General features: G+C 36.6%; 2 pseudogenes across 1 annotated transcript; one reads left to right on the top strand and one right to left on the bottom strand.

Moving 5' to 3' along the window:
• Positions 1-26,441: 26,441 nt before the first annotated feature.
• Positions 26,442-29,246, bottom strand: LOC149140321 (alcohol dehydrogenase 1-like; annotated as a pseudogene). Its single transcript, XR_016265068.1, has 10 exons — positions 29,216-29,246; positions 28,931-29,070; positions 28,733-28,779; positions 28,076-28,413; positions 27,792-27,874; positions 27,606-27,681; positions 27,441-27,502; positions 26,894-26,989; positions 26,623-26,784; positions 26,442-26,474 (listed from the first exon to the last, which is right to left on the bottom strand). The product of XR_016265068.1 is annotated as an alcohol dehydrogenase 1-like (transcript).
• Positions 29,247-32,961: 3,715 nt separating this feature from the next.
• On the top strand, positions 32,962-69,399 carry LOC149140320 (alcohol dehydrogenase 1-like; annotated as a pseudogene).
• Positions 69,400-72,089: the final 2,690 nt, after the last annotated feature.

The raw sequence follows: 72,089 nt of genomic DNA, 5'->3' as shown, positions 1-72,089 counted from the left end.
ACTTGATGTTAAATTTGAGTTACCTGTTTATGATGGTGAAATGAATCCTGAAAAGCTAGATAACTGGATAAAGCAGTTAGAAGTGTACAATCGCATTCAGAACATTTCTAGAGATAAAACTAAAATTCAGTTAGCTACACTTAGTGTTAGCTCTGCTATGTACTTGTGTGTTTGGAGGACCAAAATACTAGCATGGCCGTGTGTTTTGCAAGCAAGGAGTTTGCAACAGTTGTTTTCTCCGTCTCCTTCATGTTTTTTTTCATATATACTCCCATAGCCTTCGCCACCTCTATTTTCCTTCAAGGCCAGGTATTAGCCCCTTTTCCGTCAAAACCCTCAGCGCTAAGGTTTTAAACCTATATGACCACACACCTCCAAAACAAACACTATTCGACAATCCGACGCTTTCCCTGTCACATCAGTCACATAAAACATGTGTGTTAGTTCTCGCCGTCCGATCGTCCATCTCCCGATCCAACTGTAATCGCTCATCCCGCGCCCGTAAGCTGCACACGTGTTAGCAAGCGGGGAAAATGGTTTGCCGCCAGTCCCATCTGCCACGTGTCGTGTGCTCATTGCATCGCTCCCCCGTTGTACGAATACCTCCGCACACCAAAAGCGGTGCGATCAATACCGCCCGCCGCTTGAAACCATTCTCCCGCGTGTTAAACCCCATGCACCTTTCCCGCCCAATGACCGTTGGATCCACTGCATCAGATCCAATGGCCTATGATCCGCTCGCTCCCGCTTTTTCCTCATAGCCCCTGCAAATTAATCGTCGCCGTCCATCTGCAAGATCCGACGGCTCACAATCATTTTCGCCTCCATTTCCTCATGACGCCTCCCATGATAGATCTCTGCCGCCCATTCACTCGATCCAACGACTGTTGTTTACTCCCAGTCCCGCTCATTTGTTCGCCTTGCAGTCTTCACGTCCATAACCATTCTGTACACCCGAAGGATGAAACGATCAGCCACCCACTACCCTATGCAATTATTCTACAAAAATTGCAATTAACAAGAAAGGATGGTCGAGAAGAAAAGGACAGTCTCGAGCAGTTAAATCATTTATCAGTTATGGAACTTCTTCTGTACAACACTCCACCTATTCAGGAAGGACAACTAAGCACCAGAGAATGTCAAATTTACTCATTGAAGTAGTAGATCGTATCACAGACCCGTATTAGATAGTTAATGTGGTTGGTGGTCCATTATGACCTCTCCACACATAGGATAGCAGAGCATTTTTTGTAATCAACCTCTATATATACCGAGAGCACAGATGTAATGGGGGTTAATGGTTGTTGTTTTGATGTAACGTTCAACTTTTGGAGACTGTAACTACTATGATACCTGCAACTTCTGGTCTTCATTTTCAACTAATACAAGCTTCTTTTGCTGTTAATTGCTCACTTTCCACTTCTTCTCTGTTCTAGGCTATGCCTATTATGCATTTTTCATATGCTCTTGATATTTAGCATTTGAGGGGTTGTCATCCCACCTTTGTGTTAGAATAGTTTGTATCATTGAATGTGTTATGCAGGTTTCTGTTTACTTAGTGCTAGAGAGTTGTCATCCTGTCTGTGCATTAGGAAATAGATTTACAGACCTCTTTACTGGTTGCAGCTGGCCATCACATGGTCTTGTTCATCTGCTGGTGTGGTCAGTTTTCTCCATGTTCATTTAATCCTCAAACTGTGAGCAATTGGTGGTCTAAAGCCTCGTAGTCTGGGGGTGTTCACCCATGTCTGGGGTTGAGCATAGTAGAAGTGGTTATCTGGCTTGAATATGCATCATTCCTTCCATTCATCCACCTATTTCCAACATTTTTTGTTGAGTTTGTAATGTTCCCGAGCATCTCTGATATACAACCTAGAAGAGTTTCTTGGGGTGATAACATTAATTGGCGCTGTTGCCGGGGAGAGGAGATTGAAGCTCAGCTTCCCTAGGAGATGACACAGTTCCAAATTTTGATGATAGATAAGGTCTAGACAAATTTCTGGTTGTAATCATCTATCTGGCGACTCCATTGGAGGAAGACCAACCTTTGGCGACTCCACTGGAGGAAGACCAACCTTTGGCGACTCCACATTGAAGTTTTGGCTCAGTTTGTGAGGCATACTCGAAGAAATCCTTAGAAATCACTAGCTGACCCAGTGCCTGACCCTGAGAAGATTGTCAAGTTGAAGAAAACATCACAGAAAGGAGCATCAGCATCGGGTAAGCCCAAGAAATCTTATTTGTCTCTTCATGAGGAGTTTTTAGTTGAGAATACACAATTTGAAGACTTAGAGCCTAGTGTTGCTAGTGAAGAAACACATGTAGAGATTCATAAAGCTCCTTGTCCATATAGTTCCCCTTTGAATCTCAGTCCAAAGAAGGCTTCCCATACAGTCCATAACATCCCTTTGTCTTTGTCATCTATTTCATTGTTTCATACTGCTCAATCTGCCAATGTCCTTCCACATACCCCACTCATGGCAGGACAACAAGCACCTACGAAGATAGAATGAATTGTACTTGCCAGGTATGGACCTCTGGTCTTGCCCGTTCCTTTGAACGTTATGCCTGCAGGAGAATAATAGAAATATATGCCTAAATTCACTAGCACAGAGGGAGTAACAGCTGAAGAATACCTTGAGGCTTTATATAGTTATGCTGATAACCTATACATAAGTGAAAATGATGTGTGGATGAGAGTTTTTTTCCAGAGCCTTGATGGAGAGGCCAAAAAATGGTTCAGAGAACTAGCTCCTAGATCTATTGCTGATATTAAAGCATTAGATGATGCATTTTTGGAGCACTGGGGAGATAAAAAGGACTTGCTATATTACCATACTGAGTTTGGTAACCTGAAGAGGGAAAATGGGGAATCATTTCCTGATTTTAACAAAATATTTAACCATATGTATCGTAAGATACCAACTGAGGTAAAGCCTACCCCAACCTCTGCCAAACTCACTTATGCCAATGCTTTTGACTCTAATTTCTGCCTATTATTGAGAGAGAGAAGATGTGCCACTCTAGTTGACATGCAGTATGTAGCACTAGAGGTGGAATCTAATATTATGGCTACTGAAGAGCTCAAAACACATGTTGATAAAATAAGGCAGAGAGGTGAGGCTTCTTCTTCTACCTCATCTTCAGAGCCTAAATTAGATAAAATGACTAAGATGATAGAGTTATTGGCTGCTGAAATATCTAAGCTGAAGGTTGAGCAGAATTCAGGAAAGACAAGGCAACAGAACACATTTACTCCAAGAAATCCAAATCCACTCAGAAGAGCAAATGAACAGTTACAAATAATTTAGAGGGGTAAAGAAACAAATGAAGAAAAAAAGGTTAAAGCTCCTTTCCAGAATGTAGTCATGGAGGAGGAACATTTTGAAGATGAGGACGAAATTCACTGCATGGAAGATAAAGGTAGTGCTGCATTCTTTACATTGACTGCATATGAAGAATCATTGCTACAGGAACAAGACAGTCAGGAGTGGAACAGAGGAGCTATTCTGGAGACTGGTGAACAACAAAGATACAATCTGAGGTCAAATGCAAAAAATTTCAAAGAGAATCCTGCCCAAAGAGCTGCTGTCCAAACAGAGTCACAGAATATCAGACAAAGAAGACCAATAGCTGACCCTGTCATCCTCAAAGCACCAGTTCAAGAGGTAAGAGGTTCTGATAAGTTACCTTCCTCTTTCAGCTTAGAGTCAGAAGTCCAGAAGTTAAAAATATATGTGCCTCTGGTAGAGTTGGTAAAGAGTGAAGTATTTAAAAAACCTATCCTTGAAGCTCTTGAGCTGGAAACCACACAAACCTCCACTGACTCTGTCAATTTGCAAGATGATAAGCCTGTTGTTGTGCTTAGCCCCATGATTGAACCTGCTAATAATAATTTTCCATATTTTTATGTCTCCTTGACCATTCATAACAAAATCCTCCACAACTACTTGCTAGATACAGGGGCCAGCCACAATTTGATGCCTAAAGCTGTCATGGAAGAGTTAGGCCTTGATATCACCAAACCATACCATGATCTATTCTCATTTGACTCAAGAAAGGTGAAATGTCTGGGGTTGATTAAAGACTTAGCCATTACCCTAACTCAGCTGCCCATGAAGAGTATGATGATGGATATTGTGGTAGAAGATGTCCCTCCTAATTTTGGCATGCTGCTGTCTAGAGGATGGATTAAGGGACTAGGTGGGACATTACAGAATGATCTATCTTATGCCACTGTCCCAGTCTTTGGAGGAGAAAGCAGGAGATTGTACAGAGAAGCACAGTTGGCATACATCATCAGTGATGAGAAGAATCCTACTAATCATCCCATATATGGTGTGGACATCGATTTTGGAGCATGTATTCTCCAAATAAAAGAATCTCAGAAGGCCTCAATGTAGATTAGGAAACCAGTGAATCAAGCCGAGGAAGAGCAAGGAAGTCAATTTTGGGAGATTTTATTTGATGGAGCATGTTCCAAGGAGACTACAGGAGCAGGGGTGGTGCTGGTATCTCTAGAACAAGAAAGCACACAACTGTCTTTTAAACTGGATTTTCAAGTCACTAATAATATAGCAGAGTATGAGGCTCTGATATTGGGCCTTAACGCAGCAAAAGATAGAGGAATCAAGAACCTGAAGGTGTTTGGATATGTTGATCTGATCATTCAGCAAGTAAATAAAACATTACAGGAAAAACACCCAAGGCTGAAAGCATACAGAGACGAGGTATGGAGACTCAAAGATTCCTTTGATTATTTCTATATTTCATATATCCCTAGAGCCAAAAATCAGCTTGTTGATTCCCTTGTTGCGCCTGCTAGTTAGTTTATTCCTCCCACGCCTCCCATACTAGTTTATGAAGTCCAAATGAAATATAGGCCATCCTTGCTTGATAATGTCTAGCATTGGAAAGTTTTCGAAGATGATGATGAAATAAATAGGTTTCTGCAAGTTATTGATGAGTTTTCTGAAATGCAAATTGACCAAGAAAATGAAGCCTTGGAAGAAAGCCCAAAATCCTAGCTTAGAAACAAAATTGGTAAAGATAGCATTGTCCAGCTTCCCAACAATCATATTCCTAAGGGTTTAATTCCTTTAGAAAGGCTGTTTCACCAAAATGATGTGCCTTACAAGGCTGCCCAGAAAGAAGACCAATCTGCAGTCTATAAGCATGACATAGGGAGTTCAGGTCAGCCTAGATACATAAATCTGTCTTCCCATCTGTCTGCTGACCAAAGTTCTGAATATTGCAATTTAATGAAGCAATTTGTTGATGTCTTTGCCTGGGAGTATAGTGACCTAAAATCCTATGATAAAAAGATTATTTAGCATAAAATCCCTTTGGAGAAAGATACCATTCCCTTCAAGCAGAAGCTGAGACCAATAAATATTTTGCTCCTTCCTTTGATTGAAAAAGAAATTAAAAAGTTGTTGTTTGCCAAGATCATAGTCCCTCTTAGATATTCCAAGTGGGTAGCCAATCTAGTAGTGGTGAAGAAGAAAAGTGGAGAAATCAGACTGTGTGTTGATTTCAGAAACTTAAACAAATCCTCTAAAAAAGACAATTATCCCCTACCCAAGATGGAGCATTTACTGCAGAAGGTCTCAGGAGCCAAAGTAATGTCTTTCTTGGATGGATTTTCAGGCTTTAATCAGATTGTTGTGCATCCAGATGACCAAGAGAAGACTGCATTCACCACTCCTTGGGGCACTTTTATGTATGCCAAGATGCCTTTTGGGTTGATGAATGTTGGAGCAACCTTTCAGAGAGCTATGGATATAACATTTGTAGGAGAGAAGAATAAATTTGTCCTTATCTACCTTGATGACATAACAGTATACTCTAGCGGCCATCAAGACCATTTGAAGCATTTAAAAAAGGTGTTTCTGAAGTGCAGAAGGTTTGGGATTTCAGTCAATCCTAAAAAATCACAATTTGCTTCAGAAGAGGGCAAGCTGTTAGGACATATTGTTTCCGCTACAGGTGTCAAAATGGAGCAAGAAAGAGTAAAAGCAATACAGACCTTGTCTGTCCCAAGATCAAAGAAGGATATTCAGTCCTTTCTGGGCAAGATTACTTTTGTGAGGAGGTTTATACTGAATTTTGCAGAATTAGTGAAGCATATTACTTCCATGTTGAAGAAGGGGTCAGAGATCAAATGGATTGATTCAGCAAGAATATCTTTCGAGTCCATCAAGAAAGCTATTATGGAGGCTCCCACTTTAATAAGTTCATATTATAGCAAGGAGTTCCATATATTTTCATTTGCCTCTGAAGACACCCTTGCAGCAGTTTTATTGCAAGCAAATGAAGAAGGTTCAGAGCATCCAGTGGCATTTTTCAGCAAAAACTTAAGGGATGCCGAACTGAGGTATGATATTATTAAGAAACAAGCATATGCTCTTATCAAGTCTTTGAAAGCTTTCAGAGTTTATATTCTGCATTCCAAGATAATTGCATATGTACCCTCTGCTGCAATAAAAGATGTCTTAACACAACCTGATGCTGATGGAAGAAGGGCTAAATGGGTTGCAAAGCTAATTGAATTTAATATAGAACTAAATCCCACCAAGCTTGTCAGAGGTCAGGGTCTTGCCAGATTGTTAGTTGAAGAAAATTGCAGATCATTGGATATTGATTTCCTGTGTGCAATTGCAGAAATTGGTCAGACAGATGAAAAAGAGGAAGTAGCTGAACCAGAGAGAAAGCAGTCAGTGGTCGAAAATCTAGCTTCTTGTGATTGGTATTCTGCAATAGTTAAATTCTTACTAAAGCTAGAAATCTTTCCAGGCTTAAACACAAGTCAAGCTAGAACTGTCAAACTTAGGGCAGCTAAATATCGCATCAATGAAAATTTTCTCTATTGGAGAGATCCATCTGGAATGCTTTTAAGGTGTCTAGACAAAGAACAGTCTATATAAGTCATGCAACAGTTTCATTCCAGCATGTGTGGAGGGCACCATTATTGGAAGACTAGAGCTCATAAAATCTTCAGAGTTGGATGCTATTGGCCCTCCTTATTTTTTGATGTATTTTCATTTGTTAAATCTTGTGACAGGTGCCAAAGATTTGAAGGAAAACAACAGTTGAAGTCCCTGCCCTTAAAACCAATACATGCAAAAGGACCTTTTCAGTAGTGGGGCTTGGATTTCATTGGAGAAATCAATCCACATTCCAGTGGCCAGCAAAGATGGATATTACTAGCTACTGATTATTTCACTAAGTGGATTGAAGCAATCCCTACCAGAAAGGCTGATCATAATGTGGTTATGAAGTTCTTGACAGAGAATATCTTAACCAGATTTGGTTGTCCACATAAATTGTTCACTGACAATGCAGCAGCCTTGAGGGCAAAAGAATTGGTGGAAATGTGTGATTCAATGGGTATTAAATTGGTTCATTCTACCTCCTACTACCCTCAAGGCAATGGTCTAGCAGAATCCTTTAACAAAAGCCTGATAAGGATAATCAAAAAGTTGTTGGAGGACAACAAAAAGAATTGGGATTCTAAGCTCAAGTATGCACTATGGGTAGACAAAGTGACCATTAATAAATCCACAGGGAATTCTCCATTCAAGCTGGTGTATGGTACTAAAGGTGTATTCCCAATTCATTTAACTCTCCCTGTGGCAAAATTCCTGCAAGAAGAACATAGTGAGGGAGAAGACATGGCACAAAGGATCACAGATTTAGCAGAGGTACATCAAATCAAAGAACAGCTGGTTGAAAAGGCTGCAGCACATCAGGAAAAGATCAAGGACGCTTTTGACAAGAAGACAAAAGCAGCTAATTTTTAGGTTGGAGACTTGGTTCTGAAGTGGGATGCACTAAAGGAAAAGAAAAGCAATCATGGAAAGTTTGATGCTTTCTGGACAGGGCATTTTATCATTTCTCAAGTTCAAGGGAACAACACCTTCATACTGAAAAGTATGGGAGGAGAAGCAGTTTTTGATGGCTCAGTTAATGGGCGTTTTCTGAAAATTTATATGATTTAAGGTCTTCGGCCTTAAAAGTTGTAAATATTTTGTTTTATCAGTTTTAGTGTAGGTTCAGTCAAACTCCATGCCCAATGGAGCACTATGAATTTTGGCTAATTTGTTTTCATCAGAAAGGCAATGGTCTACAGGTTCTTGAGACCTCACAGGGAGGATCTCATCCCTAGAAGGAGCCAGTGTTAACTATGCTATGTACTTGTGCGTTTGGAGGACCAAAATACTAGCATGGCCATGTGTTTTGCAAGCACGGAGTTCGCAGCAATTGTTTTCTCCGTATCCTTCATGTTTTTTTTCATATATACTCCCATAGCCTTCGCCACCTCCATTTTCCTTCAAGGCGAGGTATTAGCCCCTTTTCCGTCAAAACCCTCGGCACTAAGGTTTTAAGCCTATATGACCGCGCGCCTCCAAAACAAATGCTATCCGACAATCGGTGCTTTCCCTGTCACATCAATCACATAAAACATGTGCATTAGTTCCTGCTATCCCATCATCCATCTCCTGATCCAATGGTAATCGCTCATCCCGCGCCCGTAAGCTGCACACGAGTTAGCCAACAGGGAAAGCGGTTTGCCGTCGGTCCCATTTGCCACGCATTATGTGCTCATTGCATTGCTCCCTTGTTGTACGAATACTGCTGCACACTAAAAACGGTGTGATCAATACCGCCCGCCGCTTGAAACCATTCTCCCATGCGTTAAACCCCATGCACCTTTCCCGCCTGATGAATGTTGGATCCGCTGCGTCAAATCCAACGACTTGTGATCCGCCCGCTCCCGATTCTTCCCGATAGCTCCTACAAATTAATCACTGTCGTCCATCTACAAGATCCGATGGCTCACAATCATTTTCGCCTCCATTTCCTCACGACGCCTCCCGCCGATAGATCTCTGCCGCTCATTCACTCGATCCAACGGCTGTTGTTTACTCTCAGTCCCGCTCATTTGTTCGCCATGCAAGCTTCACGTCCATAACCATTTTGTACACGCAAAGGATGAAGCGATCAGCTACCTAGTACCTTGTGCAATTATTCTACAACAACTGCAATTAACAAGAAAGGATGGCCGAGAAGAAAAGGACAGCCTCGAGCAGTTAAAGCATTTATCAGTTATGGAACTTCTTCTGTACAACACTCCACCTGTTCAGGAAGGACAATCGAGCACCAGAGAATGTCAAATTTACTCATTGAATCAGCAGATTGTATCAGAGACCCTTTTTAGATAGTTAATGTGGTTGGTGGTCCATTATGACCTCTCCACGCATAGGATAGCAGAGAATTTGTTGTAATCAACCTCTATATATACCCAGAGCACAGATGTAATGGGGGTTGATGGTTGTTGTTTTGATGTAACTTTCAACTTCTGGAGACTGTAACTACTATGATACCTGTAGCGTCTGGTCTTCATTTTCAGCTAATACAAGATTCTTTTGTTGTTAATTGCTCACTTTCCACTTCTTCTCTGTTCTAGGCTGTGCCTGTTATGATTTTTCATGTGCTCTTGCTATTTATCATTTGAGGGGCTGTCATCCAACCTCTGTGTTAGAATATAGTTTGTATCATTGAATGTGTTATGTAGGTTTCTGTTTACTTAGTGCCAGAGAGCTGTCATCCTGTTTGTGCATTAGGAAATAGATTTGCAGACCTCTTTACTGGTTTCAGCTGGCCATCACATGGTCTTTTGCATCTGCTGGTGTGGTCAGTTTTCTCCATGTCCACTTAATCCTCAAACTGTGAGTAATTGGTGGTCTAAAGCCTTGTAGTCTAGGGGTGTTCACCCATGTCTGGGGTTAAGCATAGTAGAAGTGGTTATCTGGCTTGAATATGCATCATTCCTTCCATTCGTCCACCTATTTCCAACATTTTTTGTTGAGTTTATAATGTTCTCGAGCATCTATGATATACAACCTAGGAGAGTTTCTTGGGGTGATAACACTTAGAATGGGAGGAACATCTTTAATCTGGTGGGAAAGTAAAACTCAGCTAGATGTCAAGCGTAAAGGAAAAGTCATCTCTTCATGGTCTAATTTTTTAAAAGCTCTTAGGAAACAGTTCTATCCTTTAGGATACATGCATCAAGTTGTTATTGATTAACAGCATCTAAGGCAAGGTAAAGGGTAGAGTGTTCAGGAGTTTACTCAAGAGTTCAGAAAGAAAGCAATGGCGCTTGGTATTTCATTGGATACACGTGAAACTTTGTTAAAATACGTCGACAATTTACATTCATATTTGCAGCATAGTTTATTGATGTTTAATCTTGATGATTTTGATGAGGTGTGTGTTCAAGCCATACATATTGAATTAGGTGGCAGACCATTCAAGTTTTTATCACAGTCATCCAAAGAGTTGGAAACCAGGGATTCCAGTGACAGTAAGGGGAAGAACATTTCAAAGAGAAAGAAATCAGTGATCGTTCAAAAGGAAATACCTACTTGTTCTCATTGCTAGAGAATCGGTCATGATGAATCAAAGTGTTGGAAACTTCATCCAAAACTTAAGCCCAAAAAGTTCCTTAAGGCAAAGGATGAAAAGAAGGCCATTGCAGTAGTCCATCAGGATCTAAGTTCATATTTAGGTGATGAAAGGAGGATAACCGCCATGGTTACGATAGGTAAAACTTCTGATACTGGTTCAAGTTCGAAAACTAATGTATCTTCTTCAAACATAAATCCTCCACATGAGGATAAAAGAGTTGAACTCTTCCACATAAGGATAACTTCTAAGCATACAAAGATTGACACAATGATTGACAGTGGATCACAAGAAAATTTAATATCTGAACATATAGTTACTCAATTGGGATTACAGACACAAAATCATCCAAGACCATACCCATTAGGTTGGATTAATACATCAACTCAGATACATGTCACAAAGCAGTGTCGGTTAAAAGTTGCAATTACATCCAAGTACATTAATGAAATGGAGTTAGATATGGTCCCATTATACATATGTGGAGTTGTCTTAGGAAGTCCTTATCTTTATGATAGAGATGCAGTGTTTTACAAAAGAGAACATAAATATCACCTAAATAAAGAAGGGGTTGAATTTATTGTTAGGGCACATAAAGTAAAATCAAACTTGGATTTAATTGTTACAAATCAAGTTAAGAAGTTAATAATTTCAAGTAAATATGTACTCATGTTTATTAAGGAACAACATAAGGATGATTGGTCGGAATGCGAGATTCAGTTTATAGATCAATTGGTCAAGGTGGTTAATTATTTTCCAAGAAATCTTATTCATAAATAGGATAAGCAACATGAGTTAAAGTTAATGTCCTATGAACATCTTCTTAAAGACAGAATGAATCTCAACTCATTCATTCAATTGAATTCTAGAAACTATCATCATCAGCAGTGTATTACAGGGAATGGTACATGTGAGTCTAATCGGAGACTTGTTTCAGATGGTATGTTTATTTTCAGTTTCAAGGGTGTAGGTTAGTATTGGGAAAAGTCAGTGTTACATTTCTTTGGTATTGCATCATCATTTCATGCTTTAAAAAGTAATGAAGCCTCTTTTCAAGTGGAGAGGAAGTCTTTAATTTCCATGACAAAGAATTTTCGAATGTAAATCTAAAGTTTCCTTATCATAATTTCAAAACTAATGCATTAAGTGGAAGTGTTAGTCAATGGAAATATCAGTTAATAGACGAACAAATAATGATTCAAGTAAATCAACAATTACTTAGATACTTTCAAAGTCAAACTAAGTTGCAGCAGTCTTTACATCACATCTGGATGAGTTCTGTGCAGCAAGTTCACTTAGTAATCAGTCAACAAGAAAGTAAATCAAGTCAAGTAAAGGATATGAAGTCAAAATCAAAGGAGTCTTTGAATATTTCAGTTATTCCAGAAAGTAGATTGTTAATACCCATCAGATGTATTGAACAAAGTTCGACAAATATTGTTTTCAAAGATGCTTTTGAATCACTAACTCATGATTCTTCATGGAAAGAATTCAATTGCCATGTTGATAACAAGTTGTTTACCCATCGATGCAAGTTGTTTATACTGCAGATGGAAGAAACAGGTTATCGAATCAAAAAGTGCCATGGTCAGCATCATTAGGGTCATCACTTGTAGGTGATTGATCAAATGTATTGGTACATCACCAGATCAAGGTAAAAAGAGAGGGAGTTCTACCCTCATTGACTATTTGTTTAGTCAAACTTTTTTGGGCCAAAATCTTTCAAGTGGGGAGGAATGATCCAAGAGGATCCGTTGATTCAATTGCATAGGTGTTCAAGTGTCATTTAGTGTCATCATCCCTTTAATTCAGTTTCGACAGTGTGGTTATGATCAATTTTTTCAGGTAATGTTCATAGGTTTTCGTGGTGTTCAGTTGGTATGGGTATGCATCTGGTTGTCAACTTGCGTTCATCGATAGTTCTGCCAAGATTAGTCTACGACATGTGTTTTGTCGTTCGAAAAGTAGGATTGGTGTCAACATGGTTGTGTCATCCATCGCAAAGGTTTGATATGTCGTCAGGGTGTCATTCGTGGCATAGGTTCATCGTCAAGGTTGTCGTTGCAAAGATAGCTGGAGTCGACGATAGACATGTGGTTTTATGTCACATTGTGACGAAAGATTGTAAAAGGGTTTCTAAAATTATAGACCTAAACCCTAATCCTACATCTAAGGCCTAAAACCTATGCATTAAAACATGCATAAAAAAATGCATTAACTTATGCTAATGCCCTAACCCTAGTACATTCACCTATGTATTTAAATACATTGCAACCCATTAAAAAGTAATGTATAAACCTCGGCTTTGTAAACAATGTAAAACATTGAAAATTACAAAACCACGGGTCCTAGTCGCCAGATTAACCGTCGAGACAGCTAACCATGTCAGAGGACATGTGAACACTGCATTGAAACTGTCATAGTTTACCACGTGGAAAAGGCCGACCGTGATTGCAACGAAAGCTGTTAGCATGTGAACATGTATCGTAAATTGTTGGGGTATGTGTTGGCAGTTTTAGAGTTAACCGCCAGATAAATTGTGTCGGGACTGTGCCATGTGAGCATGCAGTGGGAGTTAGTTCTGAGGACCACCGCAGTATATGTCACGGTATTTGGAGGTTAGTCGTAACGGTCAGAGAACGCGGACACATGAACCGTCAGCGTGCACTGTCAACTGGAACTACAGGCATACTAACCACGAGTTAGTTTGAATGTTCACATGAGGCATCACCATCCTCTGCCTGGTTAGCTACCAGCTAGCGGTTTCGGGCTATCCCAAATTCATTTTTGGGTTTATTCTTGTTAAATTGTTTTAAATTAATTCAATGACCTTGTGACTAAACCCTAAGGTGTCCCTAGTAGATTAGACCGAACCATATGAGCCCTTCAGGAGCAACCAGGGTCGAATTTGGAAATCGTAAGTGGTGTTGGAAAGCTGGTTCAGAGAGCTATCTGATGACAGAGCTATCTGAGGGACGAACTCCATAATCAATCTTTTGTCTGGTATATCTGTGTATTTGTTGTTTCCATTTTAGTTTTTCATCTTACTTATGGTTTATCAGCTGTCGTAAAAAAGTTTTGTTCAAGTAGTTTACCTCGATTTCCATTCTTTCAGTTAACATTCAACTCATTAATGGTTAATCAATTCTACATCAGTTTTTAGTATATGGTCATTTCAAATCATCAACACTTCTCTGTGATGAAAGTGTACATGTCCACCCACTTCCAGGAAAAGCAAGAATGTTGGAAATCCCTGATGGACTTTGTTGGGTCCCTATAATAGTAGTGATTACCCCATTATTATTGTTGTTATACCCCTTATTAATATTGTTGTGCCCCTATTGCCCCCATATTGTTATTACTATGCCCCATAAAATCCCTCTATTGTTATTTTTGTGGCTTTATATTATTATTATTAGGTCGGCTAGATTATATTGTGACTCCTTAGACTCCTATATATAGAAAGGAGGTTTTTTCATTTGAATCATCCAAGAATTTCTCATTCATGTAATGTAAAGGAGGCTTCCCCCTCGAAGAGGCTGAATTCTAAGGCATTGATCTATCTTTTCTATCTTTTCTTGAGGTGGTTTCATAACATTTGGTATCAGAGCTTTGGATTCTAGGGTTTTGCTGCTCGAAACAGGTCTTCGTGGAATTTTCGCTATAACTTTTTTTATGCGACGTTTCAGAAGATGCAAAAAAACCCATTTGAGAAGAAATCGTGCTGAACCTCGGGTCCTAATTTCAGAGCTTTTTGCACTATATTTGCAGAGATAGGATCTGAGGAAGTTGGTCTTTTTGCAGACTCCTGAATTACATTCCAAACAGGTGACCTGGGGAAAATCGTCATAAATTTCTCTCTGGGGATCAGATTGAAATTTCATAAGAAGGTATAGAAAGAGGACAGACTGTAGTTTCTTGTATGCATTTTTCAGGTCCAAAGGTCGAAACAGTGACTCGTGGCACGTCGTACAAGTTTGCTCTACTGAACTAGTCTATAATCAAGTCAATGTGGGAGATTTCGCATAACTCTTCCTTGGAGAATCCAATTTGGGTTAGACTTGTGGCATTGGAAAGAGGACACAAAGGGCTATTGCAAGTCACAAATTCAAAACTAGATGATTGGAAAGTACAGAGATACATCAGAGGCAATATCGAGCTCCTACAAAGTGAAAAAAAGGTGTGTAGTTTTTTTAAAAAATTTCATAAGATTGGTTTGAAAAATTTGTTTGAAGGAATTCAAAGGGCATAGTAAAGCATTATTATTGGTAATTGATGCCCCGAGGAAAGAAAATGCAAACACCTAGTAGGCAACCTGAAAGCTCTAGCATGACCCATGAAGAAGATGAAGAAATGCAACATGATATATCAAAATTACGAGACCAAGTGCAACAATTGTCACTTGCACAAAAAGGAACAGAATCTAAGATGGACAATTTAAAGAAAGATGTAGAAGCTAAGATGGATGGTTAAAAGAAAGGCATAGAAGCTAAGATGGACGATTTGAAGATAGATCTGAAGACAGACATGGACGAATTGAAGATAAATATGAATAAGTTGCTACAAGAAATGGCCACTAAGGGTGAAAGGGTACTAAAGGAAACTCATGATGAGAACAAAAGAAATGTTAATCATGATTCCATAGACTCTAATGTTGGATCGAAGACTCAACATATTCCAAAAATCGATATGAGGAAGTTTGATGGCAAGGATCCCGCCACATGGATATTACAGATGGAGCAATTCTTCGATCTCAATAATGTGCAAAACACACAAAAGGTACGTATGGCAACTTTATATTTGGAACCAAATCAGTTTGTATGGTATCAATGGCTTTGCTCTCGTAAACAATTTATCACTTGGGCAATTTTTACGGAAGAATTGATAGCACATTATGAGGATACAAAAAGCAACACTTTTTTTAGCCAATTGATAAGTCTCAAACAAAAGGGTTCAATAATGGAGCACATTGAGGAGTTCCAAAAATTGAACATAAGGGTAAAAGATATTCCAGAGGAGCATAGGATTGATGTGTTCATAGGGTCTTTAAAGGATAATATCCAACATGATGTTCGCCTTTGGGAACCTGATTCATTAGAGAAGGCATTCAGGTTAGCAAGAAAAATGGAAAGCAAAATTATGGCAACCAGGAAGCATACCACTTACAACTATAAAGACGGAAGTGTTGTTTCCCCTAGTCTTCCACAACCTATAAGGTTGACACCACAACAATTGGAAGAAAAAAGAGCAAAAGGGCTTTGTTACAGTTGTGATAGCAAATACACTAAAGGTCATAAGTGTGCTGAGAAGAAATTATTCTACATAGATTGTGAAGAGGAAGAAGAAAAGGAGCAAGAAAGGTCAAAAGAAGAGGATATACTCCAGGAACAAAGCCTAGATGAAGAACAAATAAATCCGACCATATCTTGTAATGCATTGGCGGGAATTACCACTCCTCAAACCATCAAGATAGAAGGACAAATCAAGAAGAAAAAGGTAATAGTGTTGATTGATTCAGGAAGCACCCACAATTTTATTCATTGTAAGGTAGCAAAAGAATTGAATTGCTTCCTATATCCAGCACCAGAGTGTCAAGTGATGATTGCAAATGGAGGAACAATAAATTGCTCTGGAAAGTGCCATAATATCAAGCTATCCATGGGAGAATATGTATTGACTAGCCCAATGCTTTCCATTCCAATGGGAGGTGTTGATGTTGTACTAGGAGTCCAATGGCTACAATCCTTGGGTACAATAGCTTTTAATTTTCAAGAACTTTTCATCAAATTTTCTACGGAAGGAAAGGAAGTTGAATTAAGGGGTATTGCAGGGAAACCAGGAAAGATAATCAGCTCTAATGGTATGACAAAGCTTCTAAAAAAGGAGCAAAGAGGTGTAATTGCACAATTATGTTCGCTAGATGTTTCCACATCGGAATCATCTATTTCTCCAGATCTCCAAAAAGTCCTGGACAATCATTCCAAGGTATTTGAGACTCCCAAAGGTCTCCCACCTATGCGTGATCATGATCATGCTATTCATCTGATTCCAGGAAGTGTTCCTCCAAACATCAGGCCGTACAGATATCCCTATGTCCAAAAGAGTGAAATTGAACGTATGGTTGCAGAAATGCTAGAGGCTGGTATAATTCAACCGAGTCAAAGTTCTTTCTCTACTCCAGTAGTATTGGTGCACAAGAAGGATGGATCATGGCGCATGTGTTCGGATTATAGGGAGCTCAACAAGCTCACTATTAAAGATAAGTTCCCCATTCCTGTCATTGATGAATTACTGGATGAATTGCATGGATCAATTTACTTCACCAAGTTGGATCTTCGTTCAGGATATCATCAAATCAGAATGAAGACTGAAGACATTCCGAAAACAACATTTAGAACTCATGAGGGTCATTATGAATTTTTGGTCATGCCTTTTGGCCTTACCAATGCACCTTCAACATTTCAAGGTTTGATGAATTCAATTTTCAAACCATTCCTTAGAAAATTTGTGTTAGTATTTTTTGATGATATACTAATCTACAGCAAGTCTTGGAAGGATCATGTTGAACATGTTGACAGGGTGTTACAACTATTGGAGGAGAAAAAATTATATGCAAAAAGATCCAAATGTTTCTTTGGAGTCCAGGAGGTGGAATATTGGGTCATATTGTATCTCATGAAGGAGTTAAGGTAGACCCTAGCAAAATTAAAGCCATTAAGGAATGGAAAATCCCCACATCCATAAAGCATCTGCGAGGATTTCTCGGGTTGACAGGGTATTATCGCAAGTTTGTTAAGAATTATGGGAGAATAGCAGCACCTCTAACAACATTATTGAAGAAAGATGCATTTTCATGGACTCCGGAAGCAACAAAGGCCTTTGAACATCTTAAAGAGGCAATGTGCCAAGCACCGGTCTTAGCTACACCGGACTTCACAAAAACCTTTATTGTGGAATGTGATGCTTCAGGAAATGGAATTGGTGTTGTTCTAATGCAAGATGAAAGACCCATTGCTTTTGAAAGTCGTCCAATCAAGGGAAAGTTTTTAAGCAAAGCTATTTATGAGAAGGAAATGTTGGCAATACTCCATGCACTTAAGAAATGGCGACCCTACCTAATGGGAAGACACTTCAAGGTAAAAACGGATCATGATAGCCTTAAATACTTTTTAGAACAAAGATTATCCTCTGAAGAGCAACAAAAGTGGGTCACAAAGATGTTGGGTTATGACTTTGAAATCATCTACAAAAAAGGGAAGCAAAATGTGGTGGCAGATGCACTCTCAAGAAAGGATGAGGATGTGGAAGCATTGTTGTGCACCATTTCTATTATCCAACCAGATTGGATAAACGAAGCAAGGGAGGAATGGAAGAATGATGAAGAAGTGTGGGCACTTATTCGAAAGTTACAACAAGATTCCAGTACGTCTGATACATTTAGCTGGAAAAATGATTCGTTATGGTACAAAGATCGCTTATACCTCTGTAAGAATTCCCAGCTAAAACAAAAGATTCTTATGGAATTGCACACTTCTCCCTTAGGAGGGCACTCAGGATTTTAAAAAACTTACCACAGGGTTAAGAAGGAATTTTTTTGGGATGGCCTTAAATCAGATATTCAAAAGTTTGTGGCGGAATGTTTGGTTTTCCAACAAAATAAAGTTGAAACAATTAAGACACCGGGTCTATTACAACCTTTATCCATTCCAAGCCAACGTTGGGAGGAGGTTTCAATGGATTTTATCACAGGTTTACCCAAGTCTGAGGGAAAGAGTGTCATCATGGTGGTAGTTGACAGACTTACCAAGTATGCACACTTTTGTGCATTATCACATCCATTTAAAGCCAGTACAGTTTCTACTGCATTTATGGAAACAATTCAAAAGCTACATGGAAACCCAAAGATTATTGTAAGTGACAGAGATCCCATTTTCACTGGAAATTTTTGGACAGAATTATTTTCTTGTCTTGGTACTCAGTTAGCTCATAGCTCATCTTATCATCCTCAATCTGATGGGCAAACTGAGATAGTAAACAAATGTTTGGAAGGATATCTTCGTTGCTTTGTATCTGATAAACAGACACAATGGGTCAAATGGTTGCCTCTGGCTGAATGGTGGTATAACACTTCCTTCCATACAGCAACAAAAATGACCCCATTTATGGCACTTTATGGGTATCAACCACCATCCATCACATCATATTTAAGAGAAAATTCTAAAGTTCAAGCAGTGGAACATCACATCGAACATCAACAACAAGTCCTCCAACTCTTAAAGGATAACCTCGTGTTGGCACAGAATAGAATGAAACAACAGGCAGATCAACATCGCAGCGAAAGAAGTTTTGATGTAGGTGATTGGGTATTCCTACGGCTACAACCATATAAGCAAATGTCCCTCAAGCAAGCTAAGAAGGATAATAAATTATCACCAAAGTATTATGGTCCGTACAAGGTGTTGCAAAAGATTGGTACTATGGCATACAAATTGGAGCTTCCTGCAGTTTCTCGATTGCACCCAGTTTTCCATGTTTCATGTTTAAAGAAGGTTATAGGTGACAAGCTCCCAGTTCAAACAATATTGCCAGAACTTGACGAGGAAGGAAAAATTATATTGGAACCGGAAGCAGTCACAGAAACAAGAACTCGACAGCTACGAAATCGATCAATTTCAGAGTATCTTATCAAGTGGAAGAACTTATCCGCTGAAGATTCCACATGGGAGGATGAGAATTTTATGCAGAAGTATCCAGAACTACTCAAGCGTTGAGGACAACACTTTTTTGAAGGAGAGGGGCATGTTGGGTCCCTATAATACTAGTGATTACCCCATTACTATTGTAGTTATACCCCTTATTAATATTGTTGTGCCCCTATTGCCCCCATATTGTTATTTCTGTGCCCCATAGAATCCCTCTATTGTTATTTTTGTGGCTTTATATTATTATTGTTAGGTCGGCTGGATTATATTGTGACTCCTTAGACTCCTATATATAGAAAGGAGGTTTTGTCATTTGAATCATCCAAGAATTGCTCATTCATGTAATAAAGGAGGTTGCCCCCTCGAAGAGGCTGAATTCTAAGGCGTTGATCTATCTTTTCTTGAGCTGGTTTCATAACAGACTTGAAAAATATTGAGTATGGGAATAACTGCATCATTAGGGGGACTTCAATACTACTATGGTTTGCCACGAAAAAAGTGGGGGCTCCATAATCAGGGACGCCCAAAAAGAATACATGGAGCATCTCACCTTAGCCTTGAACCTATATGATGTCAAACCCCAAAAATTCCTTTACACCTGGTCTAACAGAACAATGGGTCATAATCGTATTGCACCCCAGTTAGATTGTTTCCTTGTGGCCAATAATACCCTCACCTTGAACTACTGCCTTAAATAAGCGATCCTCCCTTGGGCTAGATTAGGCCACCGACTCGATCCGCCTTGAAGTATCCATGCCCCTATATCTGGGGTTTGTTCCCATTCCGTTACTCCTGTCAATGGGTTGAGGTCCCTAATTTCTTCAAAATGGTCTCCAATTCTTGGGCAGGTTGGATCCAGGATAGCCCAGTTACTATCTAGGAAGCTAAGATTCACAAATTGAAACAAGACTTGAAAACTTGGCTAAAAGAAAACAAACAGAAAGGTAGTTCAATATAAAGAATATGGAAGAAAATTTGGATGCTATCCAAGGACAGAAAGAAACCAGGCCGATATAGGTGATGGATATCCATAAAGAAGCAGAAACCTTCAAGAGCTTTCACAGATCTCTCAGAGAGGAAGAGGAGTACTGGAGATTAAAATCAAGAAATAACTGGCTCAAGGCAGGTGATAGAAATACTAAATTCTTTCACAAGCAAGCCAAGTTTAGGGAATCGAAAAACAATATCACTCAGATTACCCATGGGGGAAGACCATCAATAAATTTGAAGAAATCAAAAGAGCAGCAGTAGAGCATTATAAAAATTTGTATTCCAAGGATCATAAGAGGGATTTGGAGAATGAAGATTCCCTCTTAGAAGGCATTTAACCTCTTATTTCTGGGGATTGGAATAGTTTGTTGACTGCTCCTCCAACGGAAGAAGAAATCTATAAGGTTATCTTTTCCTTCCTTCAGGATAAAGCGTCGGGCCTGGATGGCTTCTCGGTGAGCTTCTATCACCCCTTCTGGGATGTCATAAAGAGAGATCTGTGTAGGTTGGTGGGATACTCCCTAAAAATTAGAGCAATGGTGGGCGGCATAAAATCTTCTTTCCTGGCCTTAATTCCCAAAGAATTGAACCCCTCCTCATTCTCTAGATTCTGCGTTATTTCCCTTTGCAATATCTCTTATAAGATCTTTTCGAAGTTGTTGGCCTGACATTTAAAGTCGCTCGTGCCCCTCTTAATCTTCGACAATCAAGGGGGATTTGTCCCTGGGAGACAAATTTTTGACAACATTATCCTCATCCAAGAAGCCTTGGACTCTAGTTGGAGACAGGGTGATCACGACATGATTATTAAATTGGATATGGCTAATGCATTTGACCGGGTTAGACACTGTTTCTTGTAGAAAGTTCTCCGTAAACTCGGCATGGATGAGACCTTCATAAGATGGATATATCTTTGTGTTTCCTCCCCTTGGATTGCTCCATTGGTGAATGGCCAGGTTGCGGGGTTCTTCAAAGCCTCTAGAGGTCTCCGGCAAGGTTGTCCCCACTCACCCTTTCTTTATATAATTATGGTTGGTGTCTTGAGTAGAGATTTGGAATCCGAGAGGGCATCCCTCAACCTTCTGGGCATTCAGTTCTAGGAGGGCATCAAAAGCATAAACCATGGACAGTTTTTGGATGAAACTATATTAATGGGAGGTGCATCTACCACTATTGCTAGGAGGTTTAAAAATCTTCTGGATAAATTTCTCAGTGCTTCAGGGGGAAATACGAGTGACATTAAGTGCCACATCTACAACTAGAATATTACAAGGAAAAATGAAAATAAGATTGAGAAAATTTTGGAATTTAAAGCTATCAGAGACTGGAGAGAGTTCAACTACTTAGGGATTCCAATATTTTTGGGACGAGCAACATCGAACGCCTGGCAAAAAGTGCAAGAGAAATGAAATCTAAAATAGTAAACTGGGGTGGAATATGGCTCAATAATGTGGGCAGAGAAATTTTGGTAAAGTCAGTCCTTTCAGCAATCCCCCTATATCAGTTCATAGCTCTACAAGCTCCCAAAAGTGTGCTTCACCAAATGGGCATGTTCATCAAGAAATTCTCGTGGGAAGGGGGCAAAATGGAAACCAATAAATATCACCTAGTAAATTGGAAAACTATTAGAGCTCCAATCTAGCATGGTGGACTGGGGATCAGGGGCCCAGCGTTGGAAAATATGGCTATAGGAGCAAAACTTTACTGGAGCTCTCTCATAAACGCGAGCCAGTGGTGGTCTCAAGTTATCAGGTCCAAGTACCTATCTCCTTCAAATGACCGGGTTGGGAAATTGGCCTCTAGATGGGGTTCTCCCATTTGGCAGTTGATTAATTCCTCCAGGAACCTCATCACAAAATATTTAAGATCTATGGAAATGGGGCCACTATCAATATATTTATTGATTCAATTCTCAACCTTCAATCCCTGGATCCTGATCAATATTTGGAGGACCTTTGTCCTTTTCTGGAAAGCAGAGGGGTGGTATTGCTGGACTAGATTGTGGAGTGGGACCAACAAGGGGGCTGGAAACGTTGGATGATGGATAACATCCCAGAGGATCTTTTCCCTCAATGTGAAAGGCTTCTGAGGTTGTTGATTGGTTGGACCCCATTGCACAAAATGTGGAACACAGTTGGGGTTGGAAGAGCGCCAACTACTCAGTGAATAATGGTTATTTGGACATGCTTGCTGACACCCATTTACCTCCAAAAAATGCGTTTTGAGGTAAATATGGAAAACAAATGCCATTCCAAAAATCAATTTCTTCTGCTGGCTGCTCATCCATAAAAAAATTCTTACTGCTGAAAACCTTAGGAAGCGGGGGCAAATTAGCCCATCAAGATGTCCTCTCTGCGAATCAGAGGAGGAGTCAATCTCTCATCTTTTCCTGCAGTGTCATGTGACGAAGGAATTCTAGGTTGTGGCCCTTGATCCCCTTTACTGCAGAACCATATGGTCTGCATACATTCATTCTTTCTTCAACTCTTGGCCCAACTCATATGTGGGCTCCCTTCAAGCCAAAAACAAATTTAAGGAGGTGTGGTCTATGCTCCCAAAGTATATCAATTGGAAAATTTGGATATCAAGGAATAAGGCGATTTTCAAAATGTCTTGGATCCTGACAAGGAATATAGCCATGAAAACCCTCTCGGTGTGTATGGAGTTGCACAAACCTATCAATAACCCTTCTTTGGATCCGCTGGAAACTACTTGGCTAGCCCTGTGGGAGGTCCCCTTGACCCCCCGGGATTCGGTGCGTACTCCCTGTGTTCGGGCCAATTGGATTTTGAGGCTATCCCTACAGGAGCAGGTGGTAGGCTAAAAACCCCAAATAAGTGGACCCTTCAATTCGACAATGTGTCAAAAGGAAATCCTGGGGTAGCAGGAGGGGGAGGGATTCTCATTAATCCAAAAGGAATCATTGAATTTAGTTATTCTTGGGGGCTAGGCCAAAAGACCAATAACCAAGTTGAAGGTTATGGAATGCTCCTAGGACTAATCCTGGCACATAGAAATGGGATAAAAAAGATTCAGGTGTTAGGAGACTCCCTGATAGTTATAAGGCATATGATTAACACTTCAAAGGCTAAGTTCTCTAACCGGAATCAAATCATTATGAGAGCCTAGAACTTGATCCTTGCTTTTTACTCAGCATCAATGATGTCATGAGCACAACAAAAATTCCTTAATAAATTGAAGAGTGTCATAGGTTGGCCGGAAATAAAGCCTCAATGGATATATATGGAGGTGGAAAAGTTGCAACTATCATTCCATAATGAAATGAAGCCCCACCCTTCTCCCCCTATCTCTCTCCTATCATCTATCCCTCCCCCCCTCCCCCTTACTATCCTTTCCCCCGTCCTCCCCGCCTCCCTTCCCCATTCTCCCATTACCCCTCCCCTTCCTCTTTTCCCTCCAGTTCGCCCTTCCCTATGGTCCCTCTCCTTTCTAACCTCCACCTCTGTGTTATAACCTCTGCCCTGGGCTCGTCTGCCCCTTGTCACATCACCCTCTGCAAGCTCCTGCCAGCCATGCAGGCTCGTGGCAAACTGGGAAACCAAACTTGCTTGAAACATGGTGTCCCATGGAATTTTTGTACCACACCTATTTCAAGAATAAGTCATAGTGTGTGGCCTCATTGGTTCAGCCCTGGTTCTTGGAGAATCGGGCGGTGCAACACCTTGGGCGCCTGTAGGGATTTGAGTTTTACAGAGAAAATTTTAATTCAAGACCTCAGTGAAGTCGGGCTCGTCCATGGGAGAATTGTGGGAATGACTGATAAAGATCAGGAGCTTGGTGGGAAATTAATGGAGGAGGGTGGATTTATGATGGAGTACTCATGGGATCTCAATTGCAACGATCTCCTCGCTCATCTCCACATCATCCTCAAGTCAGGAAGCAGTGATAAAGTGAAAACAGGTATGTGGATTTTGTATGTTCTAAGGTTTAAGAGTGGGACAGTGGCCTTTGTGAAAGCCCGGTGGATTTTGTATGTCACATTTGTTGACCGTCCTCTCGTAGTAGATTGTCAGACCACGTAGGAAGGCTTGTGTATCTTTAAAAAGTGCTCTTGGTTCTTTCATTCCCATCTTGTTATAATTCACAATCATGCCTTCGGCAGCCATGGCTGAATTTTGATATATACATCTGTCAACAGGCTGATCTAATTTTCCATACCTTTCAATTTTGCTACCAAAATTGTGCGGCATGCTCCAGACATGAGGAATATCATGGAGCTATTCAAAGTGCTACCATATAGGCTTCCTTTCCACAGACAAGCCAAAAACATTCATTTTCCTAAAGGAAAAAAAAATGCCAAAGTGCCTTTGATTTGGAGCCTTTCATTAATAGACTATTGCCTTGGTCCAAAACATTACTGAACTTCTTTAAGCGATCAATGACAACTGGAATTGCCTGTAGCTGTAGCAAAATTAGTGAACAAGTCCCTAATGCTTTGATTGGGAGTAGAGTAAGCCTGGTTGATCACTCCATGTTCAATTTTTCCACTGAAATATATGGGAGCCACAAGGGTTGCAGGGAAAAGAACTGCATCTTCTGCCCTTAGTTTCCCTTCAGAAAACGAATGTCTTCCAACTTTGGATATATGTTGTGTTGTCTCTACCCATATCTTGTGTCTGTTAGAGAGCATGGGGTCTCCAGGATCAAATGAAGGTGGCCATTTTAAATGCCGAGAATTAAATAAAGGACGACACTTACTGTCTCCAATTATAAGCAAAACATCATTGTGGAACTGTCAAATTAGTTGAGGACGAGGGTTTATATGAGCATCCACTTCCTTGTATTGACAGACAACCATCTGCTCACTGTGGCCCCAACTGGGGATAGAGATACATGGGGACTGGCTCAAGCACGCCACCGCTCTGAATTAAGGTTTTCCCTTTCCCGAACTTACAAAGTTGTGTGTAACGATACATATACCTAATCTACCTCCAAAGAAAGCAGCAAGTGGCCATTTTTTACTTAAATTGCTACTTGCTTTGTAGAATGGGGAATGGGAGGTGCATGCATGAAGATACATTTTCAGAGATTTGGTAATAGCGTGGCCAAATTACCCCAATTTTTGGATGTGTTGTGTTTTTGAAACATATGACTTAAATATGCAATAAGTGGCCATTTTTTTCATTAATTTTTTACTTGCTTTGCAGAATGGGGTATGGGAGGTGCATGCATGAAGATACATTTCAGAGATTTGGTAATAGTCTTGGCCAAATTACCCCAACTTTTAGATGTGTTTTGTGTTTTTGAAACATACTAGTTAAATACGCAACATGGTTGCACTTACTTTGTGCGATAAAACACTTTCAAGTTTATAATATTCTACCAAAACAAAGAAGGCTTATAGCTTTAGAGAATAGAGTCCAAGCATTACTTGAAATTGGTGGAGACAGATATTTAAGTTTATTTGTATAGTTTTAAATTATCATCTCCAATTATAAACATTTTTACAAATTTCACAATTACAAATTGCTTGATTTCTCACCGTAACAACTATTTAAAAGTTCACAGACTCAACTCTATGCTTGATTTGATTTCTCACCGTAACAAATATTTAAAAGTTCATAAACTCAACTCTAATATCTCACAGATATAAATTTTCAAATTTCCAACAATTTGACTTACAATAACTTAAAAAAATTTGATAACCATATGAATGAATCAATCAATAACCATTCTTACAAATTTCATGATTGCAAACTATTCGATTTCTCATAATAACACATCTTTAAAAATTCACAATCTCAATTCTAATAATCTCACACGAATAAATTTTCAAATTTCCAACAAATTCACTTAACAATAACTAGAATTCCTCGTAACTATATCAATGAATCAATAAATAATATAAACTTCTTTGGGAACAATACCACTTCTTCAAAATCATAACAATTCTTCCATAGTACCGTATCAATGAATCAATCCATAATATAAACTTCCTTGGGAACAATACCACTTCTTCCAAATCATAACAATTATTACACAGAACAGTACTGGAATTCTGGTATCCTTGTCCAAATCCTTTTGATTTATTCAATGTAAGGAAACCTCTGTACATGGGAAAGAATAATACCGATTCACCACACAATTTGTAAGAAACTTAAGAATAATGCCGATTCACCACACAATTTGTAAGAAACTTTGGAAAACTGAAGATATTTCCTGTGTGCCATTTAATTACCAATCATGTTAATCACACATCTCAAACTCTCTCCTTTAATCATGTAATCAAATGCCTTGTTGATATCGGCAAATGAAACCTCATGTGTGATAAATTTCTCCAGTTCCAAGCTTCTGCAAACCAACAATAAACCAGGAAAGGAAGTTCAGTTAGATTAAAAGCCTAATTAGAGACGACTAGTGCTTCAGTAGGAGGAAAGGAAATGAGCAGGCATGGTGTGAGAGAGATATTTATATCAGAAATAAATTATAGATGTCTTACTTTATCCAAATACAATTCTACAAGGCCTGGCAAATCGGAACGGGGTTTATAGTTCCCAAAGAAAGTTCCTTTCAACGTCCTCTCGTTCAGAAAATTCACGGGGCTGGTTGCAAAGACTGCGTCTGAATGAGGGACCCCCACTAAAACGGCCACACCCCAACCCTGAACAACAAACACATTCATACCCTTGTGATCAGCATATATGCATAGTTGCTAAAACTGAGTGTGATATATTTACAATTTCAGAAGAAAGGGGAGGCAGAGTAAATACGTCATGGCAGGATTCGAAGGCTTGAATCATGGCCTTGACATTCCCTGTGCACTCGATGCTGTAGTCCACCCCTCCATCAGTTTTCTCGGCAATAACCTGATAAGATAAGCTCCCGGAGTTTAGTGTCAATTTAAAACATTTCTCCGAATACAATACAACACAAAACTGAATTGAGCGTTAACAAAATTCTTTTACGCGTCTAGGGATTAAGCACCAACAAAGAGCAATAAATTTGAAAGAGACAAAGGTGAAACTGCAGATCTATGTTTGTAGCACAAACAAGGATTAAAAGAAACAAGAAGATTTACATTTAGTAACACAAGGTGCACCCTCATATGCTATTATTTAATTGCTTCACTTCAATCTATCTATAGACTAGGTGGAAGACTAAAGCTCTGTGTAATGTGTATAACATTAATAAACTAAAATAGAGAAAGCTTCTCCTCCCGATGCAATAATTCGTGCTACTAGACAAACACTATCAATTCTATTAAATAAAACAAGCATTCCGATCTGGAAAAGAGAAGTTAAAGGCCATTCAACCAACCTGTTGAATAGGCTTCTGGTGGTCCAGTGGGTTTATAAATTCCGTTACACCAAAGAGTTTTGCTGTAAAAGGATCAACACAAATTAGAAAGGAAAGGAAATTCTTCAGTCAACATATATATATACACTGATTAACAAATGATGATGGAAATGGGCAATTTACAACCTTTTTCAAATCTGTCACTATTTAAATCGATTCCAATTATTCGAGAAGCTCCTGCAATTCTTGCCCCTTCAGCAGCCTGCGTGCGTAGTTAAGCCCAGGTCAGATGTCTAAGAGAAAATTAAACAGTAAACTCATCGTATTACATTGATCCCAAAAAGGAAAAATTCAGAAATGAATTTCACTTACAGCAAGCCCAACACCCCCGAGGCCAAATATTGCTACAGTTGAACCCTTCTTGGGTTTTGCTACATTCAAAGTCGCACCCATGCCTGATTCCACAACAAAATGAATTTTGAATAAGAATTTCAATGAAGGGAACGATCATGGATGACTTTAATATTAACAGTCCAGGAAACCATAACTTTAGGGATTGGATAAAACACTATACACTGTCAATTATATCATTTTGATGATCTTTGTTTCACAATCATCAGCAAGTTACCCTCAAAAAGTCCAGAAAAATGATTTACCTGTTGAAACCCCACAACTGAGAATGCAAACTTTGTTAAGAGGAGCCTCTGGATTAATTTTGGCAACACAACCCACATGCACAACTGTATACTCGCTGAAAGTGGATGTGCCAAGGAAGTGATAAATGGGTTTCCCGTTGATTGAAAACCTCGACTTCCCATCATTTATCATAACCCCCTATCCGTGTTAATTCTTAGAAGATCACACATGTTGCTCTCCTCTGACTTGCAGTGTCTGCATTCTCCACATTCTCCAGTAAATATCTCCAGTAAATACGGGAAGCACACTGTCACCCTCCTTGACGTCAGTCACCCCTTCTCCAACACTCTCAACAACTCTGTGTCAACCAACCAACCTATAGTTAGTGACCAATAAATGACAAGAAAATTAGTGTCCCTTTTCCCCTTTTGAAATTCTACATGCCTGCTAGTATGACTAATTAATTTCTTTGAAATCCTGCATGCCTGCTAGTATGACTAATTAATTTCTTTGAAATCCTACATGCCTGCTGGTATGACTAATTGATTTCTTTGAAATCCTGCATGCCCGCTAGTATGAGTAATTAACTTTTTTCAAATCCCACATGCCTGCTAATATGACTAATTAATTTTTTTGAATACAGACAGTTCATTCATGGGCAAGAACAGAGTGCATACCCAGCTGCTTCATGTCCCAAAATGCGGGGAAAGAGAGGAGTTTGGCCCTGCAACCAAAGCAGCAGTATCAATATCAGTCATTTCATTTCACTGTTAAAAGCAATATTTGTATGTGTTATACAGTGCAGTAGGAGATGTGTAATTAATATCCTTCTTTCCAATTTTCTTGATGTTTAATGATAATTATCCATAGCATACCTTTGCTTCCCAGAAATAATAAAGGTCTGTATGACACAAGGCGGTATAATGCACTTTGATTCTCACTTCCATTGCCTGTGGAGGAGCCACTTCCACTTCTTCAATATTCAGAGGCTCCCCGGCTCCCCATGCAACAGCAGCTGCACCAAAAGTACAAATATCAAAATAGATAGATCAGATTTCAAGGAGCACACATATACAGTTTGCATAAATCCATTTTAACTCTGAAAATCAATTTTGCCCATGAAAGAAATAGAATGTGGACCGTTGGTGTTAAAAGTCCACTTTCATGCAGCTTCCTATCCCATGGGGCCATCCTTGAAACGACGCACGCGGCCCAGATGCATGGAGGTTTTTTTTGTTTCCTAGGGGTTCTGCAAGTCAAATGTCTGTTTTTACTTGGCTTCTAGCTCTAGCGGGTGAAATGTCTGTTTTTACGGGGTTTTAGCCGGTCAAATTTTTTGTAACGGGCAAAGCAATAATTTAAATTTGTTATAATTTTGCCCAAAAAATAATGAAAATTTTGGTAGGATTTAAAAAAAATTGGGTATAAATTTTTAGAAACTTGGGTTGATTTTGGATGGCCCAGGGATTCTTCATGATTCAAACAACAGAAGGGATTGGATTTCTTGAAAAGCGAAAATTTCTGTGTTGAGGAGAAATTGTGGCCTCCCTGAACAATTTGGGTCATCCTAAATTTTAATGGTCAACGTTTCATCAAATATAAAAGTAGAATTCTCACTTTTAAATATATAGTTTTTAATTAAATTTAGAAATTCTCCTTTTTAAATATAGTTTTTTATTAAATTTAGTAATTCTCACTTTTAATATTGTTTTTTTATTAAATTTAGGAATTCTCATTTTTAATGTTGTTTTTTAATAAATTTAGGAATTCTCACTTTTGATATAGTTTTTTAACAAATTTAGGATAATTTTGCAGTTATATGGAAGAAGGGACAAGATACTTTGGGTTTAACATCAAGCCAAATAACTATAAGAAAACCGATTGACACTCGTTGGTTGCTCCAGTTGAAAAAATGATTCATTTCTTGTTCAATAGGTGGCTATCCAAAGCAAGACAACCTATTATTGGTCAAATCAATTCTGTAATCTATACCAATTTATTGGCACCTCTTGGCGTACATATCAAAAGCTATCTTAGAAAAGATAAGGAAATTATGTTTCAATTGTCTCTGGAGAGGTTGTGGGGAGTGCAAAGGATCTCATTTGGCCAACTAGAAAAATATTTCCCTTCTAAAAGAATGGGAAGGATGGGGCCTAAAAGATGTCCATCTTTCTATATAGTCGCTTGTAGCTCAATCTCTTTGGAATTTCATTCCCAAGATAGTCACTTGTAGCTCAATCTCTTTGGAATTTGGAATTTCATTCCCAAGTCTAGTTGGTCAAGAGAGATTCTCTTAATTGTCAAATATATTTCCCTTAACCCCATGATCGATTGGGTAAGAGAGGAAAACTAGAATATATATGGGATTCCATATCAGTGGAAAGCACTTTCACTTTATTTCCCTATAATTAGTCTATTCCTACCATGGAATGTTGGTGTGGGTGCTTTTTTGGTGAGGACTAGAGTTGATCCCATTATGGGGTGTAGTATGGAGGTAATGTCCTCCTTGAAGAAATGTCAGTTTTCTTGCAGCAAAGGGAAATGGCCCACTCTCTCCAAAATTCTTGATCTAGGATATATTCCCATTCAATATCTTCTCTTTTTATTAAAGGAATCTATTCGACTTTCTGATCAGTAGAAATAGGGATATTTACAGAAGTAAAGCGAAATAACTGAGTTGCTATGAACTGAAAAGCAGGGATCTTATATAACTTGTCTACTTCTAATCCTCTGGTGAATATTTTGAAATTTCCAGTGAATCTTCTACTTCAGATAATGATGATTTACCTAATATCAGAAGAATAAGTTTGGAATCTGATTCTTCTGACTCTGATGAAACTTTTATTGCTGATATTAAAATGTTTTACTTCAACAAAACAGACAATTTGCAGAATCAGATTGATGAGGTCAAGACACAGCTAGCACAGCTTGAACTGTCTCAGTTAACAGCTAGACGAAGATTGAAGGAAAAGCTGGAAAGTTTAGAAAAACAATTACCTTCCAAAAGAATAATTGATGATGAAGATTTTATTGAAAGAGAATTTGATTCAATGTTCAAACCATTGCATATTATAGAAGCTTCTCAAGTTACAGGTATGGATGAAATCAATATTCTCAAAAAGAAAATTAGCAGTTTGGAATCATCTATTAAACTAACAAGATCAGAAATATTGCAATTATCAGCGAAACTTCAAAGTCTTATTTCTGATTATGATGATGCTAATTCCAAATTGACAAGAATTATGATGAAGGATATTCCAGAAGAAATGCCCATGAAAACTAAGGAAGTAGATTTGGTAAATATTATGGGAATAGGGGATAAAGTGGTAATTCCTTTGAAAATAAAATTTCCAAATTTAAAGGAATACTCTTTAGATGCACAAATTGATTCTATAGCTATGTGTAGTTGCTGCAAATTTGGCACAATTCCTTCTTATTATTGGCAGCCTATTAAACTTTCCTTCAGAGCCATGAATAAAGAGTTAATGGAGATTAACCATATATCTCCTGATTTTCCAGTTTATTTGAATCATGTATAGACATATGTTACTTTGTACAATTTTGATACAGGATCAGATGTCCTTTTGGGACAAGATTTTTTGAAGAGATTCCTTCCAGTCACCTTTGGAAAAAACTCAGTCACATTTACTACTGTTGAAGGACCGATTATGATTCCTGCAAAAAATGATTACTAGCTTAAGGTCAAGCCCAGTGAAGAAGACAATCTACAGGATACCATGCAAGATATTACCAAAATTCAAAAGACTGTCAAGCATGCAGATGTAACAACCCACCTAAACTAATCCACTAATATAAAGTTTAAAACTTTATATTAGTGGATTAGATTAGGTGGGTTGTTACATACACTCCCAGTGAAGAAGACAATCTACAGGATACCATGCAGGATCTTACCAAAATTCAAAAGAATGTCAAGCATGCAGAAATACATGGCCAAAAGACATTACAAGCAATCTTAGATAAGCTGCACAACAATTGCACAACAAGCAGGCTAGACGCTTTTTGGACCAGAGAAAAATATTTTGTAGCATTACCTTATAAAGAAGGGTATGTTCCTAAACCACAGAAAGCAAGTGCTAATCATATGTCACCCACTAAACAGGCTTTGTGCAAACAGAAGATTCAGTAGTTGCTTGAACAAAACCTAATTGAGCCTTGCAAAAGCCCATGGGCATGTTCGGCCTTTTATGTCAACAAACATAGTGAGCAAAAACATGGAAAGAAGAGGTTGGTATTTAATTACAAAGCTTTGAATGAGGCTCTAATGCCTATCAGGTATCCTCTTCCCAATAAAGAATTATTTCTTGCTAAAATCGCCAATGCTAATGTTTTCAGCAAATTTGATCTTAAAAGTGGTTTCTGGCAAATTGGTATCATTCCAGATGACAGATATAAAACAGCCTTCACAATTCCACATGGCCAATACCAATGGACAATAATGCCATTTGGTTTGAAGAATGCTCCTTTTGAATTCCAAAAGCGGATGGAAGATATTTTTGGATAGGTAGAGTATTTGATTGTATATATTGATGATCTTCTTGTATTTAGTAAGGATGTAAATACTCATAAGCTACATTTGGAAAAATTCTATGAAATGGTGTACAAGCATGGTTTAGTTCTATCTGACTCAGAAGAAAAGTTTCAAATTGGAAAAGTCAGAATAGACTATTTAGGATTGCATATTGAACAGGGTCACATAGAGCTTCAAACCCATATCCTTCTTTATCTTTTGAAATTTCTGGATATTTTCCTTGAGTTAAAGATGCTTCAAAGATTTTTGGGTTGCTTGAATTACATCCGTCAGTTCTATGAAAAGAAATATGAAGATACTGAGATTTTGTAGAAAAGGCTGAAGAAAGAAAAATATGAATGGTCTAATGAGATGACTATGGCAGTAAGGAACATAAAAAGCAAAATCAGAGAGCTTGCCAAGTTAAGACTGCGTGACACCAATCTTCCATTTATTCTTGAAATAGATGCATCTGATCATACATGGGTTGCAATGTTATTACAGAAACATGGAAGGAAAGAACTTGTTTGTGCATATGCCTTTGGTACTTTTGATGACACAGAAGCTAAGTATTCATCTTCCCACAAAGAGATATTTGCTGTCAAAGCAGGATTTCAAAGATTCAGATTGTTTTTTAAAAGTGTCAGATTTTTAGTTAGAACTGATCTGAAACATATGAAAGGTATTTTGTCCAACAAGAAATTGTTGGAACAAGGAAATACCAGGGTTCTAAGATGGGCTCTCTGGCTAGAAGGTTTTGATTTTGATATTGTCTATAAATCAGGTGCAAAAAATTATTTAGCAGACATGTTGACAAGAGAAGGAGCTCCAGAAATCAAAGACATCAAGATGTTCAGACCCCTGTACAAAGGAGAAAGTTCTTCAAGTAAAAGTCCAGTCCAGTCTAGTGTCTGTCAGTCCAAAAATTGTTCAGTATTAGTCTGTAGTCAGTGTAAATATGAATTCTGTTGGGATCGTTTTATTTTAAGAGTCAAGTCATTACCAGTAGAAGTCATCCAAATGATTTTGCAGATTTGGTTTGATTCAGAGTCTGGTATGATAGCCTATAGTAGTGAGTTACCTTATAGAGATAGGCCTTGGCGTGTCTATTATTCACTGTCTAGAGAACCAGTTCCCATCTATTTTGGTTTTGTCCAACATATTGATTGGACATGGCAAGATTATTTCTCTATCCACCAAAGGGCCAGAATACATGGTTATGTCAGAGTCATTGCATATGCGACACAGTTAGATAGTGCTAATAGCTGGTGGAGTCCTTGGTTTAAGTTGTTCATGTTTAAGTATATGCCTAGAGGTGAGCAGATTTGTCATTTTAATTTCCAAGAAACCATTAGCACTTTAATTTGGGAAATCCATATTGCTGCATGACATGACTACATTGTAGAGTTTGAATTTCTTCATATTGATACAGAAGTAGTCTTACAGGATAGACAACAAGATGAACCATCATTCAGTTTGAAAGTCAGCTTCCATGGAGAAATTTCTACAGATCCTAGGCAGAGACCAGTAAATGTATTCCATTTTCCATTTTATTGTTGTTTCTTTACATAGAGTTTTTTTTCAAAGCAAATACAATATGACATTAATACACTCTTAATAAATTAAGTGATAATGAATACAAGTCAATAAATCGATTCCTTATTAAATTATGTAGATGAGATGATTGCATACACAAATAGTTGATTTAAGAATATATAAAAAAAGTTATGGATTAAAAATCGAATGCCCTACAATTTAACGAGTAGTATTCACCTATGAGCCATCACCCATTAGCCTAAAGTGTCCACTTAATACTTATTATCAACAAATTATAAGACTTATTTTTTGAAGAAATGCATCATAGTATACGAATATTATATATCACATTTATACAATCATATTAATGGACATAACTAAGTACAAGTCAATAATATAATTCTAGCTCAAATCATATGATTTCAGTTTATTTAAAATACAAATTTACAAAAAATTAACTTTAAGTAATGAAATTAGATGCCTTATAGTTCAAAGACATAATTCATCCATGATAGTGTCTAATCAAACCTTGATAGTCCACTTAGCAATCATTATCATTAATTATATGTTTTTTTTAAGAAATGCAAAATTATTTACAATAGATTTTTATCTCAAAAATTACAAATCACATTTATGCACTCATATTAGTGCATTTTATATGTAAACAATGAATAACTGACTTTGTGCCTTATTGATTTTCAATATGATATGATTGCAGTTACAACCATTAATTGATTTAGGCATATAAATTTATGAAAATTATGGATTAAGAAATCACATATCTTATGCTTCAAAAAGTTCAAATCATTCACCTATGACACATTTCTCATTGGCCTTAATAGGGAATAATGCATTGTGAATAGTGAATAGTGCACATAACATTTATCAAGTAAATTATTATACTTTCTTTACCAATAATTACACCTTTGTTTGCAAGGATTTCTATTTCAAAACTTATATTTCACATTTATATATGATTATTGATGCATTTAAGTAGACACATGTCATTAAAAATAAAATGCGTCGATGGTTCATGCAAGATAATTTAAATGACAAACAATTCATTTAAGAACGCACGCACAAATCCTAGAAAAAAAATCGATACAACAAATTCATTGCAAAAGAAATTATAAATAATAAGAAATATACATATTAATATAATTGGCAATTCCCATATATTTCAAAAAATATAAAATCATACAAATTGATTCAACAAAAACTATGTCCAAAATGTATCAAAAATTTGGAATGTACTTTCAAAAAATTTATAAAGGAATTATCTCCATCCAATACATTGAAGTACATTTTCTATTGAACATTCGAATGTACTAATGTTTTTTATTGATAAGATGAAGTGTCTTAAGAAAGGGGAATTAAATTTGCATAAGCCATGTAGCTTGCTCTTTTCCTGTATAGGATTTTATCAACATGTGGTTTGATCAATATCCAATGAATTGAGAAGTATGATTTGTTGTATCTATTAGTAATACACTTGATTCTTCAAAATTATCTACATATTGGGACCACACATCAGTCAACATTTTCTCATAAAATTGTCTTGTTCTCCCTACTTCCAATTTTGTTTGCAAATGACAATGAGACTTGTCCCGTGCAAATTTAAAGTCCTCTATATCAATATTTGATTTTTCTAGTACTTTTCGGATGTACTTGTCAGTGACATTTAATGTCCATATTGCGGCATCATAATTTTTTAAGCACATTTTCATACTTGACTGAAAAGGCCTTAAAACATAGGACCCATCACCAAACTGCCAATCTGGTTCTCTTTGAATATGAAAATTTAGTTCATCTTTGGCGTATGATTGGAAGAATACTCCTTCCATTTCAAATATCACCATCTTTTGACTTGTAGTAATGCTCATCTGCATCTACACTGCAACCACATGCATGATATTAACACATCTCCACTTCAACACTTCATTGATTAAGGACATAAAAACCTACCAATTTAAAAATGATGTTAATATTTATTATGAATTATTTCCATTTGTATGCAAAGGGAATTTTACAATGAGTTAATAGTAATCACAAAATACAAATACAATGGCCCCATTAAAATGAACAAACTAATGATATGTTTACTTTATACATACAACATAATACATTTATTTAATTTGTATGGAATAAAAATATTCTAAAAACACATTGGCCCACCATTTAAATCATTGATTTTAATACATATAATGATTTCTTTAATTGCAATTGAAAAATATAATTACAATGGTCTAGTGAAAGTAAACAAATAAATTATAGATTAATTTCCACATACAATATTATACAATTTTTAAATTTCAAGCCTAATTATTTATATGCTAATTTCTAGAGTCTATACCTTAGTTTCTTTTGGTGCTTCTTTTAGTACAAATTGTATGTTTATTGTTGGTGCTACATATAACCTAATATAGGTTTTCAACTTATATGGATTAAAAAATGTTATAAAAATACAATGGACCATCCTTCACATTACTAATTTCTAAGAGGTATAATGATAACTTAAACCAAAATTGAAACAAATAATTGTAATGATCTAATTCAAACAAATATACCAGTTATCTATTAATTTTTACTTTTAATGTAATCCATTGTAAAAAATTCTATAGCATGGGAAATTTTGATATGAAAACATTAAATGGCCATTCAAATCAATAATTATTATCAACACAATATCTCACCAAAAATAAGGAAAATAAAAGTATTTTGCTTTTAGTAATGACAAACCAAATCAAAAATTATTTTATTAGTGTTGTGAAATGAAACTAATAATTCTTGATGTCATACATATACTAACATGAAATAGACATCAGTCATATTAAGGTACTTTAAAATGTAATTGAACATCTTTATTAGTAGCTTGCACATGTGTAGCCTTCTTGAGGTTATGCAACATTCTCCATAGCTCATCGATTAACCAATTATCCTCTTGATTTGTTCCAATGAATGAATGGAGGGGCAAGAATCACATTTTCTTTGGGATTATCTTTCACGCTCTCAAGTGAACAATCCACTATAATAGTATTGGTTGCATCATATTGGGTATGCATTTCCCACACTTTTTTCAATGATTTAGTGTGTATAACTTTGCTTGGATTTTCAATGACCTTATGTCCCTTTTGTGGTTTACAATCTTAAGAAGTCCACATAAACACAAGTTTATCCTGAATGTTTCTGAAACCAACTTTTTTAAAATTCTTGTTGTGCTTTCTTTTAAAGCTGTCATCCAAATTGCAATGTCAAGATATTCATTTTTGAAACACATTTCAAAAAATGTTTTTGCATGTGGATGAATCCAAAATAATTTTTTCTCTATTGTGTAATCAACATTAGTTCCCATTTTCTAAATATGCCCTTTGTTTGTTGCTTCATCATTGATGCTATGATAACAAAATTTCCTTCAGTTCAAAAATAATTAATTTATTTTAAGTTAATGGATTTGAGACTTCTGCAATCTGCATTATGTGTTGTTATATCTTCCGGATCCAACACAATGACAAATAATCTAGTCAAACCATTTTATTCATGTTACAAAAATTACTAAATAAATTGTTGAAACAATACACTTACCTTAAGTGGTTTTTTCACTATTTATAGATGAAATAATAAGTTCTTTTATCATCTTGATAGAACTTGGAGTAAACATATTAAACATTCAATCAACCACCAATAGTACTTCTTATTAAACATTCAATCAAATACCAATACCAAGAAAAACATTAGTGATGAAACCTTTAAAACGAAACACACCCACACGCACCTTTAGCAAATTTTGATTGTTAATTTTGTCCTTTCTATTAGTTCCTATAATAAAAATGTACAACGTTATGGTAGTTACAACCATTAGAGTTCAAAGAATAATAAAATAAATAAGAAGACAAGTTATAAGTATTTGATATGACATTATCTTCATATTTGTAACTTTGCACCTCATCATCATCTTTGTTACCTTTATTCTTTTCTAAATTATACATATAAAATATTTTGAATTGTGAAAATGAATAAAATCATTAAATAATAAGGAAAACAAGTGGACAAATTACAAGTATCTGATATTACATTTTTTCCTTGATTAAAGCTTTGTTTCACATTCATTTGATCAATGTCTTTGTTCTCCTTGCTTGTCTCTATAATAAACATAAAAAAAAAGTTATAATTGTGACAATGAACAAAATTCATTAAACAACTATACAAAAAATAAATCATCTTTAATTGTCCATATAATATTTTGGTCTTGATTGTAGTTTTGTGGGACATTCCCTTAGTCACTATATTCATTCTCTTTATTTCCAACTATAATCCACAAATGAAATTCTATGATTCACGAGAATAAAAATAATAATTTAGATTAAAAAAAAGAGTTACAATGATTAATACCCATTTCTATCCCCATCATTCCATGGTCATTATCTTGATTAATTTCATTCTTCTCATAATTTGCTATAATAGACATCCAAAAATGTTATGAATATGGAAATTAAATAAATTCAAAAAGTCACAAGAGCAACAACCAAACAAATTATGTAACTGGTATGACAACTTCTTCTCCTCTTGTTTCCATTTCTAAACTTGTTTCAACGTCATAAGCACTATATTGATTATTTTTTTGCTTCCCACATTCATCATTCTTTGTTTTAGAATCTTCATCATTAGTCATTTTAGTAAACACTTTGACAATTAAAAATATAAACAAAATATTATCCAAAGTATTATAAGAGAAACAACAAAGAAACTATAGTACTTGAATTTTCTAAGAAGTTAATAGATCCTGGATTTGATAGTTGAAAATATTTGTAATTATTCAACATGATTATCCTTTGTGACTATGTTCTCACAACACATGCAATTATTCTTCCATATGTACAACAAGCCTTGATTAAATTTGTCCCCGCATAAAGAGTAATAACCACTTTTGCATCACTACATTGTTGGTGTTTTTCCAATAAATCCATTCAGAAATCATAATCTCTCTCATTTTCATCAAATGTGTCTTCAAATGTGTGAGAGTATTTTGAAGCTTCCAAAATTTTTAATTCTTAAGTATAGAAATGTATAGTAAAAACTATATCATAACTATACCTATTTTGAGACTTATATTCATAAATGCCACTAGTCATTTTATAGTTGAACTTGGAGTTCTTTATGGCAATTTCCCAAAACTTGCGTACATCATTACAAAACCAAAGTTCTACTAAGAGAACTGTAGTAAATTCATTCAACTCATTTTTTCCATAAGAAATCGAAAAAAATCAATATTATATCCCTTGTGAAATGGTTCTTTTTTCAAAGCAAGTGTATTCAGAACAATAAGGTTAGTATGTAAAACTACTTGCGACTAACATTGGAAAAGAGTGCAAAAGTGTTGACAAAATATCAAAGCCCCCAAAATGACAACCAAATTCAAAATTGTTGTCAACCCATTGAACACTTGTTGATCCATTTATCATTCTGTCAAGAACTCCACATGCTTGCTGAGAAAGGGACTCTATCTTTGTATTATGTGTTATTTTTACAGAAGTAGACCCCTCCACCATGTTGCAAAAGTTGGAAAATATAATATCGTTAATTTAATAATTCTCAAGAATGTTGAATGTGATAAAAGTATTCTCATTCAATTTCTCATAATGACTTTCACAATATGTAACCATTGCCTCCAATAATGTTCTGTTGGTTTTCAATTTAGAACAATAATCTTGTAATTTTGTGGCATTTGTTGGATGATTAAGTGGAATAAAAAACCAAATGGTTTCATCCAATAGCTTATCTGCTTCTGAAGAAATTTCTTCCATGGTTAATCCCTGACGGGTCGAAGAGTACATGTTGTCAAATTGTGTAAACTATTTCTCTTGTAGTTCTCAAAATTAGGTTGACTTGGAGAACACTTTAATGTTCATAGTTGGTAACAGTTAAAAATGGTGTACCATTTATCCCAAATAGGTTGATCAAGATATAAGAGAATTTTTTTTATCAGAAAAAATTCTAATTGCACACTCGAAGAAGGTGCACAACATTTCATCATCAGCCTAATAAATTAATAAATATAAGCTAATCAACAACCATTTATTAGCATAATGTCTAACCATTGTAACAAAGTATAAACTAATTATAAAATTGTCATACCATTTAAATATTTTGGTGTCATGTTTCTTGAACATCCTTTTTCCTTGGATGCTTCCTTTGAATTCTCACTAGCTTCATAGTCTATGGTCTCTGATAATAATAAATAATTAAAAAAAGGTAAAAAATTATTAGCATAGTTTCGAATTATTGAAGAAAGTATGAATTTATAAATACCATAACTAATCGCATCATTATATGTGTAAAAAAAATGAACAAGAACAAGAACAAGTGTAGAACTCACAATAATAGCTAATCATGGTGTTGATTAGAAAAAGGGAACCCCCAAATAATTTATTATGTTCTTTTAATCGTGACTATAGGAAAGTTATAACCTACTAACTTTCCTTCTAGCACGAGCATAAACACATTTCTAAAAAACATTACATTGTGAATAAATAAATAAAACTGTAGAGATTACAACAACATCATATTTACAGTCCCAGATGCGGGTGTACGTCAGAATTGATATGTTGGCAGGGGAACAGGTCGGCAAGTGGCCTGGCCACATGGCACTCCGTAATCCCGCACACAAAACCATAAAACGAATTAACAACAATAGTAAATGGCATTTAAGTCGACACTCTAATCAACCTGGCTGCGTCTACCTGCCTCGGCTCAACTTAATGGCACCCTCTGGTAATTTCAACTCCACCTCCTTTGCCTCTAATCCTTCGCCTCTGCAATGTCATTGTCCACTGGCTGCAGTGAAACCAAGCTCATGCACTGCTACGGGCAGGCGTTGCAACATTCTATGCTGCATTGATTTTGGCTCGGGTAATCATTATTCACAAAGCTTTATCTGCAACCTCATTCTCTGTTATGCGTCTTCTACTTTTCCTTCCTCTCAGTTGACCTCTGAACCTGCCGCGCCTTCTCAACTCTCTAAGTTGCCTCCTAGCAGATATTCTCTTCGCTCTCACATCAAAATTCCTAGGCTCCACCATAGAATGCGAAGCAGAAGAGGGAGTAGCAGAGGCAGACTGCCTCACTCTCCACCTTCTCATGCCTCAGACTCCTCATCCCCCTCGGCTCATTTGGTCTCTGGCCACTATCCAAACACTCGCAGTGGCCACTCATGAGCTCTCCGCTTCCAACCGATGCAATCTGCCTCTCCAACCATTGACATTCCTTCCAGCACACAACAACCCCTTCGCTCAGCCCAGTTCACTTATCGCTGCTCCCTGAACCAACCAGTCATAACAGCCACCATCTCAATTACCTTCCACGAGCAGCCAACCAATAAATAAGGAAGCCCAATCTGCGAGGAGCCAGCTAGGAATGATGGAAGACCACACTGTGCAAGGGAGAAGGACAATCCTTAGGACAAGAACACTGCAAAGGAGAAGAACCATGACCCTCAGGTGAAAGACGACACGGGTGCGATGCAGCAGGAAGAGGACGACATTGATCCATATAGGTGTTTCATCATTGAGGAACACCCGTCATCGTTGCATAACACCTGACTTGCTAGCACAAAATGCCACGCGACTTACCACGCGTCATCGAGTCTTAGGTTTCTGGAATTACATCAATAGGGTTTTTTTGTGCATTTTTGCAAATCATGCTAGCTACTGTGATTGATTGTTGGTTTCCCCTGCATGGGCAGCATGTTCATTTTTGTAATTTCCCATTTTGGGCAATCACAATCCTCTTTTGCTATTATATGCCTTAAACCATGGCATGGACATGCAAAGGCCAAAGCCTCAGTGTATCACTATGTTTTAGTAATAGAATTTAGAATTATTTAGAAAATAAAAATAAAAATAAAATAAAAAAATTCTTATTTACAGAAAATTTATCTTTTATAGTCATGTATATTCTTAGCTTGCTTTAGAAACCATAAAATCAAAACACAACAAAAGAACATTAACTATGGCGATTATTAGATTTTCTTCTAGATCTTCGTCTAGCACAAAGAAAAACACATAACAACATTGCAAGGTGAAAGAAATAAAGAATGTGATAGAATTACTTCTAGCATAAACACAAGCATATTGCCAACAAGAATGTTGCAAAGAAAAAGAAATATTTGTATCCTAGATTTCTTTTTATCACAAACACATGGATATTGCCAATAAAAACATTGTATGGTGAAATAAATCTAGCACATGCTAGAATTATTTTGAGCATGAACACATGCATATTTCCAAGAAAAACATTGCACACCGAAAGAAATCTAGCACAAGCTAGTTTTCCTTCTAGCACAAACACAAGCACATTGTCATTAAAAAGATTGCAAGGCAATGGAAATGTAACACATGCTAGACTCCCTTCTATCGCATAAAACAAGATTGCCAAAAACAACATTGCATTGTAAAGTAAATGTAGCGCATGCTAAATTTCCTTCTATCACAAACACAAAAACATTGTCAATAAAAACATTACAATAATAATCTTTCTTGAGACATCTCCATGCTTATGTAATTTGACATTGCCTTTTAGAGACAATTATTGGAAATAATACTGAGAGGGGGGGTGAATCAGTATTATCGGTCAATTATTTTTCATTTCACAATCAGATTTTCATACACTACTTTAGTTAGTAAAAACCGCGTATGTACACAACTGCAGTTAAGGAAACTAGCGTATAACCAGTAGACTTGTAATTTAAAATATTCTTCAAATGTTGTTCATTAATCTTTACATCAAACTGTATAAACAATAACCAAGAACAGTAAACCAGAACAGGCAGTCACACATAAGAACACAAGATATAAGGTGGAAACCCAATGTGGGTGAAAACCACCTGCTACAATTCGTCTCTATCTTCTTTTAATTAGAAAATTCTTTTACAATGATTATGTACTGGTGCAATCTTATACCAGTACGCAGGCTGCTACTTGCATAAGGCTACAACCTTCTCTCATTATCCAGCTTCTCTTGGAAGGGAGCTACAACCCCCTTAGCTCTTGTACTAGCTGAGGTACTAGTACGTAGGTGCTGACCTACAGGAGGATACAACCTTCTCTTTTCTTTCAGGGACCATGTTTCATAAATTTTCAGATTGGATCCATGAATAACATCAATCAAACATCAAGTATATCTGCATCAACCAATCTCCTTTGCACCAAACAAAACTGAATCAAATAGTCACTTCTTTAAATGTTGTACCCATAAAATAGTAACAGTAACCAGACACCAATTTTGAACCTAGAACACTGCAGCAATAAACAGAAGTAGCTAAAACATATTTCAAGAGACGTACGCTATTTCAATGTGTGCAACCTGCATGCATACGCTGCTGAATTAAGGCCAACCTGCATGTACGCTATTATGAATTATAGAATCAACGTGTATACGCGCCTTTGCTTCGCTGAACCTACGTACAAATCTATAAAAGATAATTTCTCCTTTTCACTTATTCAGACATCAGTTATACCCATATTATCAGATTTATAGATCAAGTCATGTGCCAAAAATAACAGATCAAAATCACACAAAGATACTACTATTCAAGCCTTAAGATCTTGACCCATCAATAGTACTTATCCTTCTTCTTGCGCTCAGGTTCCTCCTTGATTCAAATCCAGCTATGCACCATAACCCAATGACCAGTATTCCAGATCTAACTCTTCATAAGATATTCAATGCTTGAGTCAATGCCTTTGCCCAATGATATCCTTCCCCTTTTATAGTCTTAGGCCTTACACAATACCATGGCCCAAAACCATAAAGAATCAATACCTTGGACCAAATACCTGGGTTCAACACTTCAGACAAGATACCATGGTCCAAAACCATAGGTTCAAATACCAAGGACTAAATACCATGGACCAAAAATAAGTTTTCCCACACGTACGCGCTTTCCTTTGCATGAAAGTGCCTGCATACGTATACACACCTTTTGATCGTTTAACTCACGTGTATACACACCTTGGTTAAGAGGAACCTGCGTGTGTCTCTTTTTCTTTCATTCTGAGAGCCTGAACTGTGATCTTCCTTCTAAATGGGTTGCCATCAAGGACAACACCTGTATCATAGTGCCAAACTTGTGTCATAATGCCAACAATCTCCCCCTTTGGACTTGATGGCAACCCCAAGTTACTCAAAATCATTCTCCCCCTTTGACATCAAGGTCAAAGGGTTCTGCTCCTCCTGAATACATGCTGAAATCTCTGCTTTCCTGTGTTGTCTATGCTCCCCCTGACTGTAGGCAAGGTCTGCAAGAAGATGTTCTACAAGAAGATACATGACTTTATACATCATAAATGACCTTCCTATCACCAAAGCCTCATACATACATCCATCTCCCAACCAAGTGGGGATACACCAAAAGTTTACACAAGATAAAACAAGAACATTACATCATCCATCCTAGGCATAGTGGGGAAACCAAAGTAGGCCATTACATGACCTTGACAAGAAAAGAAATACATGACATCGAGATGAAATATCTACCACAAGACTATGATAGTCATTAACAACTATCATTAGTAGCATATGTCAATCATCATTCAAAGCAGCAACCATGTTCTTCCCCATCACCTGTTCCACCTGAAACAAAAAACAACTGTGAAATTGAACCAAGATCTTCTAAGATAATGCCAACAATGCATTATTAGAAATATATGCTCCCCTTGAACCTGTGCCAGATGGTCTCTGTCAGACCCATATCAGACTCTTTTCATCCTGAGCCCGGCCCACTATTTGTCTTCAAACCAACATATACGCTACTGTATCCACATAAACAGGCGTATGTATGCGAATCCTCCTCATTAAACTCGTGTACAACCATTTTTCTTTGAAACAGACAAGTTTCAACAACAAGATGATGCATCAACTACTCCTAGCTTCTGTCTGAGGTATTCAAAAGTCTCCCTGGGCAGTGGTTTGGTGAGTATATTAGCAACCTATTCCTTGGAGGGAACATACTCCAATTTGACTTTTTATTCAAGCACTTGTTCTCGGAGAAAATGATATTTGATAGGTATCTGCTTGGTCTTTGAATGCATGACTGGATTTTTTGAAATACTGATTGCACTTGTATTATCACATAAAATGGAGATAGGTGGAGTACAAGTGATTTGAAAATCTTGCAAAATTTGCATCATCCAAAGGAGTTGTGTGCAGCAAGATGCAGCAGCCACATATTCCGCTTCAGTTGTAGATAAAGCAATTTAACTTTGTTTCTTGCTGAACCAAGATACTAATCTGGAACCCATAAAGAATGCACCACCACCGGTGATTTTTCTGTCATCCACGCTTCCTGCCCAATCTACATCTGTATATGCATGAAGTGTGGGATCTGTATCTCTAAGATACCATAAGCCATAGTTTTGTGTCCCTTGAAGATATTTGAAAATTCTTTTAACCGCCTGAAGGTGTGCTTCTTTCGGATTTGCTTGGAATCTTCCAACTATTCCCACTGCATGCATGATGTCTGGTCGGTACCTGTCAGATAGAGCAGACTACAAATCATGGATCTATAGGTTGGTTGATGTACTGCTACTGAATCATCATTGGCGCTAAGGCTGCATCCTGTTACCATAGGGGTACATACTGGTTTCGAATCTTCCATGCCATATTTCTTCAAGATCTCCTTGAGGTACTTGGTTTGTGACAAAAAGATACCGTCTTTATTTTGTTGGACTTGTAAACCAAGAAAATATGTCAGCTCACCAAGCAAGGACATTTCAAATTCTTTCTGCATCATCAAAGCAAAATTTTGACTCATGGCTTCTTCATTGCTACCTAAGATGATATCATCAATATACACGACAAGTATTAGTAATTTATCATTATCAATTTTTACATATAGATTGCTATCGGCTGATCCTTTTGAAAAACCTTGTTGATGGAGGTATTTTTCCAGATGATAATACCAAGCCCTTGGAGCCTGTTTAAGACCATAGAGAGCCTTCTTAAGTCTGCATACAAGTTTTGGATCATTTCCAAGGATGAATCCATCTCGTTGCTCAATATACACTTCTTCTTCCAAATCTCCATTTAAAAAAGAAGATTTCACATCCATTTGAAATACTTTGAACTTCTGAAAGCTAGAAAGAGCAAGGAACATTCTTATGGCTTCAAGTCTAGCAACCGGTGCAAAAGTTTCTTCAAAGTCTATACCTTCTTGTTGAGCATACCCTTTACAAACAAGTATGGCCTTGTTTCTAATAACATCTCCATTTTCATTCAACTTATTTTTGAATATCCATTTTGTCCCTATGACATTCTTATCATTTGGTCTAGGAACCAACTCCCAAGTGTTATTCTTTTCAATCTGCTCAAGTTCTTCATTCATGGCCTTGACCCAGCATTCATCTTTGCATGCTTCACTTACATTTCGTGGTTCAGTGGAGGAGAGCAATGCTAAATAGCTTGAAGCTTCTGAAATAGTTCTTCTTGTTTGTACACCTGCCTCTTTCTGTCCCAAAATTTGAGTTTCTGGATGATTCTTCTAAACGTATCTGGATGGAGTTTTTTTTTCTACTCTTATCTGTTCTTCTGGTGCCTCAGGGGTTTCTTCTTCATCATAAGTCTGATTTGATGTTGAAGGATAGTCTTCATCATCTTTGAAATCTTCGGATTTTACCTGCCTAGGAATATTTCCTTCTTCATCAATCACTACATCAATACTTTCAACAATTTTTCCAAGTCTTTTATTGTAACACTTATATCCTTTGCTGTGGGGAGAGTAACCAAGGAGAATGCCTTCATCTGCTCTAGGTTCAAACTTGCCAAGGTTTTCATCAGTCCTTTTGATGTAACATTTTCTTCCAAAAATTTTGAATTATTTTACCGTAGGAGTCTTACCATACCAAATTTCATGAGGCGTTTGAGTGCTGTTTACCCAGACGTTTGTCTTGTTGAGAATAGTAACTGCAGCAAATGTAGCTTCACCCCAAAAGGTTGCGGGAGTTTCAGACTCATCAAGCATAACATGAGCCATTTGTTGAACCGTTCTATTCATCCTTTCCACTACTCCATTTTGCTGAGGAGTCCTTGCAGTAGAGAATTCCCTTCTTATTCCATGTTCTTCACAAAAATCGAAAAATTCATCCGAGGTAAATTCCCCTCCTTGATCTGACCTGAGGCATTTGATTCTGCGATCTGATTCATTTTCAACCAAGGCTTTGAATGCTTTGAACTTTTCGAAAGCTTCGTCTTTATGCTTCATAATTCCTATCCAACACATCCTTGAAAAGCTGTCAATGAACAATATGAAGTATTCTTCTCCTCGAGGTGACCTCTTCCTAGATGGACCACATACATTAGTATGGACAAGTTCAAGTGGCCTACTAGCTGATCCTTCCTTCTCAGGAAAATTAGTTTTGGTTTGCTTACCAAACTAACATGATTTGCATATTGTATTGTCTAGAATTCTAATGTCAGGGAGATCTTGAACTGCCTGATATTTGCATGCTTTCCTTATCTAAGAGAAGCTTAGATGCCCCACTCTTCTATGCCATATCCAGTGTTCATCATTCTTGCTTAGATAACATTGTTGTTGTCCTCCCTTGAGTATGTATAAATTATTTGGAGTTCTTATGCCTTTGATCACTGTTTCTCCTGTATCAAGCTCATGAACAATACATCCATTTGATCGAAATATTACCTCATTTCCTTTATTACACATTTGATTGACACTCAATAGATTATGTTTTAAGCATAAACATACATAACATTTCCAGCTTTGACTTTTTCTTTCAAAATAACAGAACCTTTACCTTTTATGAATGCAGGGGTGTCATTTCCAAATGAGACCTTCCTTTCCTTTTCAAAGGCACTATATGACTAAAGTTTTTCTTTATCACCTGTCATATGTTTTGAGAAACCATTGTCGATGTACCACTGATTTTCCTGTCCTTCTGCCTATAAGGCTATACCACATCTTTCTGGTTGTGATTCTTTCTTTCTCCATGTTTTGGGACCCAATGAAGCTTGCTCCTTCTGAGTTGTTTGCCAAAACCTAATCCTGCATTCAGAATCTTCATGACCGAAGTTGTTACAAATAGAACATTCTATTTCATTTTCAAGAGTAGAAAAGTTATTGTAGGTTCTTTTCATGATTCCAGTCACAATCCTTTGATTTCATGCTTCTATGGTCATGATGGTCTTGTAGGCAAAACATTGAGCTGCTTTGTGTCCAAAGTTATGACAAGAGAAACATTGGCCATTGAAGAAATTCCTGCGATTATCAAACCTTCCATCCAGGTGATTGTAATTTCCATAGCCATTCGTTCTTGAGACAAATTGAGAATGATTTACCTGCGGTTGGTTGTAGCTTCTGTTCATCCTTGAAGTAGATTGCCCTTGATTTACTTGGTGATCTCTGTTCATTCTTGAAGTAAGTTGTCCCTGATTTACCTGGTGATCTGCATTGTGCCTTTGCTGTCGATTGTCAACCTGTTCACTTCTCCTTGTTGCTTCAAGATAAATTTTGGAGGTAGATGGATCCTGTGCTTGAGATGCTTCTTCAGTGTACCAAAGACCTGTCTTGATTAGAGGAGAACGTTGCACTTTGATAATCTCATCTAAAGTTTTAGATCCTTCAGCAAATCGAAGATTAAGAGCTTTTGTTTTCTCAATATCTTTTCTAAGTCCCACAATTTCACATTCTAACTTTTCATTGTGTTTTTCCCTTTCAGCAAGTTGGAATGTCAAAGTATCTATAATCATATTCTTTTCTTCTAAGCAAATTTTAAGTTTAGAAATTTCTTCATAAATACCTTCTTCATCTATAACATCCAAGAAATCATCATCTTCAAAAGCCATCAAAAGTTTATAATCATTACCTTGTTCATCTTCATCACTATTTGAAAATCCATCACTCTTCATGTGTATAATAGCTCTTCTTACTTACATTCTGTTTTGTGTTCCATCTAATTGGTTCCTTACCTTTTTCAAGCTTATCTTTATGAGGACACTTAGCTGCATAGTGACCAACTCTTCCACAAGCAAAGCATTTAAAAGGTAGCTTACCTCTGAATCTTCCAGAACCCCGTTGAAGGTTCTTGACAAAGCTTGATTCTTCCTCTCCTTCTGACATATGTCCTGACTCATTGTATTCTCCTTTTCCTGAGGCTTTGAATGCAGATTCTCTTAGGTCTAATGGTCCCCCTTTTCTCATTTCAAAAGCAGTTAGGATTCCATGCAGCTGTGACATGGTAATGCTCTGAAGATTCTACTTTTCTTCTATGGCTGAAACTTTTGATTCAAGATTAGAAGACAAAGATATTAGAACCTTTTCAACCAAAGTAACTTCTTTTATCTCTTCACCCAAGTTTTTCATACGATTAACAATCTCATCTATACGTAAGAAATAATTAGCCACACTTTCATCATTATGCATTTTGAGATTTTCATATTGAATTCTGAGAGTTTGTAGTTTTGCACGTTTTACCTGATCATCTCCTTCATAGCTCAGAACGATCTTGTCCCATATTTCTTTTGCGGTTTCGAGCTACATAACCTTGACGAATTATGATTGAGATAAACCTCCTAATAGAGTATTGATAGCCTTTGCATTTGTTTCATACTGCTTCTTACCAGCCGTATCTATAGGAGTTGCTGATGGAAATGTGTATCCTGTTTCCACAATATCCCAAACTTCTGTACCAAGAGATTGAAGATAGGCTGTGATTCTTACCTTCCAATAGACGAAGTTGCTTCCATCAAATATTGGTGGCCTGATAGATGCCTCCTTTTCCTAGTTTCTCATGATGATAGATCTTCCTTCAAGTGATCAAGCTTCTTTTGAAGGACCTCCTCTGATACCAATTGTTGGGAATAATATTAAGAGGGGGGTGAATCAGTATTATCAGGTCAATTATTTTTCATTTCACAATCAGATTTTCATACGCTACTTCAGTTAGTAAAAACCGCATATATACGCAACTGCAGTTAAGGAAACTAGCGCATAACCAGCAGACTTGTAATTTAAAATATTCTTCAGATGTTGTTCATTAATTTGTGCATCAAACTATATAAATAGTAACCAAGAACAGTAAACCAGAACAGGTAGTCACACATAAGAACACAAGATATAAGGTGGAAACCCAATGTGGGTGAAAACCACCTGCTGCAATTCGTCTCTATCTTTTTTTAATTAGAAAATTCTTTTTACAACGATTTTGTACTGGTGCAGTCTTATACCAGTACGAAGGCTGCTACTTGCAGAAGGCTACAACCTTCTCTCATTCTCCAGCTTCTCCTGGAAGGGAGCTACAACCCCCTTAGCTCTTGTACTAGCTGAGGTACTAGTACGTAGGCGCTGACCTACAGAAGGATACAACCTTATCTTTTCTTTTAGAGACCACGTTTCATAAATTTTCAGACTGGATCCATGGATAACATCAATCAAACATCAAGTATATCTGCATCAACCAATCTCCTTTGCACTAAACAAAACTGAATCAAATAGTCACTTCTCTGAATGTTGTACCTAGAAAACAGTAACAGTAACCAGACACCAATTTTGAACCCAGAACACTGCAGCAATAAATAGAAGTAGCTAAAACATATTTCAAGAGACGTACGCTACTTCAATGTGTACAACCTGCATGCATACGCTGTTGAATTAAGGCCAACTTGCATATACACTATTTTGAATTACAGAACCAGCGTGTATACGCGCCTTTGCTTCGTTGAACCTGTGTACAGATCTATAAAAGATAATTTATCCTTTTCACTTATTCAGACATCAGTTATACCCAGATTATCAGATTTATAGATCAAGTCATGCGCCAAAAATAACAGATCAAAATCACACAAAGATACTACTATTCAAGCCTTAAGATCTTGACCCATCAATAGTACTTATCCTTCTTCTTGCACTCAGGTTCCTCCTTGATTCAGATCCAGCTATGCACCATAACCCAATGACCAATATTCCAGATCTAGCTCTTCATAAGATATTCAATGCTTGAGTCAATGCCTTTGCCGAATGATCTCCTTCCCCTTTTATAGTCTTAGGCCTTACACAATACCATGGCCCAAAACCATAAAGAATCAATACCTTGGACCAAATACCTGGGTTCAACACTTCAGACGAGATACCATGGTCCAAAACCATAGGTCAAAATACCAAGGACCAAAAATAAGTTTTCCCACACGTACGCGCTTTTCTTTGCATGAAAGTGTGTGCATACATATATGCGCCTTTTGATTATTTAACCCGCGTGTATATGCGCCTTGGTTAAGAGGAACCTGCATATGTCTTTTTTCTTTCATTCTGAGAGCCTGAACTGTGATCTTCCTTCTGAGTGGGTTGCCATCAAGGACAACACTTGTATCATAGTGCCAAACCTGTGTCATAATGCCAACAACAATGAGGTTTTAGTCCATGCCTACATAAACTATTGTTACAATATAAAAATGTTAAACCCTCAAATGATTAGAAGGCCCTTCATATGGAATATATGGCCTAAGAATGGTATATGATACAAACATAAGCATGTTTCCAACAACAACATTGCATTGTGAAAAAAAACATTCTATATTACCCTCTATCACAAACACAAGCACATTGCCAATAAAAACATTGCAAGGTGAAATAAATATATCGTAAGTTAAATTTCATTTTAGCATAAAAACAAACACATAACAATATTGTAGGGTGAAATAAATATAGCATGTGCTAGAATTACTTTTAGCAAAAATACAAACATGTTTCCAATGACAACATTGCAAAGAAAATTAAATGTAGGACATGCTGGATTTATTTCTAGTACAAACATAAGCACATTGCCAATAAAAATGTTGGAAAGGGACATAAATTTAAGCATTGCACACTTCCTTCTGGAGGACAAAAAAAAAAACTCATATCAACATTGATAGGTGAAAGAAATCTAACATGTGCTAGATTTGCTTCTAGCACAAACACAAATATGTTGTGAACAACAGCATTACAACAGGGTAAAGCAAAATCTAACACATGTTATATTTTCTTCTAGCACAAACCTAAGTAAATAACATTATTATATGGCTAAATAAACCTAATACATGTTGGATTTACTTCTAACACAAACACGAACATATTACCAATAACATAATTTTAAGGCAAAAAGGATCTAGTACCCACAAGATTTTCTTCCAGCAAAAACAAAAACACATTGCGAATAATAACATTGTAAGATGAAAGAAATCTAATGCATGCTATATTTCATTCTATCATAAACGCAAGAACGTAACAACATTGCAAGGTCTCATAAATCTAATATGTGCTAGATTTACTTCTATCACAAACACAAGCATATTGTCAACAACAACACTACAAGAAAAAAAGAGATCTAGTGCAAGCTAAATTTCCTTCTAGCATAGACAGAAGCACATTGCAAAATAAAAATATGCAAGACAACATTTGATTTCCTTCTAGCACAAATAACTATATTGTCAAAAATAATATTGCATTGTGAAAAAAAAATATAACACATACTAGATTCCTTCTAGTGCAAATTCACAAACATATTTCCAACAACAACATTACTAGACAAAACAAATCTAACACATGTTAGATTTCCTCCTATCAAAAACACAAGCACCTTGCAAATAAAAACATTACAAGGTGAAAGAAATATAATGCATACTATATTTCCTTCTAATGCAAACATAATCACATAACAACATTGTAGGGTGAGAAAAAATTCCAATATATTTACTTCTAAAACAAAAATATAAATATTTCCAATGACAACATTACAGGACAAAACATATCTAGCACAAGCTAGATTTCATTTTAGCCCAAACAAAAACATGTTAGCAATGACAACATTGCAAGGTAAAAGGAATCTAACGTGTTAGATTTCCTTTTCGCACAAACACAAGCACATAGCAACATTGCAGAGTGAGAAATCTAGCATGTGTTAGATTTATGTCTACAACAAATACAAGCACGTTGCTAACAACAACATTGTAGAGTATAAAAAATCTAGCCTATGCTAAATTTTCTTCCAACACAAACACAAGCACATTTCAATTTGAAAGAAATCTAACACATGTTATATTTTCTTCCAGCACAAACACAAGCACATAACAACATTGTAGGACTAAAGAAGTCTAGTGCATGCTGGATTCATTCTATCACAAACACAAGTAGATTGCAAGCTAAAGGAAACAAAACACATGCTAAATTCCTTCTAGCCCATATTTCCAACAATAAAATTTCATTGTAAAATAAATCTAGTGCATGCAAGATTTCCTTCTAGCCCAAAGATAAGCACATTGCCAATAACAACATTGCAAGGTGAAAGAAATCTAATGTGTTTTAGATTTCCTTCTTGTATAAACATAAGCAGACAAAAACATTATAACGTGAACGAATTATAGCACATGATAGATTTACTTCTAACACAAACACAACCGTGTTGACAACAACAACATTACAGGGCAAAGAAATCTAGCGCATGCTACATTTCTTTCTAACACACACAAGCACATTAAAAGATGAAACAAATCTCATGTGCTAGATTTCCTTCTAGCACAAACACGGGAACATAACAACATTGTAGGGTTAAAGAAATATAACACACACTAAATTTAGTTCTAGCAAAAAATGAAGTATATTGTCAATAACAACATTGCAATAAAGAAATCTACCATGTGCTAAATTTCCTTCTAACGCAATCACATGTAAAATTCCAATAACATTGCAAGTTCAAAGAATTCTATCATGTTTCCTTCTAGCAAAAACAACCAAATTTCAAACCACAACATTGCATTTTGAAAGAAATATAGTGCATGCTAAATTTCCTTCTAGCTCAAACACAAGCACATAAAAACAATGTAAGGTGAAAAAAATCTAACATTTGTTATATTTACTTTTAGCAAAAATACAAGCATATTGCCAACAACAACATTATCAAGCAAAGGAAATCTAACACATGCTAGATTTCATTCTATAATAAACTCAAGTGTATTCCTAATAACAACATTGTAAGATGAAACAAGTCTAACAAGTGTTAGATTTCCTTTAGCACAAATAATAACATAACAACATTATAGCTTCAAACATATCTAGTGCTTGTTAGACTTACTTCTAACATAAACACGAGCATGGTTCCAACAACACTGCAGGGCAAAACAAATCTAGAATGTGCTATATTTTCTTCTAGCACAACCACAAGCACATAACAAAATTGTAGGATTAAATAAATTCAACACATGTTAGATTTACTTTTAGTACAGCCACAATTATATTGCCAACAACAACATTCCAAGGTAAAATAAATTTAACACACAATAGATTTTCTTCTATAGCAAATATAATCATCTTAGCAATAACAACATTGCAAGGTACAATAAATCTAACGTGTGCTAGATTTCCTTCTAGCACAAATACAAGAGCATAACAACATTGCATGCTAAAATAATTCTAGCACATGATGAATGACAAATATTATTTTTTCCTCCAAAAACTTATTGAGTTTCATTTTCATTTGTTATTATATTGTTGAATACTTATCTAAGAATGTTTGCTAAATAGGATCATATAATTATTGAATTATATCACATCCTGAATGATTTTAGTGTCATGGATCTTTGAATCAGTGTAATTCTAGGAGAAAAAAATCTGTATATTCCTTGAGGAAATGAAAAAATGTAGCCCTCTCAATAGGCATGTATCTAATACCTAGATTAATATTTTGTGGGTATTATTTGTTATAGATATTCATTACCTGATATTGCATTGTGTAGGTATTGGATTTATAGTTTGTTTCCCCCTTGAACTTATCTTCCGAGTCATGATACTTCTCCATTCAAACCACATATTAAAGAAATAAGTTCTCACTCTTTAGTTTTGCATCTAGAGACAATGTATTAATTTGATCACAATGTCAATTTTCATCAATGGTGATCCCCTAAAAGTATCTCCCTATGGGAGGAATTCTAAAATAGGGGCATCATCATCAAAAAATATCTAATTTGTAATATCGTTTGGTATAGAAGGCCTAAAAAATTGTTTATTAGAAAACATGTCCATAGAAAATTTTCCCAGTGGTATAAATATAGGAGTTGTGTTTGAAAGTAAATTTGCATTTGCATTTTGACTTCAATGTACATAATTAATATTGAATGTATCAAAATTAGAAATAATAATCCATGCCTCATCTATATAATTCGTAAGGTGATTAAAATACAGTGAATTGAATTTCCTAAATGTTTGATAACTATTTGTAAATCCCTATCAGTTGGAGCTATTTAACTTCCAAATCTATCACCTTTTTAAGACCTTGTATCAAAGCCTCATACTCAACGACATTATTTGTGCATGGGAAATCCAAGCGACAAGACATCAAATATTTGTATCCTTTAAGATCTCTAAGATTGCATCTAGACCTTTCACATGAACTCGACTTAGAGCCATCAAAAAATAAAAACCATACATTCTAATTTGCATCTAAATTTACTGATTTTGAAAATAACTTTGTACATGTTCTTGCATAATATATAGATTATTTACAACAAGCTAATTTGAGTGAAAGATCTTAGATTGATTACACACATCTACAAAAGGTGAACATTCAACAATATATTTCCAAAAAAGAGAGTCAAAATAGTAGCTAAAAAGTGTAGAATTAAAGAACATAATGAACACATTTGAATCATTCAAATCAGTGGTCATGTGCTTCATATGCCTCTTGCTTGTTATTTTAATTTGATTAATAATGTCATTATATGGAAGCCAAAGATGTGACCATTCTATAAAAAAAAATCCATTTATTTTTTCAAACCAACCATCGCTTAGTAATAAAGCATATGACTCGACCACTATTTTGGATTAGAAAAATGTTTGAGAAGTACACACTTTAATTCATTATGCACTTTAACATTTGAGCATTCTAGTTGAACTTTGGGTGGGCTGCAATAACTGGTAAACTTTCGCGACTGGATATCTGAATTTTACTACTAGGTTTACTCCAATTCAAAGGTGTAAAGTCGTGTTGTTCACAACTTTACAAAATAACAATGATTGGAACCCAGACATCCAATGTTCACATTACATGGGAAAGGGTTGCAAAGTCCACGTTGAACAATCCCCTTCAACCTCTTCCACCGGCCCAAAGTAACCCAAAAGGAAAGCATGTAGGAACGGAGTCAAATATTTATGGATCCAGTGTTGTTGTTGAACCCCTTAAACAATGTGTAGTGTTATCAGATGTGTCTAATATTTGTAAGGAAGCACCCATGATTGATTGCTTGAAAAAACCAAAAGCAATTAAGGTTGTATCTCATAATGCTAATGCGAAGGGAAGAGGCTGAGGATTTCCTCAAAATAACAAGAAGATTACTCGAGAGGCAAAGATTAAAAAAGAGACTTCACTAGCTATTTTTAATGTTGACGATGCATCTGCTGGTAATGCAATCAGTGTTGATAAGGAAAGTCTTGTATCTCTCTCAATAAAGGAAATCATTTTCCTTTTCTATAGGGAAATCCCTTTACTAGTGAGGGAAGGATATTCCTTTCCTCTAACTCAAGGAATCACCTACCCGGTATAAAATGAAAGACCTTTTCTTACAAAAGATTAGAGAAGTATAAATCTCAAAAATAAATATAAGAGTAATTTGAAGAATGAACTTGAGAATTGGTTGAAACATGTGCTTGAGAGGATATCCTAGAAAGAAGCAAAGCATAGTTAATCATTAAAAAAAATGACTTCTGGAGACAAAAATTATAACTAGCACTACTACAAAAAAATACTTTTGGGGGGCTCGTAATCTGCCTCCAAACGTGGGAATTAGAAGCAATATTAACATTACCTACAATTTTTTAAAGCCTCCATCACACCTCCTCCCCCCTGCTCCTAAAAGCATCACCTCTAAAATTCAAGCCTTTAGGGGCAGTTTTTTAAGAGATGTGAACTGCCCCCAAATGTGTCACTTTTCAAGGGGGGTTCCAAACTTGAAAAGTGACTTTTGGGTGGAATTTTTTAGAATCCCCCTCCCTTCAAAGCATCACCTCTAAATTTCAAGCCTTTTAGGGAAGGTTTTTGAAGAGAGAGCGTTGATGGGTAGCCCAAATGGTTGGTTGAAGCCTATCTGCCAAGTCATTGGCCCTCTGTTATGAGGTGTTGGTTCAATTCTCCTTGGCATCGTCAAGGTCAAGCCCCAAAATTTGGGTTGATTAGGCATGAGGCCCCTTCACATGGGCTAGACTAAGGGCGTTGTGAGGACAAACAAAAATGTTTTTTAAGATATATGAACCAACCACAAAAGTGACTTTTAGGGGTGATTGAAATAGCCCTCAAAAGTCATCTTTTAAGGTTGGTTGTAAATCACCTAAAAAAAGTCACTTTAGGGGGTGATTTGAAACCCCCTCGAAAATTGACCTATGTGGGAAATTTAAAATCCCCCTCATAGCAATGTACAAGGGCGGCTTACAACCCCCCTTGTAGCAACTTATGAGGGTGGTTTAAAACCACCTTGTTGCAAAGTTTGGGGACATTGGGCGCCCCCCTCGTACTAACTTTTGGGGGCGTTAAGAGCCCCCCTCGTGGCAACTTGTGGGGGCATTAGAAGGCCCCCTTATAGTAGACTTTACATACTTTCACATTTCGATAGGCCCCCTTATAGTAGACTTTACATACTTTCACATTTTTAGATAGGCCCCCTTATAGTAGACTTTACATACCTTCACATTTTTAGATTGTGATACTTTCAAACTGTTATGTTGGGCACAAGAGAAGAGGATAAAAAAGTTGGGTGGTTGTATCCAATTGAGGTTGGCTTACACGATGCGTCACTAAATTCATCAAATCAAGGGAGTTTGCAAATCGCATTGAATCAACTTTGCACAAACCTTCATTCGAGCATACAATCATCTCTTTGCATTCACTGCATAATGAAAGCACTGAAGAAAATGGATGATGTCATTGAATATAGTGTTGATCCTAATGTATTCTATGGGAATTTTAGGAGGTGTTTGGGAATATTCTTTCTGTTTTTTTTATTTGCACTAAAGGGCATGGCATTATCAAAGCATGAAGGGGAAAGATATTTGCATATTTCCCAATAACAACCAAACAAGTTGAAGGACCAATCCCTCCTAGCCTCGTCCCTTTACCTCTTTGTGTTATGTTTCCTTGCCAACAAACCCCTACGCTTTATTTTGACAACCTTTGGCAGCGTATCATTGGTAGTAGAGTTTGTTTAATTCTCAAGGAGCTTTCTCTCCTTAACACAAAGACATTCAAGTATATTTCCATATAATGAATTTTCATTTAGTATCCCGTGGTTGGTTTGGTCTCTAACTCTTTGAGTTTGTAGTCCATTGGGTTGTTAGTTGATCTATCATATTTACTTTCCTTCCAAGTGTAGCCCTCAAGTCCAATATTTTCCCTAATGTTTTTTCTCCTCACTCTTTCGTCCCGAGGGAGAAATGCAAGGGGTGGTCAAGGTCGTAGCCAGGACCAGGGTTGTGGTCGTGGAATAAGTCAAGCTCAACCTTGAACTACCCAAAATCAAGGTCGCAGAAATAACAATGATTTAAAATTGGAAGAAACTTTGTCTTAGCAAAATAATGCACACCCACATGCTCGTTAGATTATTTTGGGTTGGGAGAATGAATTGAAGCAGGAAACATATAATGAACTGGAGCTAAATGAATGGCAGGATCTCATCCCTAACCCAGGCCATACCAAAGGCCGATACACCCAGTTCCGTAAACCCTTTACCTTTTCTGGATGATGAAAAATCTCTTGGCAAAAGCTTTAACATCCAGCTTTGAAGCAATTTCATAGTTAGCAACAAAAATCCAGGAAATCAACAAGGAATTCCAACTCATTCAATGCCAAATTCAACAACAAAATGCTCGTTTAAGTCGTATTGAGAATCATATTCCCTTCCTTCCACAAACTGAACTATCGGGCTCCAGTGCCAAAGACTTGACACCAATTGAATCTTTTGATGATTATCATTTTTCTTAGCATAGTTTTGACTCTTAATTTTTCTATGTATAAATGAATAGTATGCATTTTTTATCTTTCTGTTATAGACATAGAGTAAATAGGAGACGCATAGACACTCAGGTTTATATAGCCTTGCTTAACATTCTCAAGCTTTTCAGATTTTGGATGGCATATAATGTTGTCAAATGGCCAACATACATAGTTTCCCAATGAGCAAGTTGAGGCCATCTAATTATGGATGATGTTTATGTAATTCCTGCCTGTTTTTTAAAATGGAATAGAAAGGATCTGCCAAGCTTACTAAAATTATTTATTAAAAAGAAAAAAAAAACTATTCTTTTTTAAAATAAAATATTTAAAATTATACTAACTTTAATAATATAATTGAATTCTAAATTTCCAAAAAAATAATAAATTACTTGCAAGCAGCACCACAACCTCCAAAAATGAAAAATTAAACTTACCTAACAAGGATCACAACATATAGAATAGGCAAAATACCCACAACCATAGGTAATGCACTACAAAATTTTCTATCCTCTCTCCAACTACATGGACGTTTTCATGGCAATGTCGCATGTCAAATTTTTGCAAGTCACCAAACACATATATTGTTGGTTGGTTAATGGATGGATGCTATCAGTGACAAGAACATAAGAAAATGATATGTTAAGACACAGACAACACAACTATAGAAGACTCACACTGTAATAATTTGAGATAAGCAAACAAAGAACCAAGTGAAAAAATAATTGCATTCAAAGAGGCCAAGTGTGTTTACAGTCCGATGTGCATTTTTATAGGTCGTAGGGTACATTTTCGACAGTTTTTGGCTATATTTGTTTGGTCAAATTTTCCTATGCAATTTGTTCACAATTCATTGGAATCAAAAATTTGATTTGTGAATTTTATATAATAGCGGCGGTTTTTTAGGAGCTGAATTAAAAAACAAAAAGCAAGATTTCACCCAAAAATAAATGTTTCCAGCCAAAAATTCCAAAGAAATAAAATAGAATACGGACACAATATCCCTTTTATAAAGTAATAATGAAGAAAGGGAAATTATTTTATTATTATTATTAAATTGATAATTAATTTTGTCTTGAATAATTGGGATTTTTTTGTCATAATGACTTGGAACCTTGATTAAATCTAAACATAAACATTCTCGATATACGTGATAACATTTCTACGGTTTTGAATTATAAATCTATTTTTTCCGCACAACCAAAAAGGACCATCTTTCCTACATTAATGTTCATAATGATAAACCTTGTGACTTATTTAGCTGAAAGTCTAAAATATTGCTCAAGCAGCCTACTCCCGACAACTAATTTTACTTTGTTGATCATAACATGATTGTTTCTCATTTATTATCATATCCCAGTTTTCTTTGGAGCTTGAACAAATACAAATGGAATACAAGACCATAGCAATCTCAATTCTGGATTTGAACATTTGGAACTCACTCTTTTTGTTTGTTTCTCACCAATTATTCCAAAGCCATTAGATTTCTATGCTGAAGTTTTAAATATCCCATAGCTTCCATGAGAGAAAATAGATTTATGTATTGAATTTGCCTATGGATTTTAAAAATTGAAGTTGCCTCGTCTTATCAGGCAACCTAGTCATATCTTCCACCTCATCCCCTTCTGAGGTGACACTCAATTTAGGGGATTTCTTTAGTCTCATAATGCAGCAACAAATGTCTCTCTCTTCTCAAGAAACACACACCTAATTTAAGCAATTTCGTGAGTCTCATAATGCAACAATAGAAATAGATGTCTCTCTTTCACCAAGTTAAATCAATAAAGAAGTAATCCAATTTGTCCAAATGTCTAACTTCAAATTTCAGGGATTAAATCATAGTGTGTCATCCTTATCTCTTCACATACCCTTCGTTGCAGTTAAATCAAACCAGTCTCGAGCCATCTGGGAGATCCTGGAGACACACCTCCACCCACTGATCCCTTTGGAATTCCACATGCTTTGCAAAAGAAAAGTGTTTCCTCCATCCACTATCATGATTCATGGGTTTTGGCAAGCAGGCACCTAGGAGAGGACATATGTAATAACAACCCATTTACCACACAATAAAGCATGGAAAGAGTATTATGATGATCAAGCTTCACAATTTTCTAGGGCTAGCAGAGGAGGTTTCCCATAGTCTACTACAACTCAAAGTGAATCAGAAAATTTGATTTATGAATGAACCTATGCTTTATAAATTTGCATACATACATAATCAATTATAGGCATGAGGTATACAAATCAATTTACAACAACTCAATTTTGGATACATAAATTATTATCTTTGGATATTCAAACAAATTTATAATTCCTTGTGTATATGTTTTATTCATGTTCTTACTTCAATTTTTTGAAATATTTTTGGATGTTCCAACGATGTTACAATGTAAGTTTTCACAATTATTCATATTGTTACTCAGACTTTCTCAAAACAAACTATATAAAAAAATTGGAAACATCAATATTTATAGTGAACACTCCACTTAGTCAAAAATAGATAAACAAAATATCTTACCCTTGCCTAAAATATCGGAGGGTGGGGTAGTTTCAAACTTTGTTACATGGGAAAAAATGACATCATATTGCACATGGGTGCATATTCAATTTAAACCTGGGTAGTTATTCACATCACCTTGGTTAAATGCAAAGCCTAATCAACAAGAAATGTTGTATCAAAAGTAAGTGCAAAAACCCAATCCAGATTCTGTTATATGAGGAGAGATAGAATCCTTCCAAGTTAGGAAGAAATGGTCAATTATTGAGAAGGTTTGATGGAAAACTTTTACAACCTTGTTTATTTTCTCCTCGACCCCTACCTGACTGTGGCCTTCCTCCAAACACCTATGCTTCTATTTGCTAATGGTTTGGACTATAATTCAAACAAAAGATAAGAGTCAAAATCTCCCATCCAAGAGATCCCAGGCCTGCGACCTCCTGCCAACATTTTAGCCTCTTGTCCAAGGTTGTCAAGGCTTGCGGCCTACTTGTAACACACAGCTAGGGCTATGGCCTGCTCTAGGAGAGAAAAATCCAACTATGACAACCCCAAACATCATGCAAAACTCCCTCTTGGATGCATCTTCCTCCTTGCTGCAGTTTGGACCTATGAGAGATTACAAAGCAGTCCAAAACACATGGAAGAGTGCTTGACCTAGCTGCACCCTAGCCTACGCATATGTGGCCTAGAGAGAAGGATTTTACACCCTCCAAACTTCTTACCAATAAGTTGTTGTAGCAGCCCTCTTTCTATGGCTTGTAATAGAGATTGAACACACCGAATGGCACAGAAAAATACCCAATGATCATACCTCTGACTACGGCCCTATCCAACAAGAAACTCACTCTCATAATCAAGAGTTAAAATTCCCAAACAATCCTCTAGCCTCCACCCATGGTGCCTTAGACCTGCGACTCTCTCCCAAGGAAACTGCACCCTAAATAGAGATAAAAATCTTCATAAACTTGACTCTTGACACCTACATCCTTGCCTTAGATGTCCACCTTTTTTGGAGGCGTGGATGATGCACTTGGATGTATCAAAATGTTTTTAGAGGACACCTCTATATATACAATTCAATGGGGGCTCATGGGACGTGACCATTAGGCTTGATGAGTCGACATAAGGATGAGGCCGACCTTTATTAATTTACTTGAGAACATAAATTCTAAAACCAATTTTCCTTATCCAAATTTGGCGATCTTTAAATCGATTTTGGTCTTATCGAAGAGAGGAATTTAATGTTGCAATAATATTTCCCATAGGAGCTGTCCAAAGTGGAATTTGGCCCTATTTGCTAATTTTAACAAACCAACATGATGGAGTCTAGCTAGATTAACCCTCCAGTTGTGCAAGGAAATTTTGGGTTGACAGACTTACCTTTTATAGGACCTAGTTCATTCTAACAAACAAGAAATGCTTGAGAATTAGTGCCCCGTGTCATTTTCAAATGTTGCAATGGATTATGAGTTCTCTGGTAATGTTCTCGAGGAATTTATTACAAAAATAACAAAAAAATATCTTTGGTCATTTCACAGAGATTGTTTTCCTTTAGAAACAGAGAGAGATTGTTTTTACAATACCTTCTTTTGTTTGTGGCATGTAATTAGATCTTGAGAGTAATATAGAATAGGAAAACCAGTTGGTCAGCTTGTGATAAAGGTGAGTAAATGCTTGGACACCAACCTCTAACCCCACCACATTCTTCTAAGAACATTGGATCCAGAAATCTCCAAGGCTTCAACTACACTGATTATGTCATAGAAGTTGGATGAACCAAAGATGCCATGGATGTGTAACTGTTAGCATTTTGAAGATGATAGCACATGTGTCTTTCAAGGTTCATCACCAATCATAGCGAAAACAACAAATTTTACCACTAATATAGTTCCTCGGTCATGGATATCAATCAAGCCTAGTTATCCTTACTTGCTTGGTAAGGAGATGAGGCTTCATGTTTTCCATCCTGTTTTCCCCAGAGAAAGTTATTCTTCCAGTTTAAATTATTCAATACTTTCCCTTTTTACAAGCAAACACTTGGCAAAAAAAGGATTTCACACCTGGGAGTGTTTTGTAGGATAAAGGGAAAGGTGAGTGGGTATCCTAGTAGTAGTTGGATTGGTCTTATCATCATTACACCACTTTTCATATCAGTCTTCACAACAAATAATCACCATCACACTTTGTTGATTTATAAGCAATGATTTGTCTGAGTGACTTGGTGCAAAGTCACTACGATATATGTCATTTATAGATCAAGAAATGTCAAAAGATTTGCCTTGTATGGATCATACTAGAATAACTGAATTGTTTCATAGATATGGGAATGACGACCTTATATTGTTTGACCTATCAGAGATAGCAGACCAATGCCAAGCAAATAAATTACACATTATATATGATAAGTGGGATCACCCATGAGAGTATTTACTTTAACCTAATCTAGGTGAATTCGAGGGGTCTGCTCTCATAATTACTTTTGAAGAGACTATGCTAAGTATGGAGGAAATATGCATTCTCCATCTTAATCCTTCATGGAAACTTCGAGGTCAAACCCTTAGCTATGGCTCAGGCTTACTGAGTTGTTACCTGCTATATGACCTTCCATTGATAGTTTTTGATGGATTTATTTATTTATTTGATCCTTTGGGTTTGGTCCTTAATACGTCTTTGAAACCTGGTAATTTTATACCTTCAAGATCACCAAGTGCAAAAATGTATTATTTATGAGGTAAAAATTTGCTTGGGAGGTTCCAAGATCAATTTCTTCCACTTTCTATTAGCAAAACTCTTTCTTGGGACTCATCTGATTCTACAGTTATTTGTATGCCTTCAAAGTCTAACTCTACAAAAGACGCTGTTGAAAGTGGTGATCAAAGAATCAAATGATTATTTAACAAATTTAAAGATCATGGTTTTGTTGTATTGTTGGTTTTTATGTCAGTTGAATAGGTATTATTGTCAACTCGGGAAATAGGATTATCATTTCCATGCCAGAAATATGTTGTCTCTGTGGGTACCATATTTTCCATTCTAAGGAGTTTATTTCCTGAAAAAAAAAAGTGGAGAAAATTTCAAATATCAAATCTATTTAGTAGCTCAAGTGTTGTGACAAAATTGCATACTATAGATGTATGCATAGTTGAAGATGAGAGCGAAATTACTGACAAATGGCTTGTTGCCATTACCTTGGCTTCGGACAGACAAGTGTGGCATTGGACAAGAGGTATATGTCTTATAGCTTGGCTCAAATTGCTAGTGTTGCTACAAATGTGTCCCAGAATGGAAAAACTATGAGGGTTTGTTTAGATAATTGCATCTTATCCCCCCTTCCATTGAATTCCTCAATTAGCATGCTAGTGACGATCATTGTCTGTTTTCTTATATGCCACAATGTGGGGCGATATCTATTTGAAAATGGAGCCTTCGTAACTACTTTAGGAGATAAACATGACACACACAATCAACTTATTGCCTCTTGGAATAAGGAATTGATGGCTTTTGTTCATGATTCCTAGGTGGAATTAATGGTGGAATTTCAAAGACTTAGAAAGGATACTTTAACTTCATGTGTGGACTTATCTGTTGCTCAAGTTGTGAGTGGGATCTTTCAGATCTCTAATGATAAAGTTTATTCATTTTGGCCACGGGAAGCCTAAAAGACTATCTCCTAATCAAGTTCCATCTATTGAAGGTTTTATGAGTACTTAGAAAATTCTAGATGTTGAGTGGAAATGTCTGATAAAGGGAGTTATAAGGCCTTTTTACTGATGTCTTGTTGAACTACTTGTTTGGCAAAAATGTTGTTGTTTGGTTGTGTTTGTGCTATGCGTAAATCTAACACGTGTTAGATTTTCTTCACCTTGCAATGTTGTTATTGACAACATCCATCTATTTTGGCCCGAAGAAATCTAGCATGCATTAGATTTCTTTTCACTACAATGTGGTTGTTGGCAATATGCTTTTGTTTGTGCTAGAAGTAAATATTACCATGTGCTAGATTTCTTTTATCTAGAAATGTTACAATGTGTTTGTGTTTGTGTTTGTGCTAGAAGGAAATCTAGCATACATTAGATTCCTTTCACCCTTGTATGAGTTTATTGACAATGTGGTTATATATGTGTTAGAAGGAAATCTAGTGTGCACTAGATTTCTTTCGCATTGCAATGTTGTTGTTTGCAATTCAATTGTTTGTGCTAGAAGGAAATCTAGTATGCTTTGGATAGCCACCTATTGCACAAGAAATGAATCATTTTTTCAACTGGAGCAACCAACGAGTGTTAATCGATTTTCTTATAGTTATTTGGCTTGATGTTAAACCCAAAGTATCTTGTCCCTTCTTCCATATAAATGCAAAATTATCCTAAATTTGTTAAAAAACTATATCAAAAGTGAGAATTCCTAAATTTATTAAAAAACAACATTAAAAATAAGAATTCCTAAATTTAATAAAAAACAATATTAAAAGTGAGAATTACTAAATTTAATAAAAAACTATATTTAAAAAGGAGAATTTCTAAATTTAATTAAAAACTATATATTTAAAAGTGAGAATTCTACTTTTATATTTGATGAAACGTTGACCATTAAAATTTAGGATGACCCAAATTGTTCAGGGAGGCCACAATTTCTCCTCAACACAGAAATTTTCGCTTTTCAAGAAATCCAATCCCTTCTGTTGTTTGAATCATGAAGAATCCCTGGGCCATCCAAAATCAACCCAAGTTTCTAAAAATTTCTACCCAATTTTTTTTAAATCCTACCAAAATTTTCATTATTTTTTGGGCAAAATTATAACAAATTTAAATTATTGCTTTGCCCGTTACAAAAAATTTGACCGGCTAAAACCCCGTAAAAACAGACATTTCACCCGCTAGAGCTAGAAGCCAAGTAAAAACAGACATTTGACTTGCAGAACCCCTAGGAAACAAAAAAAACCTCCATGCATCTGGGCCGCGTGCGTCGTTTCAAGGATGGCCCCATGGGATAGGAAGCTGCATGAAAGTGGACTTTTAACACCAACGGTCCACATTCTATTTCTTTCATGGGCAAAATTGATTTTCAGAGAGTTAAAATGGATTTATGCAAACTGTATATGTGTGCTCCTTGAAATCTGATCTATTTTGATATTTGTACTTTTGGTGCAGCTGCTGTTGCATGGGGAGCAGGGGAGCCTCTGAATATTGAAGAAGTGGAAGTGGCTCCTCCACAGGCAATGGAAGTGAGAATCAAAGTGCATTATACCGCCTTGTGTCATACAGACCTTTATTTCTGGGAAGCAAAGGTATGCTATGGATAATTATCATTAAACATCAAGAAAATTGGAAGGAAGGATATTAATTACACATCTCCTACTGCACTGTATAACACATACAAATATTGCTTTTAACAGTGAAATGAAATGACTGATATTGATACTGCTGCTTTGGTTGCAGGGCCAAACTCCTCTCTTTCCCCGCATTTTGGGACATGAAGCAGCTGGGTATGCACTCTGTTCTTGCCCATGAATGAACTGTCTGTATTCAAAAAAATTAATTAGTCATATTAGCAGGCATGTGGGATTTGAAAAAAGTTAATTACTCATACTAGCGGGCATGCAGGATTTCAAAGAAATCAATTAGTCATACCAGCAGGCATGTAGGATTTCAAAGAAATTAATTAGTCATACTAGCAGGCATGCAGGATTTCAAAGAAATTAATTAGTCATACTAGCAGGCATGTAGAATTTCAAAAGGGGAAAAGGGACACTAATTTTCTTGTGATTTATTGGTCACTAACTATAGGTTGGTTGGTTGACACAGAGTTGTTGAGAGTGTTGGAGAAGGGGTGACTGACGTCAAGGAGGGTGACAGTGTGCTTCCCGTATTTACTGGAGATATTTACTGGAGAATGTGGAGAATGCAGACACTGCAAGTCAGAGGAGAGCAACATGTGTGATCTTCTAAGAATTAACACGGATAGGGGGTTATGATAAATGATGGGAAGTCGAGGTTTTCAATCAACGGGAAACCCATTTATCACTTCCTTGGCACATCCACTTTCAGCGAGTATACAGTTGTGCATGTGGGTTGTGTTGCCAAAATTAATCCAGAGGCTCCTCTTAACAAAGTTTGCATTCTCAGTTGTGGGGTTTCAACAGGTAAATCATTTTTCTGGACTTTTTGAGGGTAACTTGCTGATGAGTGTGAAACAAAGATCATCAAAATGATATAATTGACAGTGTATAGTGTTTTATCCAATCCCTAAAGTTATGGTTTCCTGGACTGTTAATATTAAAGTCATCCATGATCGTTCCCTTCATTGAAATTCTTATTCAAAATTCATTTTGTTGTGGAATCAGGCATGGGTGCGACTTTGAATGTAGCAAAACCCAAGAAGGGTTCAACTGTAGCAATATTTGGCCTCGGGGGTGTTGGGCTTGCTGTAAGTGAAATTCATTTCTGAATTTTTCCTTTTTGGGATCAATGTAATACGATGAGTTTACTGTTTAATTTTCTCTTAGACATCTGACCTGGGCTTAACTACGCACGCAGGCTGCTGAAGGGGCAAGAATTGCAGGAGCTTCTCGAATAATTGGAATCGATTTAAATAGTGACAGATTTGAAAAAGGTTGTAAATTGCCCATTTCCATCATCATTTGTTAATCAGTGTATATATATATGTTGACTGAAGAATTTCCTTTCCTTTCTAATTTGTGTTGATCCTTTTACAGCAAAACTCTTTGGTGTAACGGAATTTATAAACCCACTGGACCACCAGAAGCCTATTCAACAGGTTGGTTGAATGGCCTTTAACTTCTCTTTTCCAGATCGGAATGCTTGTTTTATTTAATAGAATTGATAGTGTTTGTCTAGTAGCACGAATTATTGCATCGGGAGGAGAAGCTTTCTCTATTTTAGTTTATTAATGTTATACACATTACACAGAGCTTTAGTCTTCCACCTAGTCTATAGATAGATTGAAGTGAAGCAATTAAATAATAGCATATGAGGGTGCACCTTGTGTTACTAAATGTAAATCTTCTTGTTTCTTTTAATCCTTGTTTGTGCTACAAACATAGATCTGCAGTTTCACCTTTGTCTCTTTCAAATTTATTGCTCTTTGTTGGTGCTTAATCCCTAGACGCGTAAAAGAATTTTGTTAACGCTCAATTCAGTTTTGTGTTGTATTGTATTCGGAGAAATGTTTTAAATTGACACTAAACTCCGGGAGCTTATCTTATCAGGTTATTGCCGAGAAAACTGATGGAGGGGTGGACTACAGCATCGAGTGCACAGGGAATGTCAAGGCCATGATTCAAGCCTTCGAATCCTGCCATGACGTATTTACTCTGCCTCCCCTTTCTTCTGAAATTGTAAATATATCACACTCAGTTTTAGCAACTATGCATATATGCTGATCACAAGGGTATGAATGTGTTTGTTGTTCAGGGTTGGGGTGTGGCCGTTTTAGTGGGGGTCCCTCATTCAGACGCAGTCTTTGCAACCAGCCCCGTGAATTTTCTGAACGAGAGGACGTTGAAAGGAACTTTCTTTGGGAACTATAAACCCCGTTCCGATTTGCCAGGCCTTGTAGAATTGTATTTGGATAAAGTAAGACATCTATAATTTATTTCTGATATAAATATCTCTCTCACACCATGCCTGCTCATTTCCTTTCCTCCTACTGAAGCACTAGTCGTCTCTAATTAGGCTTTTAATCTAACTGAACTTCCTTTCCTGGTTTATTGTTGGTTTGCAGAAGCTTGGAACTGGAGAAATTTATCACACATGAGGTTTCATTTGCCGATATCAACAAGGCATTTGATTACATGATTAAAGGAGAGAGTTTGAGATGTGTGATTAACATGATTGGTAATTAAATGGCACACAGGAAATATCTTCAGTTTTCCAAAGTTTCTTACAAATTGTGTGGTGAATCGGCATTATTCTTAAGTTTCTTACAAATTGTGTGGTGAATCGGTATTATTCTTTCCCATGTACAGAGGTTTCCTTACATTGAATAAATCAAAAGGATTTGGACAAGGATACCAGAATTCCAGTACTGTTCTGTGTAATAATTGTTATGATTTGGAAGAAGTGGTATTGTTCCCAAGGAAGTTTATATTATGGATTGATTCATTGATACGGTACTATGGAAGAATTGTTATGATTTTGAAGAAGTGGTATTGTTCCCAAAGAAGTTTATATTATTTATTGATTCATTGATATAGTTACGAGGAATTCTAGTTATTGTTAAGTGAATTTGTTGGAAATTTGAAAATTTATTCGTGTGAGATTATTAGAATTGAGATTGTGAATTTTTAAAGATGTGTTATTATGAGAAATCGAATAGTTTGCAATCATGAAATTTGTAAGAATGGTTATTGATTGATTCATTCATATGGTTATCAAATTTTTTTAAGTTATTGTAAGTCAAATTGTTGGAAATTTGAAAATTTATATCTGTGAGATATTAGAGTTGAGTTTATGAACTTTTAAATATTTGTTACGGTGAGAAATCAAATCAAGCATAGAGTTGAGTCTGTGAACTTTTAAATAGTTGTTACGGTGAGAAATCAAGCAATTTGTAATTGTGAAATTTGTAAAAATGTTTATAATTGGAGATGATAATTTAAAACTATACAAATAAACTTAAATATCTGTCTCCACCAATTTCAAGTAATGCTTGGACTCTATTCTCTAAAGCTATAAGCCTTCTTTGTTTTGGTAGAATATTATAAACTTGAAAGTGTTTTATCGCACAAAGTAAGTGCAACCATGTTGCGTATTTAACTAGTATGTTTCAAAAACACAAAACACATCTAAAAGTTGGGGTAATTTGGCCAAGACTATTACCAAATCTCTGAAATGTATCTTCATGCATGCACCTCCCATACCCCATTCTGCAAAGCAAGTAAAAAATTAATGAAAAAAATGGCCACTTATTGCATATTTAAGTCATATGTTTCAAAAACACAACACATCCAAAAATTGGGGTAATTTGGCCACGCTATTACCAAATCTCTGAAAATGTATCTTCATGCATGCACCTCCCATTCCCCATTCTACAAAGCAAGTAGCAATTTAAGTAAAAAATGGCCACTTGCTGCTTTCTTTGGAGGTAGATTAGGTATATGTATCGTTACACACAACTTTGTAAGTTCGGGAAAGGGAAAACCTTAATTCAGAGCGGTGGCGTGCTTGAGCCAGTCCCCATGTATCTCTATCCCCAGTTGGGGCCACAGTGAGCAGATGGTTGTCTGTCAATACAAGGAAGTGGATGCTCATATAAACCCTCGTCCTCAACTAATTTGACAGTTCCACAATGATGTTTTGCTTATAATTGGAGACAGTAAGTGTCGTCCTTTATTTAATTCTCGGCATTTAAAATGGCCACCTTCATTTGATCCTGGAGACCCCATGCTCTCTAACAGACACAAGATATGGGTAGAGACAACACAACATATATCCAAAGTTGGAAGACATTCGTTTTCTGAAGGGAAACTAAGGGCAGAAGATGCAGTTCTTTTCCCTGCAACCCTTGTGGCTCCCATATATTTCAGTGGAAAAATTGAACATGGAGTGATCAACCAGGCTTACTCTACTCCCAATCAAAGCATTAGGGACTTGTTCACTAATTTTGCTACAGCTACAGGCAATTCCAGTTGTCATTGATCGCTTAAAGAAGTTCAGTAATGTTTTGGACCAAGGCAATAGTCTATTAATGAAAGGCTCCAAATCAAAGGCACTTTGGCATTTTTTTTTCCTTTAGGAAAATGAATGTTTTTGGCTTGTCTGTGGAAAGGAAGCCTATATGGTAGCACTTTGAATAGCTCCATGATATTCCTCATGTCTGGAGCATGCCGCACAATTTTGGTAGCAAAATTGAAAGGTATGGAAAATTAGATCAGCCTGTTGACAGATGTATATATCAAAATTCAGCCATGGCTGCCGAAGGCATGATTGTGAATTATAACAAGATGGGAATGAAAGAACCAAGAGCACTTTTTAAAGATACACAAGCCTTCCTACGTGGTCTGACAATCTACTACGAGAGGACGGTCAACAAATGTGACATACAAAATCCACCGGGCTTTCACAAAGGCCACTGTCCCACTCTTAAACCTTAGAACATACAAAATCCACATACCTGTTTTCACTTTATCACTGCTTCCTGACTTGAGGATGATGTGGAGATGAGCGAGGAGATCGTTGCAATTGAGATCCCATGAGTACTCCATCATAAATCCACCCTCCTCCATTAATTTCCCACCAAGCTCCTGATCTTTATCAGTCATTCCCACAATTCTCCCATGGACGAGCCCGACTTCACTGAGGTCTTGAATTAAAATTTTCTCTGTAAAACTCAAATCCCTACAGGCGCCCAAGGTGTTGCACCGCCCGATTCTCCAAGAACCAGGGCTGAACCGATGAGGCCACACACTATGACTTATTCTTGAAATAGGTGTGGTACAAAAATTC

The sequence above is a fragment of the Pinus tabuliformis genome, chromosome X (assembly GCF_031772625.1).
Source record: "Pinus tabuliformis cultivar Carrire ecotype Pingquan chromosome X, CPIR1, whole genome shotgun sequence".
NCBI classification, from domain to species: Eukaryota; Viridiplantae; Streptophyta; class Pinopsida; order Pinales; family Pinaceae; genus Pinus; species Pinus tabuliformis.
Note: the sequence above shows the minus strand (reverse complement) of the source record. Positions and strands in the feature narration are given on the sequence as shown.